Raw genomic sequence first — 71669 nt, 5'->3', positions numbered from 1 at the left:
GAGGGGCCTGTCTCAGGAAGCTCAATGTCTCCAAGCTCTGACAAGGACATCAGAGCTCCAGATCTGTGCCTGTCTCCTGGGCACACTTCCCACTTCCAATTACCACTAATTGGACAAGAGGGAAAGCCCACAGACCATGCAGCAAGAGCAATAAAGTCCGCTGGGTCTCATGGAGGCAGTGCCTTCCAGGGGCCAGGTGAGATGGGCTTTGGGGGACCAGCCCTCAGGTATCTCTCTCTCTCTGAGGGAGATGAGATAATAGGGCCACATCTGCCAAGGACCCCTGGGATCTTTCTGGAAGATGGAAGTCTTTCTAGGGACAGTCGATGGAGATGAGGAGTCAAACAAATTCCCTTTTCTCAGCCTGGCATTTAAGGCTTCCCGAACTCAGCCCTACCAGATTCCTCTCCCCAGATCTGGACTGTTTAACTTCTTTTGTCCCACTCCTTAATTACCCAAGTCATCCATTCATACATCCATTCATGTTTTAGGTGTGTGCAGAGTCCCTTTTTGAGCCGCCCATGGGGACTACAGAGATGGATGTGCCAGACTTGGCTGGCTAAAAGGCCTCAGGGGCTTGCTGAGTTGCTAGGTCCTTGTTCGCAGGGCCCAGGGGCCCAAGAACTGTGGATGGGGACAGAGAAGGCTTCTGACACTTCACTACCTCCCTGCTTGAATAGCCCTCTCTCTTCTGCCTACTGCTTTTTAGGCCTGGGCCCAGACGTAGACGGAGGAGCTCCCAGCTGGCTCTCTTTTATGCCTGGTGGAGAGGAAGGGGCCAGGCTGGCAGGCTATGGGCTTGTAAGTAGAGTCATCAGCTATTGGCACTCTGGGTGAGGCAGTAGGTTTCCTGATCTTTCAGACTAGACTCTAGGGACATGCCATGCTGTGCTCATATACCAGGCAACAGATGGAGGCTGAATACTAGAATCAAAAGGTGGGAGGGGAGAAAAAGGTTTCAAGTGTGAGCTCTCCAGGGTGGGGCTAACCCTCAGGAGAAGGGCACAGCCTGAGACATCTAGTCGCTAAGGATGGCAAGCATTCCTCCGGCTAAAGGCTGCCACTGGCCCTTGGTATGCTTGGATAGCCTGGGCCCTCCACCTCCGAGTGAGGAGCCAGAGGCAGCCTGGCTCGTCTGTCCCACACCAACAGCTCAGACGCTTACCCTGAGCTGCAGCAGTGGGAAGAATGCTTTCTATTCTTCACAACAATCTCTACCAAGGAGATAGAGGCTTGGCTCTGCATACTCACCCCACCCCCGCTTAGAGAACAACCTGGTCCTAGGCAATTTGGTGTTGCCATGACAACCACACACTTCTTCCTTAGCCGATTGAATTCGAGCTGCAGATTAAATCCTGGCGAGCTGTCTTCAGACGTGTGACGAGATCTGTGCCTCTTCCATCTCACTCGTGCCTCTGATACCCACCCATTGTCTCTTGCTGTCTGAGGCAAGGACAATGTATTTTGTACACTTTCCCTGCGGCCCTGGGGTAGACACACAGGCAGAGCTCACTTGAGATCCGACTGTGGGAACATATGTAGGGCAGTGTTGTGCATGGCTGCTGAGGTAAGCAGGCCTTGGAAGTGGATGACGGTCGTCAGAGCTCTGGGTTCAGGAGGTTCCCTTAAGGGCTTGGTCCACCTAGTCTGGGACTTGCCTTTGTGTGAACTAGCACTCCTGCATGACCTAGGACTCCCATGCCTGGGCCCTTCTGCGTTCCCTGTGATTAGCCTCAGCCCCCTTTGACCAGGTATAGAGAGGACCCCCCTGCAGTGCAGAACTTGTTGGCCATGGGCTGATAGCTTAGTCCTGCTGGAGACAGTAACAGGAGCAGCCTCGTCTGCAGTGAGCATGGTGTAGGAGGTGGCCTCAGGAAGGTGCCTCAGCCTGGCAGCCAGGTAGGGATGGTTTAGCACGTACGACAGAAAGCAGCTATGTGGTAGTTATAGAAAAGCACAGATCTCCCTGTCAAGCCAAACCTAAGGCTAGCCTACTCTCAGATCTGTCCAAGATAGAGACAGAAATGGGCTTGGAGGGACTCACCAAAACAGTCATTTAGGATGGACACGAAACCTGCCTCTGCCCTCTGCAATGAGGATCAGAAGTCTCTAATCTGGGCTGTGGACTTTACATGTGAGTGGACCTGTTCGCAGGGCTGTTTGGGCAGAGGTAGCCATGACCATAACTATATCTCTGAGTTAACCAGCACTTCTCCACCTTTCTGCTCTTTTCAGCCTTAGTTTCTTCATTCTGGGGTCCAGCAAACAGGAGAGCAAACATGGGACAGGAAGGTGAGGCGTCCCTAGAAGAACACCCCTAAGACAGTTGAGATCTGTAGTCCAGTTAGGCTTAGACAGGTTGAGGAGAGCTTATAGCCTATGGTCAGATTTCCAGATTCTATAAAGAACATAAATATCTGCCCCCCCCAAAAAAAAAAAAAACCTCAGGTAAATGAAAAAATAAGGAAATAGTTCTAGCTTAAGGGCTCAATGTGGTAGCTCCTGCCACTAAGTCTACCACTCAGGAGGCCTACAACAAAAGGATATTACAGGAAGTAGAGGCCAGCCGAGTTTCATAGTGCCCAGACAGCTTAGCCTATAGTGTGAGACCCTGTTTTATACACTCATACACATACACACCACATGAACGCATACACGCCCGTACCAAACACACATACAAAAAAAACTAGTACATAATCTAATCTAGCATTCAGGAAGCAAAGAAAAAAGGTTTGCCATGAGCTTTAGGCTAGCCTGAATCAATCCTGTTAGGGCTACACACTGAAAGCCTGTTTTAACAAACAATAATCCAGCTATGGGAAAACAAAGGATTGTGACAGAGAGGGAATAGAAGCCTACTTTTGCTTTAGAAGAGAACAATGTTCACATACAATAGCCTTTAACACATAAACCCTGAACACCAATTTAACCAAAACATATACGACCCGGAAAAGATGAGGTGGGCATGGGGGGAGGCGGCTACCAGAGCTCCCGTTCACAGACAGAAGGCTGGGTTCTAAAGGTAGAAAAGCAGGAAATGGCAACACAGAAAGAGGTGGACATGGGGTCCAGTGGTTAAGAGCCCTGTCTGTTCTTCTGGAGATCCTGAGTTCAATTCCCAGAAACCACATGGTGGCTCACAACCATCTATGATGTGATGTGATGCCCTCTTCTGGCATACAGATAAACATGCAGATAGAGCACTTATACATAAAATAAATATATATATTTTTAAATAAAAAAAAAAAGGTGGACAAGAGAACTGGAAGCAGAGGGAGCCTGTGGTGCTGGTCAGAAGCTGCTGTTTTCACATTCCCACCCTTGCTGCATATTTGACCTTTTAAACTTTTATTATTTTGATCAAAAGTTAAAAATCAAAACCCATAGGATTAGGATAGATGACATGCTGAGGCTTGAGAATTTGAATCAACTCTTTAAGGTCATGGAGAGGAAAGGGCAGAGCTGGGGCCCAGAGCCATACTTACGGTCTGTCTGTACCAAAGCCCGCTGAAGGTCTCAGCCGGAAGTGACTTGGCAAGACCTTGGATTCCACACACAGACCAGGCACACACACCCTGAATACCCAAGCACTTGTGAACACTACAAAAACAAGGTTCAATCCTACCCCTGGTCTGTGGCTAGGGAAAGGAGGCCATGAGATGGTCCGTTCTGAAAGCTGCTTGCTAATGGAGGCCACCTTGCTCCGGGGAAGGAGGAGACAGAGACATGGCCTCAGCTGTTCTGTTTCTTCTGTTTACCAGGCAGCTTTTGCCCCCTAGTTCCTCATCCAGCATCACATCCTCTGAGGGAAGCACCTCGTACTCATGATTGTATTGACACCTGGAGGAATTGCTTACGGAGAAGCAACACACCCTCAGTGCTTGAGCATCTCCACCACAGCCCCAGCTGCCTGTGGCTGAGAAGTCAGGGAGTCTACAAACCCAGGTCTTGGCTGCTCACTTCTTCAGTAAGAGACACCAAACTCCATGGTCCCTGTGGGATTTCCTGGTTCTGCTGTTGGCTGGCCTAAAGATAGGCTACATGATGTTCCACTTAATACTGACCATTGCCTGGGCTTGCTTGGAGTGTACAGCCCAATGCCCCATCCCACCACTAAGGGACTGCTCAACCCTGACTCCCTGGGCCACTACAGTGATCTTCGTTTGTTTGCTTTTGTGTCTCACTCTGTAGCCCAGGCTATCATCAAGCTTCCTGCTCATCTACCCAAGTGCTGAGGTTACAAGTGCGGGCCCCACACCTAGCTTCACCGTGCCTTTGGAACAATAACGACCAAGCATGGGAGACCCACGTAGAAACGGGACTTCACTAACCAGAACTAACATGTTGTAGACACCAAATGTCAACCTCACACCTCACCAAAGATCAGTTTCAGGACCAGACGCGTCTGACGGTCCCCTCCTGGCCAGGAGTCCTAATGGGGACAGAACATGTCTCTTCCGGGAACGAACATGAGAGTCACCCTCGTGAGAGCACTCTCTGGACATCAGATGTTCTAGCCCAGTGGTTCCCAACCTTCCTCATGCTGCACTCTTTATGCAGTTCCGCATGTGGTGACTCCCAAACATAAAGTTTTGTTGCTACCTAACTGTAATTCTGTTACTGTTATGAATCATAATGCAAATATTTGTGTTTTCCAATGGTCATAGGTGATCTCCATGAAAGGGCTGTTTGACCCCTGAGGGGTCACGACCCACCCGTTGAGAACCATTGTTCTAGAAGTAGAGCACCAATTAGGCTGAAGCTTCACCCAGTGCAGGGAAAGACAGTAGAGAAAAGTATAGTTTACAGGGTTCTCCTGAGAGGCTGACTCAGGAGACAGTGGTTTTCATCTTTTGCTTTGCTTTTTGTTTGTTTTGTTTTGTTTTATGGTTAAAAAGAAAACTTAAACACATTTCTGAAATCTGGGCGTGGTGGCACATGCCTTTAATTCCAGAACTAAGGAGGCAGAGGTAGGTGGATCTCTGTGAGTTCAAGGCCATCCTGGTCTATAAAGGGAGTCCAGGACAGCCAGGGCTACATAGAGAAACTGTGTCTTGAAAAAACAAAACAAAACAAACAAACAAAACCACCACATTTCTGGACCAACCTATGGGGTGGGCTGAAAGCAAAGCCCCTGACAATTACTAGTTACTGAGCAAGCCTGCATACAAGAATGTCCTCATGGGCTGCCAGTCAGGAGGATGCCACAGCCCGCACACCTGACGGAGCCCTCTCAAGCCTCTCCATTTTCTTCAGAAGCCATTCACAGCAGCTAGCCTTCCTGGACAGAGCCACCTTCTCTCCCTTCCCCAGGTGCCTCATTTCCTGTCTAGTTTAATCTAAGGCAACAGAAACATCTCACCAACCAGCTGAGGCCATTTCTCAAATTGCTGAAAATCACTCAGCAAGCTTCTGGGGCATCCTTCTTGTCCTCAGGGGAGGCCTGGGCTGCATGGGAAAGGCACAGCCACTGGCAGCTGAGGCCCTCCCTGGAAGCCATGGCTTCAGTTCCTCAAGCCTGGTTGCTGGTGTTTGCCTCAGCCTCTGCTCTAGATGCTTGGCTCTCAGCTCTATGTCCTCACCCTTCAAAACATCTTCAGGACCAGCTTGGCCAAAAGGGTTTCATTTCCTCTTTATAACTTGCTTTAAAAGAAAGGAAAGAAATATTTCCACTGAGAAAACCCCTCAATTACAGGTAGGCCTCTCCTGTGGGTTGGGCTGAGGTGGATAGTGGGAGGCGGAAGAGGTTCCGCTAACAGTCCTAGAGACCCTTCTCTGTGGCTCTTTGAGCGGATTTCTAATTCCACTGACCCAACTCCACTAGGCCAGAGGTGGGTGCCCTGCCAGTGCAACCCAAGGCTTTCATTTAGTCTTGCCACCCCACAGGAGCAGGGGCTGTCAGGCCTGTTTTAGAGGAGTAAACTGAGGCTTGGAGAACTGAGCGCCTAGCTCAAAGACACAGAACATGACAGGATAAAGGGGAAGGGGATCTGGGCTATGTCTCAAGCACTTTGCGAGAGGTCCCTGATACCTGCCTTCCTAATTCTCAAGGGAGAAAGAAATCAGGTGTCTAGGAAGAAAGGAGGGGAACGTGATGGGGACACAGAGGCCAGGAGGTGAGAGCAAAGAAAGGATCATTGCAAGGTTCTAGTGAGAAAGAGCAGGGAAAATTTGCGTGGCGTGGAGGCTGTACAGCACCTGATTCTGGGGCTCTAGAGAGAACCCTAAGAACCAGTTCAAGAAGAAGCCAAAAATGAGATGTTCACCAACAAAATGTATCCTGGATTAAGGGGATTTTGCAATGTCAAGGATAACAGAAAAGCCGATGTAAGAACCATATGAGAACCAGCATGGCAGCATATTCCTGTAATCCTAGCACTGGGGAGGCTAAGGCAGGAAGACCATGAGTTCAAAACCAGCCTGGGTTACATAGTGAGATTCTGTCTCAAAAATAAATAAATAAATATAAAAATAAAAACAAAAGGGGTGTGTGTGTGTGTGCGCGCGTGCGCGTGTAGGCGCGCGCGTGCAGTGGGGCAGGACGGAGTACCAAGGAGATGGCTCCATTGACAGTGTCTGCTGTGCAGACATGGTGATGGCTATTTACAACCCAGACCTGGGGGTGTAAGGCGGTAAGCAGCCAGAGAGGGGCAAAGAAAGGCAGCTCTCAGAACTCACCAGCCAGCCATTCCAGCCAACCGAGGAGCTCTTGGTTCAGGGAGAGGGCGTGTCTCAAAATCTAAGGGGAAGAGCCACACGCTAGGCACTGGCCCCACGCCTCCGCACATACAGTGTCTTGGTTAGGGCTCTACTGCCGTGAAGAGACACCATGCCCACGACGACTTCTAAAAGGCAAAGCTTTTCACTGGGGCTGCCTTACAGGTTCAAAGGTTTGGTGGACTGTCCTCGTGGCAGGGAGCATGGGGCATGGAGGCAGACACTGAGAGGTAGCTGAGAGCTCTCCACCTGCAATGGCAAGCCTCGGGAAGAGAGGAATGACACTGGGCCTGGCCTGAAACCGCAAAGCCCAGCCCCAGTGACACGTTTCCTCCAATGAGGCCACATGTCCCAATCAGTGTCGCTCCCTGTGAGTCTATGGGGACCATTTTCATTCAAGCCACCATATATACATATGTGCACAAACACATACTACATATATGCATACATAAATTTTAAGAAATGACTTGTTTCATTTTCTGTTTTGACTACTTAACTGTTAAGCTTTGACTGAGCCAAGAGCTGCTAAGTGTTTGTGTCCCTGGTTCCCTGTCCTTTGTCAACTCAGCTACAGCAGAACTTGGATGAACAGAGATGCTGGCGAAGGACAGCAAAGCCTGAGACAGGACAACAGTAGGGCCTCGGGCAGACGTTAGCTCTGCCATTTCTTTCCCCATCGGTGTGGCCATTTTTCCAGGCCTGGGTTTCCTCACCAGTCACATGTAGACAAGATCTTTCACAGCTGACAAGTGAAACGGACATGTTCAAGGTCAGTGAGTTAGAGCAGGGCAGCCAGGGCAAGGGTAACCAAATGCATCAAGTGCACACACTCACGCATGATGCACACACACACATGCACATACTATACTATACGCTCACATGGATATGCATATACACATGGACACACATGCACATACATACAGACAGAGAGTTGGAAAGCCCGATGGGTGCTTGAAAATACAGACTTGGACATAAGCCAATTTTCCCATTGATGACGTAGATAGAAGAAATAAGATGATGACACCCTTTGGGGGCCTTCCATCCAGTGACAGGCCTGCTGCACGGAGAGCCAAGAGGAAGCAGAGGCAAGAATAACGCGTGTACTTGGGCACTGTGCCCATGAGCCCTGCTGGCAGCCAGAGCAACACATGGTTCCACTCGGTTACAGAAGGGGCAGATGGAAGCAGCTGTGTCCTTCAATGGCCCCACAGTCTGACATCTGTACACCTGCAAAAACATGTTCTCATCGTCAGACAGACGCCCCTTAGGGAGATCAGAGGCCACCTGGGGAACAGAGCGATCTTCAGCTCTAGCTTGAGCACATAAAGATGTACCATGCTCATCTGCCTTTTTATGGAATCACTTCAACACACCAGGGAGACGAGGAAGGCCATGTCGGCGACGTCTCTAGGCTAGTCAGAATGTGCACGGAGGGCAACAGTGCTGTGTGTCTTCTCACTACCACAGCTTACTCCCTGGGGTCTTTGCAGTTTCTCCTATGGCACCCATGGTGGGCTCTGTTGGGAGGAGCGGGGCAGACCACGCTCGGAGGCTGCAGGGGCGACGACCTTTATCCATCTCATCCTGAAGTCCCGGGGTTGCCAGCTCCCCTTTGGGAGTGGGTGCCTAACTCTCCTGAGAACTGAAAGCCCTTCTGAAAGCGCAACCTTGTTCACCTGTTCACTCTAGACTCACCATTCACAATGCTCTCTTGCCCTCTGCTTCTTTCTCCTGAGAAGAGGTCTCTGTAGCCTAGGCTGGCCTGTCTCGGTCTCCTGAGAAATGGGATTGTAGGTTCAGGCCATCACGCCTACTATTTCATGATTTTCAACAGAAGGTTCATAAAAATGAGGAGTGGGTGAGCTAGGAAGAAGTCAGTGCTACCCAAAGTGAAGTCTGCTCTCCCCAGACTTTCCTTTCTCTCACCCAGCTGGAGAAAGCCAGGAACTATTAGTTCCACATAACTGGGAGGAGTCAGGATCTCCCAGACAGGAACTAGAAACATATCTTCAGCTGTCACCTCACAGCAGGGCTATGGCAGCCATGTCTTACGTAGCAATACTCACTGCTGGGTGGTTGGTGGAGTAGCCAATTCCACTCCAAGGGCCAGGCCTGTTACAAGGTGTGTGGATGAGATTCAGAGCAAGAGGCTGGTGGGGAGGAAGACCCAGCGCTGCGGAATATTCACCTCCCATCCCCACTGAGCACAGCGAAGACAAGTGGCTTCCGCCTAAGGCATTTGCCAAGCCAGAGCAACACTACTGTAAGGCCTTCTAAGCATGAGTGCCTGGGTACCTCACCTAGACTACTCTAATGGCCATTTCCATCCCCTCAAGCTCTGCCCTACAGAAAAATAAATAAATAAATAAATAAATAAATAAAGCCCAAGCTCAGGACACAGAATCCCACCAATCCCTGAGCTTTCCCCAAGGTCAGGCCACAAAATCTTACCAATCCCAGGCCACCCTAGAAAGTGCCCCCTTGCCCCCCAAACCCTATATTAAACCTGTCTTCTGCTCAGGTTCTGCTGCCTCCTGTGTCTTTCCAACAAATCTCTTGTGTGAGGTTTGTTGTGCAGTGTGACTTTGTGGAATTCCTGGGCCTGCCAGGATCCATTTCCCTTCAGAGCTGCAACACGTCCACTGGGGAAACCTTTCCCCTCAGAGCTGTAACACAATTGTAACGGTAGCAATCCCTTCGGGACTTGAGGGCACTTTTTGCTGGAGGAAAGGACAGAATGTAACAAATATGATCTAAAAGATTACTTTGCAAGGAAGCCGCTCTGTGACAGGACCTCAAAGAACCAGGGGCTGGAAGGCAACCCTGGATGAACCACCTAACTCTACAGAGCCCTACTACCTAAAAACAGGTGGGCTAGGGCTCAGCTAGTGCCAGGGGGACCCATCCACTGACTCACGGCGTATAGCCTATAGCAGCGGCCTTATAAAGAGCCAGCTCCATTTCTCCTTCAGAGGTTCTGTGCTTGGAAGCAAAAAGACATGATGGAAGGCTAGAGGCACAAAGTGGTGAAAACGGTGCCTCAGCAACGGAGAAATAGATCTGCCACCTGGAGGGCAACACCTGGCTCTGGGCCCTCCTTTTCCTTCAGTTACCCACCAGCCTGCTCCCTGCTGTCAGCTGTCTGGGTCCCAACAGTGATGAGAGCTGTACTATGGTGCAGCTAGGAGGAGCTGCAAGTCCAGCCTCTGCCAGTCTCAGAAGGAGGCAGTCTCTTCAGCTCGATCTGAGAAATGATTCAAAGGGATTGGAGCATCCTCTCCAGTCTCCTTTGCAAAATAAAGGTTTAGTTGCCAGTCTTTGAGAGGCACTATGAGAGGTGGTAAAAACTTCAGGAGATGAGGCCCGGGAGGAAATCATGTCACTGCGGGTGCCCCCTGAAGGGCATGCTGCAACTGTTGGCCCGCTCCCTCTGCATCCTGGCCATCATAAGACAAGCAGCTCTGTCCACACACTTGCTACCATCACATTTTGCACTGCCACAAGCCTAGAGCAGTAACATCCAGGGACCACAAGCTGCAACCTATGAAGCTGGAGCCAGCACCAAAGTGTTCCTCCTTTGAAACTGCCTAGTGCAGACTTTTTGTCATTGCAGTAGAAAGCTGACTATTGCAAGCAGGAGGAGAATTTCCTGGCTCCAAAATACAAACAAAGCTTCACAAGTAATGTTTAAATGCGCAAAGGAAAACATCATGCCAGCTACCCAGCCACAGCTTGTAGGAGCCTTGAAGAGGTTGGGACCATCTGGGCACACTCAGTGTACTGCCAAGATGCTGTCACTGAAAGGAAAGACCCAATTTCTGCCATCTCACCTGAAGCACCTCCCAGGAAGTGGCAGAAGTCTCACCTCTACCAAGAAGGTGGAGAAAGTTGGCAGGTGCAGAATAAACTGCATTTTGGGACAGGAACAATTGGCAACTCCTGTCAATTTGTCTGAAGGACAATGGCGAGGCACTTTTAACACTTTCTTCGTTAAGCCCCTAACAGTCTAAACTCTTCAAGGGCCCATTTTCCCTGTTGTGCTCTGGTGTTCCCAGTACTGGTTAGAAAGGACTAACTCTCAGTAAAAGGGACTAATAATGCCTAAGTAAATGGAAGCCAATTGATACTGCAGTAAGTCCATCCTCTCTCAAAATTCCTCAAATAAGACACCTCTTCAGCTACCCTTAGAAGGGCGCCAATGAATGTAACATGTGTATTAACGGCTAATTCACTCAGGTATGGTAAGCAACAGAAAAACCAATCATTCTGGATCTGGATCAAGTCAAATGGAGGCGTCCCTTCCTGGATACTCATGGAGTATTCACCGCAAAGGAAAGGGGGAGGGCAGGCAGGCTCACTTAGTTTTAAATTGTTACTTATTATGGGATGTGTGCACATGCCATGACACACGTGAGGGTCAGAGAACAATTCTGTGCTTCTTCTGTCTTCCACCTTTTCTGGGGACTCCAGGGATAAAATTCAGGTCATGTATTCATGGCAAGGGCATTTGCCTGCCAAGCAACGTTTCCAGACAAAAGCTGTGTTTAAGAACAAACTTGTTGCTCAGTTGCTTGTTTTTTTTTAGTCCTGATTTACTTTCAGGAAATTTCCAGAGGATGCTGACACGTGCAGCTCAGCTCATCTTTCCCAATCAGATCCTTGCTGCTAGGCTTCCAGGATGACTCCCAGAGCTGCTCTGCGCAGCCACTGAGACCTTCCCATAGATGGCCACATCTAAGCTGCAAAGTTTCTTCTCACCAGCAAGAACCCTGCAACCCCTCACCTGGCAACAAGTGCCAGTGGCTCACTTCTGGTGCTGTCCTTCCGCCAAAGGCAGATGCTGTGAGAGCCACTCCATTCTTACTCTTCTCCATAGGCACAGGCCATTTTCACTTGTGGCTCTTTCAAGACTGAGCCAGAGACCACAATCTCTCTGATTCTCTGCTGGAACTGAATTCCATTCAGCTGAGAGGCCATGGTACAGCATGCAACTCCTTCCTTGAGGGTCCACCTTTCCCCTGGCTCCTTCTTCAGTTTCTGGATGCTTTCATCTCTGTCTTCCCTCTAGCCCTTTTAATGAGACAAGGTTTCTCCATGTAGCCCTGGCTATCCTGGAACTCCTTCTATTAACCAGGCTGGCTTCAAACTCACAGAGATCCACCTGCCACTGCCTCCCTGGTGCTGGGATTAAAGGTGTGCTCCACCACTTCCTAGCTCTAGTTCTGCCTCTTCAACAACAAGGCAAGAGTTGCTGATGGGATCTGTGAATGCAAATGAGTTGCCAAGTCCACTCAGCCTTCAAGCTCAGTGGAAGCTAATTCTAGCATGCGAATGAGGACGATCTGATGGTGAACAGGATGCTCCAGGTTCCCTAAAACCACACTTGCCCTCCTCCACACTGACACTCACCGTGATCTGGCTAAGAATGCCTGCTTAATAAACATGTTTTAAACCAACCAAGACAAGGACCAGGCTAGGAGCATAGGAGCTAAGCCCAGGATATGAAGAGCACGGGGGAGTCAAGAGATAGGAGACTGGGACAGGAGAGGACAGGGACAGAAGAGGAGTACAATCCGGCGAGAGGAAGTGCTCAGATGGTGTGATGGCTAGCTAACTAACCCTGGTTGTCAACTCGACTGCATAGAGAATCAACGAAAACACAAGTTTCTGGGCACTCCTCTGATTTTCTTTTCTTGTCTTCATTTTTCTCTGTGTGGCTTTGGCTGTCCTTAAACTCACAGAGATCCACCTGCCTCTGCCTCCCCAGTGCTGGGATCAAAGGTGTGCGCCATCACCCCCAGGCTTAAGTGATTTTCCTGATCAGATCATTTTATTATTTTTTAAAAGATTTATTTATTATACAATGTTGTCTGCATGTACACCTGCATGCCAGGAGAGGGCACCAGACCTCATCATAGATGGCTGTGAGCCACCATGTGGTTGCTGGGAATTGAACTCAAGACCTTTGGAAGGGCAGCCAGTGTTCTTAACCTCGGAGCCACCTGTCCAGCCCATGATCAGATCATTCTGAGTGGGAAGGCCCACTCTAAATGTGGGTGGCACCTGCTGAGGGGAGCCCAGACAAAGGAAGAAACTTTTCACCTTCATTCTTGCTGGTAAGCTCACCTATGCTGTTGCTGCTGCATTCCTTTGCTGACTTTAGAAGCAGCTTCTTTGGCCTCCCATGGGAACTGGAGAGCAACAGCATTCCAAGAGTTCTCTAGGCCTCAGCTCTGGGTTAGGACTGCTGGGACACCCGGACTCATGGACTGAGCAACGACCCGATTCACAGCCTCCAGTGTGAGACTGTTGGCCCACCCTGACCGTATGTGTGAGCCAATCTAACAAATCCTCTTAACATGCACACTTATCCTGCCTGTTCTGCTCCCTAAGAGAACCTGACTAATGCAGGCTGAAGGAGAAAGGAGTAAAAGAGACCCTAGGTCTTTAGGTCTAAAGCCACTGGTGCCTCCTGCTCCTTCCAACATTAGGAGTCAGTCAGCAACAATGAAGTGATGAAGTAATGAGTAACACAAACATTTGCATACTCAGGATATTTGCCTACCTTCTTATCAACTTTTTAATTTTGAGGAGCCGGGGGTCAAAATCAGGGTTTTACACATGTGAGGCAATGCCTCTAACCCTGAGCTACACTCCCAATCCTGCTTATGAAAGTTAAGACTTCCCTCCCTTCTGGAGAGAGACAAGGTATCAAAGATCTCAAGAATATGAAAAACATTTATTTTAAACCAGGAGATTCCCATGAAACTTGCACAATTCACGCACATATGACTGGGTGGTGGTGGGTGGTGGTGGGTGGTGGTGGGTGGTGGTGGGTGGGAGGGTTAGAAGGTGGCAGAGGACAGCACCTCCAGAGCCAGGAGCACTAGGAAGCACAGGCGTGCTCCTCACTGAGGGAGCTCAGGCAGGCCGAACGTGACTAATACTTACACGCAGCTAGAGGGACACACAGGCCATCACTGCTGTTGTTCTCATCAGCAAAGCCTTCCTCACTTTATAAAGGGAAGTATCCTCGAGACTTGTTTCCATGGAGAAACCACAGTTTATTTTAAATGATAAAGCTAAAAGCATGAGACTCCTCAAAATCCTTCTTGGGTAAAGCAAGGCAGCCTGCCCACTGTGGATGCAATCCTGTGTAAAGTGCCAGAGGCCATGGCTGTATTCACCTAGGCTTCAGAGAGCTTGCCAAGTGGTTGAAAACTGTGCAGGGCCTGGTCCAAAATGTCCATAGTTGAGAAGTAGGGATTAGTAATGAGGAAATGCAGGGCCATGCATTATTTCTACAAACAAGATGGCAGGGTAGAGAAAGGAGCCTTGAGCTGTCTAGCCGACCATCTTTTAATAAAATGGGCCCCAGTTACAATAGCATTGGCTGGACAGCATGGGGAGAGGTGAACAGAGAAAAGGGACCTACAGTCAACTGCAGAGATTCTCTCTCTACCCAGAAGTAAGAATCTTGTGGTTCTGCTCCCTAGACTCGGAAGTCACAGGCTGCTGATGCCAGAAGCAGGAAACTGTGGGTGTAGGCGTGACTGGTCCTTCTGGCCTGCTATAAAGAGGATGACAGGCTGGACTGAGCAGGGCAGCACCATAGTCATGTAGGTTTGCTGACAAGCTCATCCTTGAGCTCTGCCCCGAACCAGACTCTGAAAGTGTGGAGTAGACACAAGAACTTGCATTTCTGAAGATCTTGAGTCCAGGAGATGCTGGGGAAGGCAGTCTAAGGACCACATTCTAGGCTGGGGATTAAGTGGGCAATGTACTGGCAGGGTTCTACAGAAGCGATGGAGTAGTCCTGAGACCTGATGTCCACCCATTCCTGTGTGCTCATGGGACAGCAAGAAGATACGAACTGTCTGTGTGCCCCCCACTACATGGATCTACTCATTTTTCTGAGCTAGCCTGACACAGCCCCATAAAACACAACTGAAGCTCTACTTTGAGAGGATCGCTAGTTGCCCAGGGCGCCTTATATTTAAATGCTGTCCCGAATACATGCAGGAAATCCTCTGAACAGATAAAAACACATCCAGGTAGCCAGGCACACCGGCCCCGTGCCCTATCCCAGGCACTCAGGAGGGAGGAGGATCACAAGGTTAAGGCCAATCAGAGGACTTAACAAGACTCTTGTAAAGGTATGGAGGTGTTGCTCAGTGTTAGAGCACTTGCATAGCTCCTCAGTACCACAGAAGAACAAAAAACATGTCAAGGGGACTGGGGCCAATCTTAATATGCTACTGACTCATGAGGTTTGGGCGTCCTGGTATTAACTCTAAGCAAATGGTTTTAAATGATACACTTGGGGCTAGCAATACGTCTCACCAAATTAAAAAGCTTGCCACACATGTTGGCACACACCTGTAACCTCAGCACTCAGGGAGGTAGAGGCAGGCAGATCTCTGTGAGTTCGAGGCCAGCCTGGTCTACAAAGCTCCAGGACAGCCAAGGCTACACAGAGAAAACCTCTCTTGAAAACAAACAAACAAACAAAAAGCTTGCCACACAAGTCTGCAAAGCTGACTTCAACTCCTGGATCTGAGTAGGAGAAAACTAACTCCTAAAAGTTGTCCTCTGACTTCCTTCCGTGCCTCATAACACATGAGTGCCCACACCTGTACACATACACAAATCATACACACACATTTTTTTAAGGAAAATTTAAAAAAAAGGTAAATATATATATATATATATTTTTTTTCTTTGCTTTCTTTTTCATTTTGACAGAACATCACTATGTAGACTAGGCTGGCCTTAAACTCACTCTGTAGACTAGGCTGGTCTTGAACTTACAGATCCATGTTTTTCTGCTTCCTAAGTGTGAATGATGGGATTGAGGATGTGTGCTATCACACCTAGCCCAAGTACACATTCTTTAATGCACCTACTAATTATTCTTGTTGGCCCTCTAGAGGCAAGTATGGAAGATTTGGGGACATTGTGCCAGAGGATTATTGACTATTGACCGTCAAGATGAAGTGTGCATACAGGACCAAAGGACAACCATATCAAAAGGGGAATTAAGAGGGAAAAAGAAAACTACTTTACAGCCCAAAGAAAGGCTCATGATCTCCTGTGCGAGAGCATCATGCAGGGTGCAGGAAGCCTGGCTTATGAGGTAGCCTGGAGGCCACACCTCTGGGCCTGCCACTCTTGCTCGGGGCTGGAATAGAGTTGTACTGACCAGCACTGGCAATAATGGGGTAGTTAAGAGGGGTTGACTCTGATTCTTGCCATATGCAACATGTCCTTTTATAGTCTGAGGATAAAAAGTGATGGCTATGTGACTGTGGTTATTACCTGTGTGACTTCCACAGCAAAACTCAAGAAAGATGGAAAGCAGCAGCCCCTTAAGGGACAAAGTAGCCCATGCTTCCCTTCAGAGATCCCTCTTTTAAGAGGCTAGATCTAAAGCCATCAGGCAGTTTCAGACACTCGACAGTAAAGAAAACCTCTTCTGGGATGAGCTGCTCTGAGGGATACAGCATGCCTTCTGGGGAATGAGATCTGTATCTCCTGGGATATGGGTATAGCTCAGTGTTAGAGTGCTTGCTTAACATTCATGAAATCCTGAGTTCAATCCCTAGGACTGCAAACATTAGTCCAGAAATATTTCTCAGTGAGTAGCACTTTTCTTCTCTAATAACTAAATAACTAAAACCACAGCACTGACACAGGGCAAGTCATGATTTTTCTTTCTTTTCTTCTTGGTTCGTTTTTTAAGACAGGGTTTCTCTATATAGCCCCGCCTGTCCTGAAACTCACTCTGTAGAACAGGTGGCCTAGAACTTGGAGATCTGCCTGCCTTAGAGTCCCAAGTGCTGGGATCAAAGGCATAAGCCCCCACAACCTGGCTGAAAGCCACAGTTCTTCGGCCATACTTTGTTCTTGTTGGTATGTAACCTCAGGGGCTCCTTACTTCGTTCGTAGAAGAGAATAATTATTCTTGTGGCAGGGGAATGGCTAAATTGCTTTTCCTTGGCCAAATAATGTTAACTATTAATATCTAAGACAGAGTTTGTTAAAAAATATGACTTCAAAGGTCAATCACACTAAAACGGAATCCATTCATTAACAAAAAGAACTTTTGGTCTTCCCTCGCCTTGTGGCTGGAGGCCTTGGACTGGATGACACCTCTTCTCTGACCTCGTCACTCCACAGCAGGGCTTTGCACAGCAACACATGTCTAAGAACCACGCCATGCTGGTCCAGTACAAAATGTCAGAGTATCATCCAAGTCATCTCATTTTGTCACTGAGTCTGGATCCACCCAACTGAGTCCTGAGAAAGTGGATCAGCTTGGTCTCTGTGAGGAACGCTGTCCCAAGGGTCACTCCTAAGCAGATGGTGCCCACAGCAATGTGTGCCAGCCTAGCCAGCCATCCCTTCTCACAGCACAGCAATGCCTGTGGAAAGAAACCAGTGTCACTGCCAGACACACCAGGGAAAGAAATTCTCTTCCGGCTTTTTTTTTTTTAAGATTTATGTGTAAATGCATGTACATATGTACACTGTATGTGTGCTCTATGCTTTGAGAAGGCATTGGATTCCCTAGAACTGAAGTTACAGGTGGTTGTGAGTACTATGTGGGTGCTAGGAACTGAACCTGGGTCCTCAGGATAGGCAGCAAGGGCTCTTATTCACTGCGCCATCTCTACAGCCCCATCACCCGGCTCCTCAGTCAGAAGAAAGGCGGGGTGATGAGGCCAGGGGTTACTAGCACTACCCGACAGGCTAAACACAGCCATAACCCAGGGTTTTGGAACCCTGAATACTACTTAGTCAACATGGAAATGTGACTTTCTCCTGCCTCCTAAATGAACACATACACTCTCTTATAGGTGCTCTACTATGCTACCCCATAGGTCTGGAGAAGAGGAGAGGAGATAAACATTGACCCGTCGGTTCAGGCCGGGTGGGAGCGGGACGTCTGGGGGAAGAACAGTGGACAGCCTGCAGAAGCAAGAGGTGTGAAGGCTGCATGGAATCTTACCTCCGAGACACTAGTAATCCCACCACTGAGGGCAAACACCCCGAGAAGAGCTGGGGACAGACGCAGGCCAGCCAGGGGCCTGTGGGGGCTCTCTTGGAAGTAGTGATGGATGAAGTAAAGGCTTTGTGTGATCCGAATGCCCATGTTAAAGCAGTTGGCCAAGATGAAGCCCACACTGCCACACCAGCTGGTCAGGAGGTAGGATAAGACCAAAAATGAGGAAGACAGTGCCAGCATAGTAAAATTGTACCTGGGGAGACAAGCAAAGTGGGGAGGTGAGTATCTTGCCCTAAGACAAGAATATCCCACAAAAAAACTGGCCATATCCACTCAAAGAAAGCTCTCTGAGTTCACATTATTGCAGATGAGTTCCCACAATACAGTGTTTTTATGTGTGATGTGGGCAGGGATGTTTTTTATTATAGTTCTTATGCTAGGTTAAACCCAGTGCCTTATATATGGGAGACAAATTCCTTTGCCTATGGGTGCTTTTTCTTTTCTTTTAGATACTAGGTGTTGCTTTGTAGCCCAGGCTAACTCTGAACATCCTTAATGCTAGAATTATAGACCTAAACTACAATACCTGACTCAGCTCTCGTTTGTTGTTGTTATTATTTGAGACAAAAAAAAAAAAAAAGTAGCCTAGCAACTCTAACTTGAATATATATATCAGGTTGGCTAGCCTTCAGGAATCTCTCAATGTCTAACTAGGTCTATCTCTCTCTTTCCATTTGACATGCTCAGAATTAAATCCACTCCTAGCTGAACAACATCTGCAAACCTTAGGCCTTGAACTCATAATCTTCCTGCCTCAGCCTCCCAAGAGCTAAGGTCACAGGCTGTGCCTCTATGCCCAGCTATAACCTATATTTTTATAACACTGAATGCTACTTACTTAACATGAAAATGTGACTTTCTCCTGACTCTTAAACAGAACACACACAATTCAAATTATTTATACTTCTTAGGATAACAATTTATTAGATGATACTTTGTAATCAGAACAAAAATCCTGTTGAGCTGAAGTCTCCAATGAATGTGACCTGGGTAATAACACCAACTCTGCAAAAGGCTGTGGGAAGTGCTAGGGAGACTGGCAAGCAATCAATACACACGGCTCCTATGCTGTGAAGCCTAAGCTTTTCAACAGAGAAACGAACAGCACAGTGAGGCTGAGAACCCACCCAAGGACTAAGGTAACTCCACCCTCCCACCAGCCCACTGCTTCAGGACCTCACCCTGCTTCCCTTGGGAAATGATGCTTATGGATAGTGAGCCTTCCTCAAAGCAAGCGAAAGGCCTCCGGATGAGTTATGCACACTGAGCAAAGCCTAGACACTCCCTGATGTCTCCCAGACACTTGCACAGACTTCCTGGGCTCTTTACACCCGTAGTGCTCTTTGCACTACGGAGCTGAGTGGTTATGCTACTTCTTTCACTTTTCATTTCAAACACCCATCTTCCGTAATCTACAGATTAATTAACTGAGTCTTGGCACCATAAAATTACTGCCATAGTTCTCAAAAAGGCTGTGGTATAGCCATGAACCAAATCCCCCAGCATCCAGACTCTGCCTGCTTCACAGCAGGCACTCTACAAATGTACAGTTGCCGAGGGTTAAACCCTGTAGGTCCCTAAGCTGTGTCCACTGAGTTAAGTAACTAAGTAGCCTCTGAGGCCACTACCCAGGCTCTGAACATCAGAGGTAAAAAGAAAGAAGGCAACTGTCTGTTCAATGAGAATTGCATCTGACTGCACCTCAGAAGAGAGCTGCTATGTTCCCAAATGCCTGGGTCTTTAGACTGACCAAGGTTGTGGCACTACAAAAACTTGCTTTACACAGTTCACAGTAAGAAACCCACACATGCGCGCACACGAATGCACACACGAGGGAGAGCGCACAGCAGGGCCACTCACCCCATCCCACACCCGCCCTTTCTATTCCCTCTCCATTATCATTGCATCATTCTCTCCTTACAGTGACATCTGAAGATACTAATATTTTTGGTATTTAGGATATAAAAAGTGGGTGATCTTAGGTATGGACCAAAGGTATTAGGCTATTTCACATCAAAATAATGAAGGAGATTTAAAAATATACACCTATGCTCAAAGGGCCTACTGACTGACTATACAGATATGATGGAGAGAGTAGTAAAAGTAGGGTGAACCAGAAACTCTAATTCTGGGCTGGAGAGATGGCTCAGAGGTTAAGAGCACTGTCTGCTCTTCCAGAGGTCCTGAGTTCAATTCCCAGCAGCCACATGGTGGCTCACAACATCTATAATGAGATCTGGTGCCCTCTTCTAGCCTGCAAGCACACATGCAGACAGAACATTATATACATAATAAATAAACAAATCTTTAAAAAAAACCCACATAAAAAAAAAAAAAAGGAACTCTAAGTCTAACTATCTGCACAGAAGATTTTGAAGCACAACCAGTGTTGAAATTACTGGTAAAGGTTTCAGGGCACGAGGCCCAATCTGGAGCTAGGAGATAATAAAAACTTGTGCTAAAATATATACCTGACTTTGAGTCTTCTTCTTAGGAAAGATGTCACAGAGTTCCTGAGATTCTTGAAGAACCTGGTTCTCTTAAAGACCATCCAATGCTTTTAACTGCTGAGCAGTCTCTCTAGGCCCTAAGAAAAGTAACCAAGTAACCTCCCGGAGTTGAGGCCCGTTCTTAGTGATCTGAACAGGGATGCAGTAGACTGGAAACCAGCTTTTCCTAAGGTTGAACAAATATGACTCTTCCTGGATGATACCCCCATCCTCCAGTAAAGGAAGCAGAGGACTGGGCTTCTAGCCCCACTGTGGGAAACACTAGATCAACTGGGCCAGGGCAATGTGGTCTTGGGGAGGTACCACACTAGGGATCTAATGTGGCCTCTGAGAAAAGTGTGGATAAATCCATGCTCAGAATGGAAAGAAAAAGGTTATCAAGTCACTTCACTTTGACCAAAGGCAATGGTTCATAGTTAAAAGATTTTTTTTTTTTTTTAAATCCTCAAGACAGGGTTGCCCTGTGTGTAATCCTGGCTGTCCTAGACTCACTCTGTAGACCAGGCTGGCCTCAAACTCGCAGAGATCCGCCTGCCTCTGCCTCCCGAGTGCTGGGATCACAGGCGTGTGGCACCACGGCCCAGCAAAGGCGTACTTTCTAGGTTACCCACCTGTCAACCTCCTCTTTACTCATGGCAGCAAACGTGAAACACTCAGTCACCCCGTTGACGGCAAGCAGGAGGACATAGAGACAGTAGGCACGCATCAACAAGGGACCTACAAGGAAATGATCCACAGAGATTCCAGGGTCAAAATGGGCTGTACCATTAGCTCTACCACATGCTCAGAGAACTAGGTCATGGGCCCTGATGGTAGCAATGGGAGAGCACATGCCTCAGTATCCCAGGGCACTGACTACAATACTCAGGTAAAATCAAAAGGACAGTGAGGAATAAAGGCACAGGTCTCTTGCTAAACACCTAAGCTTATCTGGCCGTCAGCACAGAGGTGACACTTGCTAGTTTGAGCACTGAAGACAAAAGTGGCCCTGTGTATAAAGAAATCTCAACAGAGCAGGTTGAAAACCCCCTTTGGGACTATCCCAGGGCCCAGGACAAGCAGCAAACTCCCAAGACACAACCTTGCAGCAAGAGCCAAAGCCCCTAGTGGTACTTTTTCCTGAAATAAAGTGATATGGTATTACAACCAGCAATGATTTTTTTTTAAGATTTATTTATTTTTATGTACATTGATGTTTAGCCTGCATGTTGTCTGTGAGAGGGGGCCAGATCCTCTGGAACTAGAGTTACAGACACCCATGAGCTGCCATGTGGGTGCTGGGAACTGAATGGGGTCCCCTGAAAGAGCAGCCAATGCTCCCAACCACTGAACCATCTCTCCAGCCCCCAGCAATGAACTTTTAGTTTGTTGAGCAAGGCCAGTGAGATGGCTTAGTGAGAAAGGGTGCTTGCTGCCAAGACTGATGACCTGAATTTGATCCCTGTGACCCACATAATGGAAGAAGAGAACCCACTCCTGCAAGCTGTCCGGACTTCTACACGTGTGGTAACTATACGTGTACACACACACACACACAAATAAATAAACAAACAAATAAATAAATAAATAAATGGTCATTTCTAAAAATTATAGATCAGAGACTAGAAGCTTTACCAAGGAATTGATTCCTCTCTTTTCAGAGGCTATTATCAAAAAGAGATGAGCAAAGTAATCTCTCCGATTAACAAGTAATTTCTTTTTCTTTCTTTTTGTTGCTGTCATTTTGTTTTAGGGGGACAGGGTCTCATGTAGCCATGGATGTAGTCAAAGATGATCTTTCTGCCTCTACTTCCTGAGTATTAGTATTTCAAGCATGCAACACCATGCTCCCTGAATAAGCAATTTCTAATTAAACAAACGCCTGTTCAAACTATGACCCAGCAATTACATCCTAGGTATCCATCCAACAGAAACGTGCATAATTGAGTTCCAGGCTAGTCAAGGATACAACGTAAGATCGTGTCTAAAAACAAACACACAAACAAGCAAACAAAAAAAGATAAGAAAAACTGAATCCATGTACGAACGAATGTCAAAAACTTTAGACCAAAAGACACAAAAGTATACATGCTGTATAATTTCACTGACCTGAAATTTTATTTATTTGTTTTAGACAAGATTTCCATGTATCCTTGGCTGTCCTGGGAATTGCCTTGAACTCAGAGATGGTCTGCCTCTGCCTCCAGCACAACTCTCTCTCTCTCTCTCTCTCTCTCTCTCTCTCTCTCTCTCTCTCTCTCTCATACACACACACACACACACACACACACACACACACGTGCAAACACACACATACAAACAAAAAAACAAAACCAAAATGAACCAAACTTGGGCTGAGAGTGGTAAGAGTGTTTGCTTAGTGCCTGCAGAGCCCCGAATTCAATTCCTAAATAAACCAATATGTGCACATATAAACAAACAAATAAAGTGATAAGGCCAAACAATGAAGACATGACACTCTTTTCTGCTTAAATTAAAGAATCCTTTCTAGGAAAAGTCAAATTTTGTGAAATGCTTTTAACTGCTGAGCAGTCTCTCTAGGCCCTAAGAAAAGTAACCGAGTAACCTCCCGGAGTTGGAGGAAAAATGGTTAGAATGGGCTGGGAGGAGAGTGGTATGAATGCTTCTTGGCACAAGAAGCTCCTCTGGACAAGTCGGAGCAAGGAGAGGATGGTGCCAGGGCTGGAGAGATGGCTCAGTGTATAAAGCACTGACTGCTCCTCTAGAGTTCCCGAGAACTCGATTCCCAGCACCCACAAGGCAGCTCACAACGACCGCAACACTCTCTCACTCACACACATGCAGGCAAAACATCACTGCCCAGAAAGTAAAAATAAGTAAGTTGTTTTTTAAAAAAAAGAGAGAGAGAATGGTGTCAGAGGGAAAGCCAGCAGGCAATGTGTGCATGGGGCTGACGCTACCCAGAGAGTGCTGGGTTTGGTGGGGCTGGGTCAAAAGTAGAAGGCAATGAGCCGGCTGTGGCGGCACATGCCTTTAATCCCAGCATTTGGGAGGCAGAGGCAACAAAATAATGGCAGTTAATTTATATCTCTATGATTAATTACTCAACCAGATGAGCATGATAATGGCTGGACAGCCCCTCTTAGGCAACATCTTGTGGTTGTGTTAAAGCAGACTCTGTTTCTTGGGGACTGCTTTCAAAGGGGAAAGAGCTGGTATGAAACAGTTAGCTCCCCAGCCTCTGCATGTAAACTTCCTAATGAGGCCTCCAGCAGTTGCCTGATGGAAATGTACTGCTTACAGCACATACCCCAGGAAGGCACAAATCATACCAAAGGCTTCATAGTAAGTATTTCTTCAAATTCAACAACCTTTGCTATGGTGTAAGAACATGGTCCCTTTCTGCCAGTACCAAATGAACCCCACTGTAGCAACTGAAACACGGAAGTGGAAAACTCCTGACAGAGCCCTTTATAGTGAGGTGGGGTAGCAGAGAATCATCCAGGTTCTTGTCTAGAGAGCTGAGAAAGTGAAGACATCTCTGCTCATTGCAGGACAGAAACTGCAAATGGATGGTCAGTCGAGAGCCCAGCGCATTTTGAAATGGGTGAAAACACCCAAAGACTAGCAGGTGCAGTGAGAGTCTTTACAGCCTGGGTACCAAGTGTATCAGTGAGATATAGCCCATGCTTTCCTCCTTCCAAACCAAGAGTCAGTAGATTAAATATACGTTTTTATACTAGGCAAAGGACCCTGGATTATCTTTCCATGGCTTTTACTTATCATACACTGAGATTTACAAGAGACTCACAGCCTGCTCTCTGTTTTCCTCCTTCACTTAGAGGAAACACAGGTAAGTACCTGGCAAAATACATTTTAGGGTGAGAGGAAAGCCAACAGCAAGGACTCATCACGTCTTCAAGTGAGCATGAACAGACCACCCTGGTGCGAGCCCCAGCTGTGTACTGACTGTACACTACGAGTGAGTGAACAGCCCAAAGGCACAGCTATTCAGAAATTCTCCCCACAGTGCACAGAAGTCAACCATGTGTGTATATGGCCTGAATTTCATGAGCCACTTCTATTTCTCTTTAGAAATCAGAACAAACCCCTTCCAAAGTCTAGCACATACCCGATCCTGAACTAAGCATGGCTCCTCCATAGATGTCCAGAGCCAGCTGAGAATAGGCAAAGCCAAAAATAGTGATGGTCAGGCCAGTCAGCAAGGCCAGCTTGAGGAGGGACTCCAAAACCGCAGCAGCCATGGCAACATCCTCCTGGGCCAGGGGAAAGGGAAGGAAGTCAGCTGAATCTGAGCTGAAGAGCACCTCATGCAGGCCTGCTTCCCAAACCACAGTCTGACAGCCTGCCATTCCAGCAAGGGCAAGCAAAAGAAGAAGTAAGTCGAGTCTCCTTAGGTGGCGGGTGGGTGGATGTGTGTGTATGTGTGTGTGTGTGCCTGTTTTCAACTCATTTAAGATAATTTCCAGTGATGCTGAAGAAACTGCCAGATCTGTCCTACTTCTAACTGATGTCATTGTCAATGTACACGTAGGAAATGTTCCTAAGTCAAACTGAGAACCAGATCTTACTTTCAGACATTGGACATAAATAGCAACTTGTAAGTATTTTCTAAGACATGTAAGCAGCAGGCCCAGATTGCTTTTCATTGCAAAGTAAGTCAGAGGGGGCAATGGGGAAGGCTCCTCAGATAGGAGTGCTTGCTCTGCAAGCATGAGGGCCTGAGGACCTGAGTTCAAATCCTCAGCACCTGTGTTAAAAACATTTTTAAAAAATAAGCCAGGCATGGCTTCATGTGCCTGCAGCACATAAGGGATAGGAGATGGGCAGATCCCAAGAGCTTGCTAGCCAGCCAGCTTAGTAAAAATGGCGGTTTCTGGTTCAGTAAGAGACCAGTCTCAAGGCAGAAGGCAAAGAAAATACAGAAGACACCTTGTTCTGGTCTCCACATGTGCACTCATATGGTTAAAAATCTTCTAAAAGTCAGTCAGGATTTTCAGTGGTCATAGGGCTGAGATCTAGTTCAGCTGCAAGAGTGCCTGCCTAGCATACATAAGGCCCTGAGGTTGATCCCACACACTGTATAAGCTGCTTGTGGGGACACACATCTGAAATCCCAACACATGGAAACTGAAGCAGGAGGCTCAGATCAAAGCCATCCTTGGCAACACAAGACCGTCTCAGAAAAAAACAAACAAAACAAAACCCCAAGAATTAATTCATTAAGCCAAGAGTAAGGTCACACAGGAGGACAAAGGGATGAGACACAAAGGACAGGCAGGAGGAAAGGAGAGGTAGGCTCTGGGCCCTGCTGACAGTAAGAATGTGGCAGAAGGAGGAGCCGGTGCAATGGCACATGCCTTTAACGCCACTGCTTAGTTAGTGGAGGCAGGAGAATCGAGAATTTCAAGGTTTAACGTTGGCTACAAAGGGAGTTCAAAGCACCGAGGAATACAAGACCCTCATAAAAAAAAAAAAAAAAAAAAAAGAAGAAGAAGAAGAAGAAGAAGAAGACAAGAGGGAAATCTAGAAGGAAGCTTCAGGAAACTGAAGGAAAAGGACCACCCCACATCTCTTTCCATTCACCTGAGAGATGACATGAGAACCAACCTTACCTGCTTCTGAAGCGTGGCATCCTTTTCCCTCTCTAGCACCTTAGCAAAGAATATATAAAAACTCTCCTCTATTGGCTGGAAAATTAGCCTGGCTACAAGGGACCCAAGATTATTCACTATGTCATATACACCTGCAAAGCAGAAAGGGAGAAATAATGATCACATTAGTTCTTAATTTTCACAGCACTATATGAAAATTATTTTTCCAATTTAATATTTAATTTAATTTTTTAACCTTCTTTTTTTTCTTTTAGATATAGGGTCTCATGCAGCAGGCTGGCCTGGAACTCTCTACGTAGTCAAGAAAGCCTTGAACTTCTGATCCCCCTTCTCCACCTAAAATGCTGGAGTTATAGGTGTGCACCACACACCTACTTTCTGTGCTGCTGGGCATTGAACTCAGCTTCATATACGCCAGGAACACTCTACTAACCAAGCTGCTGCCCCAGCCAGAGCTTGTAAATTTTGAGATAAATTATATATTCACATTGTCATTGAAGAAATGGTAGATCTATGTGCCAAACAGTAACATCTTGCAAAACTTGTACGATATTCAAGCACGATCCTGCCATTAATATAGTCAAGACAGAGGTCTTCTGTCATTAGTCCTTTAAAATGTTGTCAATGTGAAACTGATTCTTATCAGTTTGATGTGATGCTTCCTTCTAGATTTCCGCCTCTTTTTTCTCTTTTGCTACTTTTATTTCCATGACTCTGGTATCACATTGAAAAATAAAAAGAAAACAAACCCTGAAAGACTTATCCAAGCACACTGACTGGGAGTAGATCTTTGTGACCTGATGATAAGCTATTGTCTCTTCTCTTCTAGAGCCCCACCTCTCAAAATGGGTACCAGAGATCTGTAGAAAGCTAGAGAGTGAGATTCCCAACAAGACTGACACTCAACTCACACGACAGGGTATCATCAAAGACCTAGTATTTATTAATGGTATCCATCTTTAATTAAAACACTACAGACTTACATCTTACCCTGATCGCCAAAGTTCAATACATTCAAAAATGTCATCACATACCGCTCGCCTATAAAAGAAAAGCAAAGTAATTAGCATTTCAAATGCAACATTCATTTCTTCTTTCCTTTTCTCTATGACATATGTTTGTTTCCAACTGGGTGCTGGGGTTATAGGTGTGTGCCACCATGCCCAGGTCCAGTTGACAAGTGCTCTCAGAGAAACATCAGATAACCAATTAAAGATCAGTTCAGTGTCCTAACACTGATTTCACACCATCTCACAACAACAGTTTAGAAAGTGCTGAGGTCTTTATTGACAAAATCTTGAAGACACATTAAGAACAGGAAAAAAATATTTCAAAAACAGCCTATTAACAATAAAATATGGGGAGATTGCTCAAATGTTAATAGCAAAAATGACTTCCAAGTCTTAAGGGAAGCCTCCCTCTCTCTCTGAGACAGGATTTCTCTGTATAGTCCTGGCTGTCTTGGGAAATCAGGCTGCCCTCACAGAGATCCACTTGCCTCTACCTGGGATTAAAGGCAAACGCCACCGTGCCTGCCTTGAATTTTCTTTTCCACAAATGAAACACCCTGGCCATGACAGAGACAGCACAAAACAGTGGCCACAGTCCCACAGAGCACTTCTCATCAACTGGCAACTCCAAAAGAAAAGCATTACAAGGCCAGGTTCCCTCTTCTCTCAAGACTCCTCTCTGATCTGTCTCCCTGTAAAGACAACTGTGTGTGGCAGGGACCCCTGTGAGTCCTGTCAGGTTTCTATCTCTGCGCTTCTCTGACTCTAAGTTCAAACAGTTCTAGCTTTATGTAAACACAGTCAGCCTCTGTATCTGAGGGTTTGTGATTCTAATGATTCATCTAACTGTAAACAAAAAAACATTCCAAAAAATGCACCTGAATTGAACATGACTGAACACATACAGCTTTACTATTATTATTATTATTATTCCCCAAATAATATAGTATAATGTAGCTTTATATGGCATTTGCATTGCACTAGGTACATCTAAAGCATAAAGAAGGGCACATCTAAGTTATATGCAAAAAATACACATTTTATACACAGGTCTTAGATTTTAGTACATCTGAGATTGGCCAGTAACCAAAACCTGATACCAAGAGACAACTATATAGTCCCCTATTAATCCCTGAGTTCACACCTTCAAATAGCTCATTAGTATTTGCCAAAAGTCCAGGCTCCTAAATTCTAAATCTGAGGCTTCTTCTTCCTTCCTTTTTTTTGTTTTTTTTTTTTTTTTTGTTGTTGTTGTTGTTGTTGTTTCGAGACAGGGTTTCTCTGTGTGGCCTTGGTTATCCTAGACTTGCTTGTAGACTAGGCTGGCCTCCAGGTCACAAAGATCCGCCTGCCTCTGCCTCCCAGAGTGCTGGGATTACAGGTGTGTGGCACTGTACCGGGCTTTTGAAGCTTCTTATATGCTAACTCCCAGCTATCTTTTGGGCTTCCTTTCTCCAGCTTCACCCCCTTCACACTGTCATCTGGAGTTATCCCTGCCTTCCTGCATTTTGCCCTTCTGTAGTTCTGGTTCAGTCTGTACCTGTTCAGGCCTCTCCCTGTTTTCTGGCAGGACAAGGCTCTCCTTCACATTCTACAAGCTTCCTTGGGGCAAGAGACCCTTTTCAGACATCCACATCTCCTTTCCTCTTTGGTGTCCTACCAGAGCTTTAGGAGATGAGGGGACCTCAAGGAGCTTGTGCTGACTGAGTTATATCTCCAGGCACAGCCCCACACCACGCTGAGCACCTCCCATTAGAATGAGAGAAGGAGCTTCTTGAAGCCTGTTATTTCTCCGTCTTTGTTCTTAGCACCCGACATAGTGTCCAGGAAACTTGAGGGCAGAGTGAAGATACACTCTCACTGCCACACACAAGAAAGACAGTTCTTAAAGGGTTGAAACATAGAAAAAGTTAGGATAGGATAATGAGATATGTTTTTCTTTAATTTGTTTCCTATCATTGATATAACACTTTTATAATAGATTTATTAAATGCTTTAATATGGACTTTTCCAATTATGTTTTGCTGCAGTTTGAGTGCTGAAGTGTTCCTCCAAGTCCCACGTGTTTAAACTTTAAACCCAGTCCATGGTGCTACTGGAACCCTCAGGAAATGGGCTGTGACGGAGAAAGGTAGGTCCCTGGAGCATACCATTGAAAGGTACATTTAAAGTCTGTCCCTTCATGTCTGTTTCCTAACTGTCTCCTCTGCCATACACTAGCATCATGATAGACAGCCTTACCTTGGGCCCAAGCAACAAGTCTCAGTAGCCGTGAGCTAAAACTGTGGGCCACAATAAGCCTTTCTTCCTTTCAGGCTGATCATCTCAGGGACCCTGCCCCAGTAACAGAAAGCTGACTAACTAAGACTTGGATTCCTCATCCCTAAACAGAGGAAAATAAAATCTTTTGTAAAGCCATGGACAGATTTAAAGAAGACAACTTAAGTAAAATATAAAGTTAAATAGCTATTGGTTCCCTGTCTTTATTTAAAACAAAATGAAGCAAGCATATTTCTAAGGATCCTCCGCCAAGGGGCCCCAGACAAGTGCTCTGGAGTCAGCCATCCTGTGACATCCTTTGCTTCTTCTATGAGCTTCCAGCTGCTCATCATGACCTTTTACTTTACTCACCTTCTGTCAATATCTGTTTCAAGAAAGACTGTTTGAAAAAACTCCAAGTCAATTTAGCCTCTTTCCAATTGACAAATGCCTAAAAGAAAAACAAAACATAAAACAGAATTTCCAGCACTTCAAATCTAAGTACTACCTGAGAGCCTATAAGGCCCAACCAGACTAGTTCACACTGAATCTTCAATCAGTACTAAGAACACAGAAGATATCCAAAAAGCAGCAGAAAATAATTTATATGGCAGCTATAACTTGAATCTTGAATGGTTCTGAAGGCCATGAGTTAAAAACCTGGTCCTCAGGGGGATCAGACTTGAAGGTGGCAGAGCCTTTCAGTGGTGCCCAATGAGAAGGGCTTGGGCTACTAAGAGTATGCTCTGCAGGGCACCATGGGACGCCAGCCCCTTCTCTCCTCTCCCTTCCCAGATAGGAGGGAGACTGCTTTAGCTCAGCCATGTACTTCTGCCACAATGTGCTGCCTTGACATGAGCCCAAAGCACCAGGATCATGGGTGGAAATTGGATGGGCATTTTATAATCTCAGTACTCACAAGGTTGAAGCAAAAATATTCTGAGTTCAAGGCCAACCTGAGCTATAAAGGGAATTCTAGGCCCCATTTCAAAACAAACAAACCTCAAACAAACAATTAGGAGTTGGGGCTCCTGTAATCCCAGCACTCGGGAGGCAGAATGGAGGTCTGACTTCCTTCAAGACCATTCTGGGCTACAGTGAGTCTGAGGCCTGCTAAACTAGAGTAAGACCTTGCCTCTAAACAAAACTAAAACTACACCAACCTTTCATCACTATTTATTCCAGGTATTTATTCTAATAACAGAAAGCTGACTTCCAAAATTGGAAGGCAAAGTTTTGGGTATTCCTAAATCATCCACAAAGAACCCCAAAGGATTGTTGCTATCCCTTTGCGCACTATTGAGGTCCAGACGGTACACTGACCACATCCAAAGCACAGTTCATGCTCAGTTCTTTATATATATGCATATGAAGCTAAGGAACAAACTCCACTCCTTGTAATCCTTACATTAGGGCAATGTTCAGCCACTTAGGGCCCTTGACACAAGGAGTGCTCACATGTTCCAAAAGAAACTCAACCTTCCCAGGTTAGGTAACCCACTCAGAAATGGTTTGACAAAGGAAATGACAGACTGAAACAATAACAGCAACAACAGAACCCTAACTTTACCTATGGGTTTTCTGAAACCTTCAGGAGCCTCCACTGCTACCTCATAAGGACAAGGAAGGTCAGAAGAAAACACTCAAACAGGGCAGAGCAACTCACAAAACGGGTGGCCATGAAGCCAGAAAGCTGACTACAAAGTAAACGATGGGGTAATGACTTCCCTCAGTGTCACACAGGCATCCTAGATTCTCAGATGTTAAGTCTAGAGCAATGCTACTCCATAGAACTATAAGGCTAAGTTTTCTGCAGCCACAGAAAACAGGAAAAAGAAACAAGTAGAATCATTTTGCTTTGTTTTTCACATTATCTAGCTACGTAGCAAGATAATCTTAAGTTTACCATGTGGATCAGTTATTTTTCTCAGTACTATATCAAAATGCTTTCAAGAGCCACTTAAAGAAGGCAGGCTTTTTTGGCTCCCAGGTCCAGGGCACAGCCCATCGTGGAGGGGAAGGGAGGGACGGGGTGAGAGGCAGCTGCTCACCTTGTATCCATAGTCAGGCGGCAGGAAACAAGGAATCCCTAGCTCAGCTCCTCTCTCCTTTTAATTTAGTCCAAATGCCAACTCCCGGGATGGTTCTGCACACACAGAGGGTGGGCCTCCCACCCCAATTCACCTACCCTACTAACTCCTTCACAGCCATGCCCAAAGGTTCCCTTTCTACATAATTCTGGTTCCTGTTGGGTTGAAAATCAGTATTGGCTATTACATTATGTAACCCAGGCTGGCCTTATTTATGATCCTCCTGCCTCAGCTTCATATAATCAACATCATACCTAGCTCCTTAAAACAAAAGAAAACGTGTGTGTGGGTATGCGCATAATATGTGTAGGCGGGCATGCATGCCACAGCGCACGTGTGGAAGGCAGGGACACTTTTCTCCTTCTACACTGCCATAGATTCCAGGGTTTGAAGTCAGGCTACCAAGTTTGTTTGACAAGAGCAACTTTATAAACTGAGCTATCTCACTGGCTAAATGTGACTTTGGACTCTGTTCTCTTGCCTCCACTTCCCAAGTGCTAGGATTACAGTCCCACACCACCATACCTGGTTTATGTGATGCTGGAGGTTAAGCAAAAGCTCTAACAAATGAGCTAGACCCATTTCTTTAAAGGTAGGGTCTGATGTGGCCCATGTAGCCTTGAACTCAATATGAAGCCAAACTGAGATGACACTAAACTCCGGATCCTCCTGCAGCCACTTACCAAGTGCAGGGACTACAGTCACACCATCCCATCCTGCTTCCCAGTTTCAACATACCTAAACTCAAAAGAGTACTCTTGCCATGTGCTGAAAACAAAGAAATACAGTAGCACTTCACGTTGTTCTTTTCACCCTAACCTTTATATGGCAGGATGTGTTCTAAACTTACTGTCCCCTCAGTGCACGCTACTGCAACTACCCTACAGTCACCTGTAGCTCAGGCTAGATGACTGATTTAGACAGGGCAATCCTAGAATACCTCTGAGAAAGTAGGGCTCCTTTCAGCCCTGATTCTTCTCCCCTTTTCCTTTAGGCAAGAGCACAGGCCTGAGTCCTCCCAAACTGTGCTGCCCTGAGGGTATTAATGAACTCTGAGCAGATGCCAAGGTGTCTCTAGTCCTGAAGGCCTTTCCCAGGCAGAAGGAATTGAGCCTCAAGATGTTTAACACTGTCCAACCATCTCTTTTCTTCAGAACAAAAGCTGCTAGACAACACCACAAGAGGGCACTGTGGACCACTAACCCTCAGACAGAGTCTGCTCATGGTCAGCTCTGAGGAAGCAAGGGCACACATCTCTCACACTGCTCCTGTCCTGGCACAAGAGGATTTCTCTGAGGGGTCTGTGCTGTAGGACCTGTGCTTTTTTCAAAGGAAATGAAAGGCTGAAGCTTGAGCAATGGAGATCTTGGGTCGTGTGTGTGTGTGTGTGTGTGTTTGTGTGTGTGTGTTTGTGTGTGTCTCACTTAGGTAGCCTAGGCTGGCCTCAAAAACTTACAGCCATCTTCCCTCCTAACCCTCTCAAATGCTAGGATTGGAGGTATGTGTCACTATGCCAGACCTCATGATGTTCTTGTTGAAGCCTGCTTGCCAGTAAGTAGTAAGTGTGTTTGAGCAAATGATCTAGCTTTCGAAAGAGAAAGTCCTTGGTGAGCATCCCCTGGGAATGGAAGAATGTGCTTGTGCTCAGGGACATCTTTCTCCTAATGCCTTCAGTGCAGATGGCCTGTGATCAGAAGGAGTGGCCACACTGCTCACTACAGCTGAAGTGTTCATCAAGGACACACTGGCAGGAAATCCACTCTGGGGCTTGGTTTCTCCAGCCACTTAGTAGTAGAAAAGAGGGTACTGGTATCTTTCTCTTCAGAACAGATCTTTGCTTGAGATGGTGAAGGAGACTATTTAACACAGCTGGGTTGGTACTATCGCGCTCTGGTCTAAGACAGGCATGAATTTCCCTAATTCTCCTAATCAGATATTCTACAGCCCTGTTGTGTTCATGGACACACTGAGGCTTGGAAGGCGAAAGGTGATGGGCATTAGCTGCATGAAAGGCCTAGGACCAGAATCAGGCTCATCCTGCTGAGTCATTCTTCCCTTCCCAAACTCTTCAGGCTCAGGATGACCAGCTATGTCCCTCCCACACTCCTAAGTCACTGGGAAGCCAGAGGCCCATCGCCTCCATCACCTCACTGGCACTCTCCTTTCCCCTTTCTCTTCCTATCCCAGTTCTTAGAGGCCATTGACTACCCTGGACTTGCCCTGCCTCCCACTTGTATCTACCTCATGACTGTCACTGTCATTTCCTATCTGGAATATTGCCATAGCCTCCCACTGAGGCTAAAACTTTTGCTCTAGCTTACCCTCTTCACTGTAGGTTTAGGCTTTGGCATCAAGCTTAGTGCTTAGGATTTAAATTGCTTCTTGACTTAGCCCAAAGGCCTTGGACAAAATAGTTAACTTTGTTAGGCCTTGGTTTTGTCATCTACAAAATGAGATAAGTTCTACCTTATCTCTTATTAAGATCAGCTAGGCACGGAGGCACACACCTGTGATAACAGCATCCCAGTTCTGAGGGAGGACGCACTAAGAGCTTATGGCCAGCTATATAGTGAGACCCTATTACAAAAAGAGAGAAAAAAGTCCTATTTGATGGAGCCCATAGAGGACTGAATGAGAGAAAAACAAGATGCTATGAAGCTCCTCCACCTAGTACCACCAAGAAACCTTTCAGACGGGTGTGACAGCCTGTGCCTGTAACCCAGCACTCAAGAAGTAGGGACAAGAGAATCACAAGTTCAAGGGCATCCTCAGCTGCACTGTGAGAAGAACCATTGTCTTCACATATACCCAATGCTGAGCCCTCCTGGTTACAACTGATAGCTCCAAACTCATGGCCACACAGAAGGCCTTGGCTAAACTCAGCGGGTCACAAGATGAAACGAAAGGCTGCAAGTTCACCACAGCAAGCATGTCTTCAGTGTGAGGCCGTGCTATATGTGTGGAGGAGAGCTCCACAATATGCTCAGCCAACCCCACTGTGAGACTGTGTGCATTTAGTGTCCTCGGAACAGAAGCTCGGGTGGACAGAGAATTCTATCTGGGAGCGTTCAGGGTTGAGCTTGAGAACATGGCCGTTTCAGTCATGAAATGAAAAAGAGGTTTGTAGGAAATGGCAGGATAGACAGGGGTAGTGGGAGGCTGGAAGAGAGTAAGTCAGTAAAGTATTGTACGTGTAGAAAAGTGTTGAATAAAATTAATTTTAAAAAGAAAACCTTCAGTAAGCTCCACTTCTCCCAAACAAAGCTCAACCTGTACTCTACTGAAGTTATTGCTACTTGCTGCCAGCCCAGCACGCCATGCTCACCTCTCCTCAGAATCTCTAGCCACCTTCTACTTCTTTCACTCCCCTGTTTGGTCCACTCAAGCACCCCAACTATCCCCACATTCTCAATTCCAACCCAATGAGGGCACAGGACAGGCTTGAGCATACCTTTTCCCCTCACCCCGTGGTCCTAAACATATCTGCCCATCCATGTTAAGTTCTGGCTCAAAAGCAGCTTCCTCCAGGAAGCCTTCCTGAATGCTCCCACACAGAATTCTCCATCCACCCTGAGCTTCTGCTCTGAGGACACTAAATGCATACAATCTTGCAGTGGGGTTGGCCGAGTGTGTATCGGAGCTCTCTACCACAGCACACTCAACACGGCCTCAGGCTGCAGACAGCCTTTCAGGTTATTCAGACATGCCAAAGAATATGAAAAGTGGTGATCGTAGTTGGGTGTGATGACGTGTGCCTTTTATCCCAACACTCAGGGAGGCAGAGGCAGGCAGATCGCTGTGAGTTCCAGGCCAGGCTGATCTACAAAGTGAGTCTAGGACGGCCAAGGCTACACAGAGAAACCCTGTCTTGGAAAAAAAGAAAAAGAAAAGAAAAAAGGAAAAAAAAGTGATCATTTGCGGTACCTGTAGCTTACTCTATATCTAAGTGAATACCTATAAGGAAGCTGGCACTCTAGAAGACTAGGAAAGGGACCTCAGAGTTTGGTCCAGCTGATTTTGCATGTGAGTGTAAGAATAGTGTTACCCAGGAGCCTGGTGCAGAAAGCTGTTCCAACGAGGCATGCAGGCATACCGCCCATGGGAGAGTTGAATGCAGACTGTTCTCTTCTTGTTATTTGTTTTGTTGATGCTTTTGAGAAAGGGACTCATGATGCAGACCAGGCTGGCTTTGAGCTTACAGAGATCCACCTGCCTCCCAAGTCTCGGGATTAAAAGCACACACCACTATATCTAAGGCTCCTTCCTCTCTTTGCCCCTTTAAAAATAATAAGCCTGAGTAGTTTTTTTTTTACCTGGAACTTCCCAGTCTTTAGGTAAATAAAAAACTACCATGGGCAATCAGCCCAATTCTTTTGGAAGACTGGCTAACCACACAGACCAAAGCTGATCCACAGGAAGCAATTACAAGGAAGTGGACCCAAAATAAGCTATCTGGAGTCATTTAACGTCTCTGAACACCAGGCCTCTCACCTGTAAAATGGGGACAACAGCATTGAGAAGAGGAAGCACAAAAACCCCTGTTAGTCTACAGTAACTGCTCTTTCCTTCCCTCCCTTCCTCTCTCTCTCATCCTTTTTTTTTTTTTTTTTTTTTTTGGCACTCCCTGGGACTGAACCCAGGGCCTTACAAATACTAGGCTATATCCTCAGCCTTTTTCCTCTTTTTAAACTTTGAGACGGTCTCACTGAGCTGCCTAGGCTATCCCAAACTGCTATATAGCCTAGGCATTCCTTGAATCTCACTCCTTCTCCTCAGCTTCTTGCATAGCCAGGATTACAGGCCTATGCTATCATGCTCATCTTAAATAGCTCTTTTTAGTGTTCAAATAGCTTCACAGAGCTCCTGAAGTTTTCAAATAAGCCAAGAGTTTCACATTAAAAATAAAGACTCTGTGGTCGCATGTCTGGTCCCAACTATTTGGAAAGATGAGACAAGAAGAACATTTGAGGCCAAGAGTTCAGCATGAGTCCAACCAAAAGAACAAGACTCCTCTCAAAACACCAAAACCAACCAACCAAACAACCAAACAAAACCCCTAAACCAACCAAACAAAAGACCAGAGTTTACAGGCTTCAGATCCATCCTGTTGCCTCCCAAACCTACAGAAAACTTTCTGATGCCTAGAAATGTCTGCTCCTCGCTATCTGTATCCTGAATCACACCAAGCATGGAGACAGATATTTCAGGATTGGGGCATCTGTCCCAATACTACAGGTGGGAGAGGGACTCTTCTAATCTGGAGTCCATTTCTACCCACAGATGAGACACAACAGTAGCCAAAATCATCCCTGATTCAGGTCCTGAGAGCCAAGGGAACACTCCTTGCCAACAACTGAGAATGCACCTGGCTCCGACACACAGTATCTGGGCCTTCTTAAAAAGCTGTGTAACAGGGCTGGAGAGATGGCTTGCTCTTCCAAAGGTCCTGAGTTCAGTTCCCAGCAACCACATGGCAGCTCACAACCATCCATAATATGATCTGGTGCCCTCTTCTAGTGTGTAGGCATACATGCAGGCAGAACACTGTATACATCTTTAAAACAAATAAACAATACATGAAATGCTGAGACACTAGTCCCACATAATTTGGCAACCTTCTGGAAGTCCACTGGAAATCTTTCTACTAAAAACCAACAAACAAATGCTGAGAAAAAGGCGTGTGCTTGACAAGGAGCAATGGAGCAAGTATCTGAGCAAAGGCTGTGTGGTGTAACTGTCCCTTGAGATACTCTGGCTGCAGGATAGCCAGCAGCAGTGACCCTGTAAGAGCTCAGAAATGCAAGGCAAGCAGCTTGAGAGTGAAAGCGTTGAGTAGAGCAAAGCTATGCTTCACTCCCATGTGAAATGCTGACTCATACCAAGATTTAAAAAATAACAACAAACAAAACCAAGAAACTATGAGCCAGACATATCTTTCCTATTTTTCATACCAGCACTTAGGAGGCTGAGGCAGGAGGATTGATAGCTTGAGGCTAGTATGGGATAAATAGCAAGACTTTGTCTCAAAAAGGTTAAAAAAGAACAACAAAAACCTAACCACTGGGAATTATCCCTGAATTCTCAGATTTCTAAACTTCTCTGCCAGAGGTCAATCCAAGAAAGAGACAGAAGAGAGTGAACCGTGGGTACTCGGTCCCCTGTGGGCTCCTAACTTTGCTCCACCCTCATCTTGGACAGGTACTTATTTGCTCAGCCTTAGCTTCTCCACCCCAATATACTAAGAGTGAAAATGTTAGCCTTTCGGAGTTATAAACACTGGATGAGGTACATGAAGCATTTATAGGGCCTAGCATGGTTCTTCTCTGCCGGAAGTAGTTTAGCTTCTGGGGAACTGTAGCAATGTCTGGAGATGTTGCTAAGTGCTACATTGGTTGGGGGAGGTCCTCCTCGAATCATAAGGCTAGGGATGCCAAATATCCTACAGTGCATAAAACAGTCCCTACAAGGAAGCGTGTCTTACCCAAAAGTCACTAGCACTGAGATCTGGAACCCCGACTTAGTATGAGGCAAGCACTCAATAAATACAATCTGTAAAGCTATCTTTCCTATATAACAAGCCAGTTGCAGTTTCTTTATCTCAAGGATAACCATCATCGGTGAATAAAATGATAAGAGGCAAAATGCATTACTCACTTTGCTTCTTGAAATACTGGGTAGCAGTTGTGCTATTTTGGAGACAGGAAGAGTCAGTTGTTTGGTTGACTCTGGGGAATGCAGTAACTTTATTAAATAAATCACGTAGCAGAGCACCAGAACAGCAGTATAGAAAAGCTGCAACAAGAAAATAAAGGGCTGAAATTAAATTGTTTTGATACAGGCATAATTACAACAGGACTATAAATATTATCTTCAAGGTCAATCAAGAAATAGAACTGTGTTAGTTAACTGCACTTTCCAAAGAGCAGCACCTACCCACTCAGACCTAGCTCCACCGCAGCACCCCTGTGCAGAGGCTCCACACTCCCCTTGTTGAAGAACACAACTACCATGGCAGATGGCCACTGGCTCAAATGGCAGATTGTCAGGTACCTGCCCAGCAAACTGACTCCAGCAGTACGACTGCACTGACTGCCATTATTTGGGACTAGGTTTTCCATCAACTGTAGAACCTGTGCCATTTGTGATTACAAAGCAGAATGGAGCTACTGGCTCTCTCCTCCCCACCCAGGGAATTGGCAGGGTGACAGCTGCTATAAGCTGCAAGAGGAAAAGGTGGGGTTGCAAGAAGGTCTACCTTACCCTCCTCCAAGCGGGACAAAAGAATTGCTTCTAGTCAGAAGTAGTCATGTAGCTTTTGTGTGAAGGTTGGAAATGAGTATCCAAAAGGGACCCTTGCCACAGGCTCCCTTCTGAGAACAGCAGCATACTGGGACCTCCAAATCCATCCTTCCTTCTTTCCTTCCTTCCTTCCTTTCCTTCCCTTCCCTTCTCCTTCCTTTCCTTCCTTTCCTTCCCTTCCCCTTCCTTTCCTTCCTTTCCTTCCTTTCCTTCCTTCCTTCCCTTCCTTCCTTCCTTCCTTCCTTCCTTCCTTCCTTCCTTCCTTCCTTCCTTCCTTCCTTCCTTCCTTCCTTTCTCAAGAGAGGATTTCTCTATATAACTCTGGCTGTCCTGAAACCTGCTCTAAAGACCACACTGGCCTCAAGCTCACACAGATCTACCTGCCTATGGCTCCTGAGAGCTGGGATTAAAGATGAGTGCCGACACCCAGCCTAAAACCCTCTTTCTACTTGTCTGCACCAAGGGAACTCCAGTCAAAAGGGACACGGGAGGGGAAAGAGCAGTCGTGTTTGGTAGAGTCCTATGGGCTCTACTCCCGGCCGTGTATGAGCCTGTGAAAGCCTGCCATCCCCCTGCCATCCCCCAGCCTTCCTCATTCGGGCTCAAGGCCTTAACCGACAAGCACCGTGGGCCACAGCACCACTACTCATATCCTTGTGAAAAGTGTACTTCTCCACCTCTCCTCGATTTCCTGCTGAGCAGACTTTTGGGGAATGGTGGCCATCTAAAGGCGGGGACCATAGCCAAAAGACCCTTGCTATTTTTCTCCATCAAGAGAAAGTCACATAATAAATATTACCATTATAACTATAGGATTCAGTAGCTTGTAGTACACTTACATTGTGGTAAAACCATCAACACATCAGCACTATCTAATTCCTTAATATTTTCATCACCCCAAAAGGAAACCGCAACCTTTAAGCAATTACTGTTCATTCCCTCAGCACTTAGCAACCACTAATGTGTTGTGTCTGTGGCCCTGCCTATCCTGCACATTATATATTAATGGAACATACAATGTGTGGCCTTTTGTGCCTGACTAGTTCTTTCACTTAGTATAATGTTTCCAAGGTTTAATCTACATTGTAGAATGCACCAATAGTTGTTTATTTGTTCTTACCATGAACTGACTGACCAGGCTGACCTCAACCTTGCACTGCTCCTCCTGCCTCTGCCTCCAGAGTGCTATGATTACATGTATGCCACCACACATGGCAGTTCTTAGACTGAATAATATTCCATTCTATGGACAAACTAACTTCTGTTTATCCAATTCATTAGTTAATGGTTATTTGTGACGTCTGCATGTTGGGCACTGGGAATAGTGTTATGAACAGTCTCTTTGGTATATACACTTAAGGGTGGAAATGCTGGGTCATACGATGTATCTGTCTAATTTTTAGAGGCACTGTCATGCTGCTTGTCATGGAAGCTGCATTAGTTTATGTGCAGACCAGGACAGTACTAATTTCAATTTCTTCACAACCTTACCTACAGTATTCTGTACTGAACAACAAAAATGCCCACCCTAGTAAGTATGAAGTGACAGCTCACTGTGGTTTTATTTTTATTTTTTGTTTGTTTTTAGTTAAATTTTCTGCGTAGCCCTGGTTATCATGGAACTCACAAGGTAGACCAGGTTAGCCTTGAACTCCCAAAATTCCACCTGCTTCTACCTTCCAAATGCTAGGTGTAAAGGCCAGGCCCTCACTGTGGTTTAAATTTGCATTTTCTTAATAATAATTGATCCTGAAGTTTTTTTTCCATGTGCTTTTTGTCCATTTATTTTATTTATTCTTTGAGAAAATGTCTGTTCAAATTCTTTGCCCAGGTTTTGGTTTTGGTTTTGTTTTTTGAGACAGGGCTTCTCTGTGTAGCCCTGGCTGTCCTGGACTTGCTTTACAGACTGAGCTGGCCTCACACTCTTGGCTATCTGCCTGCATCTGCCTCCCTAAGTGCTGGAATTACAGGCGGGTGCTCCCACACCCGGCTGTTCTGCCCAGTTTTAACTGAGTGGCTTGTCTTTTCACTGTCAGGTTACATTCCTTACTTATTCTGAGGTAAGTTTTACAGGCAATTTAAGAAAGACCTTGGAGGCAGGTTTACAAGTGGACTCTCAGTGCCCTGGGCAGCCCTCACTTGCTGCTGTGGGGTGTCACTGGTTCATTCACACTTGGCAGTGACTGTCCTGTGGAGCTTGAAGAAGTCTCAGGGCAAGAAAATAAATGGGTTCAGTTTCCTCTCACTGAACCATGACCCAATCATGGGTAAACTGTAACATAGGAAACACACAGTGAGTAGGGTGTGGTGGCCCTCACCTATGATCCCAGCACTCAGAGAGGCAGAGGCAGGCAGATCTCTGAGTTTGAGGCCAGCCAGGTCTACAAAGTGAGTCTTTATAAAACCCTGTCTGGAAACAAACAAACAAAAACACAACTAAACAAACAAAAAGGTCAGTTCTAGGACAGCCAGGGGTACACAGAAAAAAAACCTGTCCTGAAAAAACAAAAACAAACAAAACAAAACCCTATACAGTGCCAAGTGCCTTTCCCACAGTAAGAGCCAAGAATACTGGGTCTCTCTGAGGCTCTTCTATCCTACTAGAGAGGATGCATAAAAACAAAGATAATGATAAAAACGACAGTACTAGGTCCAATAGGATAAGGAAAAATACAACCACAGGTAGCTTCTCTAAACTATATATCTATTTGCAAACTGGTATTAAGGGCAATCTTCATCCTTAATTATTTTTAAATCTAATCACCTTGTGTTCCAAAACAGAGCAGTAGTTTTCAGAGGACACAGGAAAGAACGCTAATAAAGTCATTACTAAGCTGCACCTTCCTCTCCTTCTCAGCACTAAGGGCTGCAGACTCCAAGTCCAGACTTGGAAGGTTACACCTCCAATGGAGTAATTCTGAGAGACACTGCTGCAGTTCAAGGCCAGGCTGGCCTCTAACCCAGCACGCTGCTTCCCTAGTGCTGGGATTAAAGGGCTTGCGCCACCATGCCCCGCAATCTGCCTCTGTCTCTTAAGGCACTTAAGGCACGTGTTACCATGCCCAGCATTAGGCTTAATTTTTAAAAATAGTACGTTTATTCCAGCAATATCTTTATTAGAGCTCAAACTATGGACTATACCTAGATTATAAGATGGAGCCAAAATTGCTAAAACTGAAAATGTGCTTGCTTGAACTTGATTCATTCTCTCTGAATTATGTGAGATTTCAATCTAAGTTTAAAATATACTTGGCAGCACTTCCTCCTATTCTGCAAACAACTGATTGAAATTCAAGGAAAATAATACACATACAATTTGACTCCCACTCCACCCCCTTGCTTTTCCCCCTGCTCCTCCATAGACTGTTAGACAATAGAGATCAGTCTGATACAGACCTGCCCACAGAATGTCTAAAGGGAGTTTCTGATGCTGGATTAGAAAACATATGACCCTTCCCCATCCCTAAGGACACTAGTGGTGCCAGTGTGGCAAACAGGATGGATGCAGCAGCCAGAGGAGTAGTGGCAGGCCAGAAATCTGGGAGTTTACTATTGCCATAGCATGAATACTACAGGTGAATAAAACACCTGCTAGTGGGAGCGAGAAGGGAAAACAAAATTTAGATTAAGTAAAGAACAAAGCCGTGATTCTCACCTGAGCCAAAGAAAAAATGTATAGACCCCAGTGAGGCAACCACAGTACAAGAAGAGCTGTCAGGACACTCTTGAGGATGACCGACATGCTCTCAGCAAGAACCTACACACAGAGGTAAAGGTGGAATATTATCAAAGAGGAAATACGAAAAGCCACAACAAACACAAAATTCAGCATGGTGGTTATCCTGGTGGACAGAATGGCACATGGTTGAACATAAGCATCAATAATAATGCTTTATTTCTTAAGGTGGGTGGTTCCTAAGCATATGTATTAGTCAATTCAACTTTCATCTTCCTTATTACAAACCTGTTTTTCATTTACAATATACAGAAGTTACCCCCAAGCTTTGTGTGTGTGTTTGACACATTCATACACGTGCATGTGTGTGCAGCAGGAACGTGTGTCTGCCACCTGGAGGCCAGTGAGGAAGTCAGGTGTCTTTCTCTATGGCTCTCCATCTTTTTTTGAAGATTTACCTATTTACTATTTATAGTATTCTGCCTGCATGTGTGCCTGCACACCAGAAGAGGGCAGCAGATCTCATTACAGATGGTTGTAAGCCACCACGTGGTTGCTGGGAATTGAACTCAGGACCTTTGGAAGAACAGCCAGTGTAGTCTGGATACAGGCAGGTGGATCTCTGTCAGTTCCAGGCCAGCAAAGACTATATGGTGAAACCCTGTCCCAAAACAATCAATACCCCACACTTTCCCTTACTACTCACGTTTCCTAGTCACAAGAGGTTAACTGACCTTGAGCTTAACGAACATATGTGCTTGTGCCAAGAACCAGAAAGGCTCTCCCAGAAGCTCCACAACTGCCGAGAGGCCAAACAGCACCACTCCAGTTCCATAGTGAGGGACCACATTTGGATCAGGCACTTCAAGCAACTGCAGCCAGACCCAGCCCAAGAGTAAGGACCAGAACACACCCAGGGGGACACTAGAAGAACAGAAAAAAATGTTTTTTAATATATGGAGTTTTAAGTATTAGAAAAACATTAAAATAGTAATATTGAATGAAAACATAAGTCACAATAAAAACAATTACCACAGTAAGAAGCTAGTAGGTATTTAGTAAGAGGTCAGCAGAAAATGCACATATCACCTACACGCCTGGCACTATGATTAAACCCTCTATCTCACTAACATTTCACAATGATCCTCAGTCATGATCCCCATTTAGAAGGAAATGGAGGCTCAAAGGAACCGGTAATTTGGCCAAGGTTATGAACAGGTGGTCAAGAACAGGAATAGGACTCAATCCTGATCTAACTCCAATGCCTACACTACAACCACTGGTTTAAATGAAGTCAATAAGGCAAATTTCCAGAAAAAAAAAATGTTGCCTATGCTTAGAATGGCTGAGAAACATTATTCATTGTCTTGCATCCCAAATAACTAATGGTCGCCAGCACGGTACTCATTTCACGTGTGTGTATCAGGGCACTTAAATATGACTGCACAGTTGGCAGTCATTTTGCTAATAAAACGAACGCTTGCCAGCCCTCTGACAGGCCTCTCTGTGAGGCAAGAGTTATGCAAGGGCGGCATTGGGAAACACCTCCACCAACAGCCGCCCTGCAGGGACCCAGCGGAAGAAAACCATTTCAATTTTCAGCTGACATACTTGTCTACAACATTCCAAAGAACTGAAGAAAGGTAGAAAGAAAGCCTTAACAGACTTTTTAAAAATATTAAGTAGTTGCTAAAAGCTCAAAAGAAACTATAGGGCAAAAGATGAGAAATAAAAACAGTGGAGGAGGCCAGAAACCCCCTCCTGGCTACTAGAGAGAAACAAACTAAACAGCACCTCCAACTCAGACACTCGCCCCTTCCTGCTGCTAGAATTATTCCCCCAAACCCACCGCAAAGCCAGCCTGGAGACGACTGGCTTTGGGCAGGTACTGTCATTTTACTACAACACTCTTGGCACATGGCATTTGCTAAAGCACAACTCACGTGAGCCACAGGAGGTTGAGGGTCTGACTCCAGTCCCGCTGGGTACCCCCACTCAGACAAGCTCTTCGGAAGGCCTCCCTGGCCAGGAAGATGGTAGTCGAGTAAAGCAGTGTTAGCCTACAAAGGAAACGCAGAAATTGCTATGGCCTCCAGGCTTGTTTTTAATTTTTATTGAACTTTTGGGATTTTCCTAGCAACAGGAGTAAGAAAAGTTACTGGTCATAAGCCACTTGTGGTGAGCCTGGTGGCACAGACCTGTGATTCCAACAACTACTTGGGAGGCTGAGTCAGGAAGACCTCAAGTTCAAGGCTTGTTGGGCTACAGAATGAGTTCAAGGCTAGCCTGAGCAACTCAGTGAGACCCTATCTCAAAATAAAAAGTAAAAAGGAGACTAAGGATATATATAGCTCAGTGGTACAGCACTTGCCTAGTATCTCCAGCACTTATGCAGAAAAGACAAAACAAATCCCAAAACTACCAGTCTCTTACAAGACCCCCACCAGTCCAACCCACATGGAAAACAGGAACCAAACAAGGCACCTTGTCCCCTCTGAGATAGCAGAGCACTGCAGTGACCAGAGAGCCTGCAGCTGTAGGCAGAGGTATGGTCCTGACTGGAAGGAGAAAAAGACAAGCTTAGCACCCCGCATGCTAAGGAAACCTCCTGGTGACAATGGAGCCTCTGTGAGAGAAACAGGTTCCATCACATGGTGGTGCTAGCCAAAAGAGTTTCAGGCCAAACAGCAAAGCAGGCAGCCTAAACAGAGGTTGCTGCAACCCCAACTCAGGGAGGTTCGCCTGAGTGCCTTGCAGGTGGACAGCACCTGAGTCAGTCTTCCTGCAGCTAGAAAAAAGCAGCTAAGGTTCCCTTGCCTCTGCAGTCAGTGACCTGATGAGGCCGCCTCATCAAGTGGCACCTGCTCCCCAGCAGCCCGTTCAACACTGCAGCTGAGGAGACAAAGCCACACCTTAAACTGTAAGGCAAAGGCTGCCACGGCAGGAAATCTGGGGGAGAATGCATGGGGAGAAAAATCTGATCCCTCGTTCTTCCTACTTTTTAAATAGTGTATCTCAATGATTCCTCTCTGTTTCACTACTGCCTCCTGAGACTATGAACCCTACCTAGCACAAAGCTTCGGGTGACTGCTTTGCTAATCGCAAGTTTGAGAACTGCCATTGGGCTCTTTGAAGAACACCATGAGCATTTTGTTGGTAAATGCCAGGCATGGGATTCTGTCTAGAACATACTGTCTCTGTTTATCAGGCTATGAAGGAACACCTGAGAAGCTGAGCTATTCTAAGAACATTATTTCATACATTTGTGTGTGTGTGTGTGTGTCTTTATGAAGACAAAATAAGTGTGGGTGTCCTAGAGCAGAGAAGAAGCAGCTGAGTTTTTAAAGACAATACAAGTTCACATTCCACAGAATTAATCACAAGAATTCAAGCTCTGATCCCAGTTACCATCTCAACTACAAAATCACTGAGGAAGAACTGAAGGCGCTGTTCCAGCCCTGCAACTCTGAGGCACATCCTCACAACCTGCAGAATTCCTGCTTCCTGTGCCGTGTCAGCAGGACAAGAACGCAGGATTATACCTGTGACAAGGTTGGCAATGAATTACACCCACTCTTCTCCTGGGTTCTGAGAGCAGAAAAACCGGAATGGCTAGGGGAGGAGTGTGCACATGGAGGCTGCTAATGGAAAACACTGCGTGGGTCCATTAGCCACAGCAGCGCCCGCTCATCCCCCGCCTGCGCACCTCCGCAGCTCACTGCTGAATGGCTCTGCTGCTGGGCAAGGCACATGATTCTAAAATGATATGGATACAATCTGGCAAACACTGGGACTCGTGATGAGAGCTGTGGACAGCGCCAGGGTGCATTCCTCTTACCTGACATTCACTATGCCCACAATCTCCTTTGACAGGAAGCGAAGAATAAATGCATTCAAGACAAAGGTGATTAATCGAAACAATACCTGTAAGAAAATACATTTGAAGTGTGTTGGCTTTACTGCAGTGACGGCCATGTGGCCATCCTTCCCAATGTGGTGTGATGACAAAGCAGCATTGCTACGAAGCCTTCTCTAACGTGCTCACCTCACCTTTCCTGCTTCCTGTGAACTGTAATCCCTTAGTCTCTCACCATCCTGAGCAGTGGGGCCAAGAACCCAAGAAGATGGTTGGGAATTTCCCTTACTTTCTAACGAGAGGAGCCTCGGCAGATTGAAGCTTTAGGCTCAAAGTCAAGGAGTCAGAGAGAAAACCGTAATGGTGGTTCACGTTGTTCAGGGCTCTAGTTAAACTTTCTCCAGACATATCCAACCATAGCCTATGGGTCACTTGGGTCCCGAGATAGCTGTGGATGCAACCTAACACATTTTTAGATGATAATGTCAAAAGAATGGACACTCCCAAAATCCTATTTAGAAACTGCATACACTAAAACAAGAGTTTGCAGAGTATAGCTAGGAATCTGGGGTCTAATTTCTTCTCTGCCTCACAATCTTTAGGGATTTCAAGGACATTCAATTTCCTTGAATTGTCCTCGTAGTAATAAGGTAAAATGGGAGTGAGATAACAGAGTCTAGCTATTGTCATTTAACAGGAACACAACCTGAGACTTTCAAAACTGTCCATTAAAGAAAACCACCAAAGGGGGCCAGAGAGATGGCTCAGGGGTTAAGAGCAATGCTTGTTCTTCCAAAGGTCCTGAGTTCAATTCCCAGCGACCTACATGGTGGCTCACAATCATCTATAATGCGATCTGATGCCCTCTTCTGGTATGGAGGCACACATGCAAGCAGAGTACTGCATAAATAATAAATAAATAAATCTTAAAAATAAAAAGAAAAAAGAGAACCACCTAAACAAAGAGTCCACCCCATGAGGCATAGAACAAGAGCCTACAACTAAATGGAGCTACCAAATGGGGCTGCTGAACAGAATGCAAGTTTCACTCATGTTTTCTCCTAATCCCAGCCACGAATGACAAGTCAGTCCTGTGTTAAGCACACTCAGGGTTACCCATACACACAGTTGCCATTTTGAAAGACTCAATCAGTGTAGACTAGAGGACTACCATGGGCCATTAATCTCTGGGCCATTAACACTATTCCTAAAGTGTCACAGAATGGCAAGGTCTCCAGTGCCAAGATTACCACCCTGTTTATGGAGTCAGAAATGATCTTTTCTATCTGATGAAAGCTATGTAGTCTCTTAAAATCATGTAATATATATGTTCATATATGCTCACCAAATTCTGCACTTGGTGTTGGTGGCTGGAAGCCAATTCATAGTCTTATTAAAGAAAGTTCTCAGCTGAATCTCAACCCATCACTTAGCTCTTAAATGCATCCATCATCTTCTAATTTTTACAAGCCCAAACTTTCTCTGTCAAAAAGGCTAAATATCTCATAAGGTTGATTACAAGGCTAAAATAAGATTATAAAAAACATTTTGACTCTATAAATTAAAGGCAATAAAACTTACATTGTGACTAGCTCAGACAAATTACATAATAAAATGTAGTGGCAAAGCTACCTTACGTATCAACATTGTAACTTAAGGAAGCATATAAGATTGAACTAAAACATTCAAGTAATCTATATTTTATGACAATTAAAAAAATACATATATATATATATATATATACACACACACACACACAGGATTGTAAAACCCATCATTTTGTACAATAATATATGCTGATTACAAATTGTACATTTACTCAGTGGTAGTGGTGCGTGCCTTTAATCCCAGCACTCTGGGAGGCAGAAGCAGGCCAATTTCTGAGTCTGAGGCCAGCCTGGTCTACAGAGCAAGTTCCAGGTCAGCCAGGGGGACAGGGAGAAACCCTGTCTCAGGACAAAAAAAAAAAAAAAAAAAAGCAAATTGTACATTTAAGAAGTTATTATCGTCCAAGACATTTAAGGTCTTAGATCATATAAATATCTTCTAATTGGTCTGGGAAAAGGTTTGAGCTAATAAAGTCCGGGTTCCTAGGGCTACCTAGTGTCTTAAGTCCACCTAGCAGTTCTTTTAGCAACACAGCCTCCATTTATGTTCATAAAAAACTTTACATGTATAAAAGCTTTAACATCTGTTAATTATTTGACCCTTAAAAACAACCAAGCAGGCTAGTCAAGATGGCACAAATCTTTAATTCCAGCATTCATGGGGCAGAAGTAGGCAAACTTCTTTGAATTTGAGACCAGCCTGGTGTACTTAGAAAATTCTAGTCTATCCAGGGCTACACAGTGAGACCCTGTCTCAAAAGCAAAACAACGATAAAAGGCAACCAGGACAGAGACTTTTTCAGTGATAAAGCACTTGCTTAGGACATGTGGGGCTCTAGGTTCAACTCCCAGCACCAAATGACAACCAGGCAAATGCCTCAGAAACAAAACTCAGAATGAAACGATCTGCCTAACATCAAACAGCAAAGAGGTGACCCAGCTTAACTTAGGTCACTTGCCCCTACTCCAGAGTGTCTGCTACTAGAACCTGTGTCTGTCTTCTGAGGCTAACCTAGGTACTAAGATATTACCAAAGGTGGAAAAAAAAAATCAACACTAGGTATAACACATTAAACTCACGTATACTGTGAAGCAGGAAAACAACTAGACAAATAGAGTTAAATGAAGAGCAGCCAGCATTCATTAAGAGCGTACTACGCAAGGCACTTTTCTATATCCTTTATGTAGCTTACCTTCCCTTAGCCCTACACTGCCATTTACAAACTTACTACACTAATACTTACTAAGCACCTTGCAATGTGCCAGGACATGACAGAAGTTATTTCATTTCATCTAATTTTCCTCATGACCCCGTGAGGCTGCATTACTGTTCTCATCCAAGATGAGGTAGTGGGCCTGGGATGGTGGTGCATGCCTGTTACCCCAGCACTTTGTAAACTGAAGCAAGAGTATCAAGAGTTCAAGGCCAGTCTGGGCTACATAGCAAAACCTTTCCTCAAAAAAGTAATTTCAAAAGCCAGGAGTGGTGGTGCAGGCCTATAAACCTAGAGGCAGGGTAGGTCTCCGAGTTCAAGGCCAGCCTGGCCTACACAGGACATCCAGGGAGGCATAGAGAGATCTTGTTTTAAAAAAAGGAAGGAAAGGAAAAAAAAAAAGTATATACTGATGCTCAGAAAAGTCAAACGACTTTATTTTAACTTTTTTTGAGACAGGGTCTTACTATGCAGCCCTAGCAGGACTGGAACTCAGCTGGTCTTGAACTTGCAGAGAACCACTTGCCTCTATCTCCTGAGTGTTTAGGCTATGCCACCACCTAACCCAAGTAATTCTTATCTGTAAGCAGTCATCTAACTTGAGTCTAACTGAGCCTTTCTAGGGGTGAAGGTGGATTCTGCACTTATGTGAAGTCAGGTTGATAAGCTGGAGAATAAGACATCGAAAAAAAATGAGGATCATGACTTACAAGAACTGTTTTTTAGGGGATGAAAGACTCTTTAGATACTATGTGGATGAATGGGCAAGTGTCACTTGGCGAAAATAAAATGTCAAAAATGGTTTGTCCAAGGACACACAGCAGATGCAGTTTATTTAGTGCATACTAGGATACAGATACTGTGCTAAGTGCCCTTATTCAAAAGATCCCAAACAATCCTTGCAAATTGCTTTCTGAATTAGATACTATTACCCTCACTCTGTCAACAAGGAGTTAAAGGCTCTGGGGCTGAAATGACTTGTCTGGGTCACGCAGCAAGAAATGCCTGAACCTGGATCCCTGTTCTTAGCTATGCCATATGGTCTCACTAAACTCAATGCGAATCATTTGAAGAAAGGTGTCTTGAGGACCAAGAGTGGAACACAAAAGTAATGAACCCCTTAAAATATCAGATTCTTGAGCAGTAAGTAGCCTCCGCCTCTACCGCTTGATTAAACTGTCTCCTACTGCCACATGGAAATACAACGTCCAGAAAAAAAACGGCATGTGTGTAGTCATTCAGCCCAGACCCGGCGCCCCTCCCCGCCGCCGTAATCTGCGGAACCCCTGTAGTGCGGGGGACCCAGGACAGCCTCCCCGAGAGGCTTGGCAACGGCACCACGCGCTGGAGCTGGCGCAGCAGAGTACCTGCAGCAGGAGACCCGATGAGGCCAGCCGAGCCGCCTGGCCCAGCACCTCTTGACTGCCCATAGCCTCAGAGCCACGGTTCAGGGAAGGAAACGCGGCCGCAGCCCGCTCCGTCGCGAACAGATGACATCACGATAACGCTCGCTCCTGATTGGCGGCTTCGGCGGCGGGGCGGAGCACAAGAAGCTGCGTGACCAAACAGCTTGGCAGGCTGCGTCTCAGTCGCTTCTTGCTTTTGTTTTGGTTTGCTTTTCTTCCGTTTTCTTTTTCTTTACTTTTTCTTTTGTTCTGAGAGTGTGTTTAATGCCACACCTTGTTGTCCATGTTGGTCGAGCACTCGCGGCCTCTGGAACGCTGGGATTAGCGGGTTTGGGGTTTGTTTGTTTGTTTTGAGACAGGGTCTCATTATGCACCCTTTGGCCAGCTTGGAACACGATATGTAGATCATGCTTGCTTCGAACTCAGCGATCTGCCTGCCTCGGGCTCCCAAGTGCAGGGATTTCACTGTTATTTTGAAGTAAAGTCTTGTTGTGTAACCAAGGCTGGCCTGGAATTCACTTAGGGAGTCTAGGATGGCCTTGAACTCCTGATCCACCTGTCTTCAGTTCCCAAGTGATGAGACTGCAGGAATAGACCACGCCAAGCTGGCATCTTCTTCATTGTTGCGTTTTGTTTCTCTAATTAAATACGCATCTTTGTGTAGTGTAGCTGTGTGCATCCCAGAGAACAGCTCTTAGGAGTCAGTTCTCTCTTTCCACCTTTGTATGGAGTCTGGGACCAGACTAGGATTAGCAGGCTTTACCGGGCAATCTCTTAACGTGCTGGGACAATTGGCAGGTGTGTTTATGATCTTCCCTGCTCCACTTCCCAGTACTGGAGATTGAACCTAGAGCTTCATGCAGGCAAGTCAGTGATCTACCATACACATTGCAGGCCCCAGCCTTCTTTTTGTGTTTATTGTTATTATTAAAGTCATTACCTTTTATGAATGTCTCTGTTACAAATAAATGAAATACTGTGGTTAGTATTAGACGTGGGACCAGAGGCTGGAGGAGTAACAGTTGATAGAGTGTTACCTAACACTCGTGAAACTCTAGGCTCAGTCCCAGCAACCACATTCACCTACTCCAGTGTGCCTGAAATCCAGCTTCTGAAGGATCAGAAGTTCAAGGTTATCCTTAGCTACAGAATGAGTTTGAAGCCAGCCTGGGATACAGAAGACCCTGTCTCAAAACAAAGCAAAACAAACAAGCAAACAATGGTGTCAGGAAAAAGTACTCGGCAGAGACTCGTCAGTCAGAGTCTTGCCATTGGCTCTCACACAAATATATTCTACAGCACCCTTTGCCCCAGTTAGGCTGGACAGGACTTCGCCCATTTTACAGAGGAAAAACTGAGGACCAAAAGTTAGACACACAGCATTTTCATGTATGTAGTTTTGTAGGAATCTCCGCAAAGCTGCAACACTTGGGCCTGGTTGTCAGAGAGGAGAAAAGCCTTGGAGGTGTAAAGTGCCTTGTTCAAATCTGCACAGCATAGACCTGGGCACAATGGATCAGAGTCAAGAACAGACTCAGTGCTTTATACTCTTTTTTTTTTTTTTCAAAGTCCCCAACATACATGATCATCTTTTCCTTTTTTAAAATAATTTATTTACTTTCATTTTATGTGCATTAGTATGAAGATGTCAGGTCCCTTAGAACTGGCGGTACAGACAGTTGTTAGCTGCCATGTGAGTGATGGGAGTTGAACCCAGCTCCTTTGGAAGAGCAGACAGTGCTCTTAACCACTGAGCCATCTCTCTAGCTCCCTAATCATCTTTTCCTAACCACACTTGCCCTCAACTAACTTGTTGTCACCTTTCATATCTTCACTGTTTTTATCGGTACATTTTAGACCCTCACAATTTGGATCCCTTGATCCCAGCACTCAGGAGGCAGCTGTATTTCTGGGAGTTCAAGGCTGGCCTGCTCTACGTAGCATACATTCCAGATCAGCCAGGATGACTTAGTGAAATTTTGTCTCCAAACAAATACAAAGCCTGGGCTCCTTCCTGGTCCTCAAAGAGGCCCTGTCAGGTTTCTCTTTGTTTCTGTCACCTTCTCTGTCCAAATCTCTTCCCTGACAGTACTCTTTGCCTTTCCAGGGCCCACATCCTGACCCCTAACTACTCACAGTCTGTACTTGCTGTGGACTAAATGTCTGTGTCTTCTCAAATTTCATCTAGTCACAGTCATGAATGTGATGACATACACATACACTTAGTGAAGTACTTGGGAAGTAATTAGGTCATGAAGATATAGCCTTTATGGTGGCCACTGCCCATATAAGGACTGGTTATGGTGGATATCAGTGGCCATGTAAGGAAGATATTGGAGGGTTGGTGATACAGCCCAGAGAAGCAGTGCTTGCCTACCATGTGTAAACATGTGGTTTTGACCCTCAATATCTCAAAAAAATATGTGAGAGAGATGACCTCTGTCCTCACTGTGAAAGGATGCAGCAAGAAGGTGGCTGTAGGCATACTTTTGGGGGCCTACTTTATTGGATTCTTGTATCTGCACCCTTCCAAACCTTATTCGGCACTAACCCCCTCCAACCCCCCAACATGAGGTAGGAGAGAAAGAAGGTTAGAGGGACAGGGGGACATAGACCGCTTTAGGCTACTTCCTGCTAATTACGGGTATCAAGCTCCTGATGGCAAGTCCAGTCTTCATCTTCATCAGAACCTTCAGCATCCAGCAAACCGGCAATAACAAACGCAGCAGCAGGAACCAGCAGCAGCAGCGGAGCAGCCGCCACCACAGGCCCTTTGGAGGCTCCCCCCACCCCCGCCGGTTATTCCCTTCCCAGAGTTCCCCAAATTCCAAATGTAAGCTATCTGCAGCTGGCAAAAAATCACAGCCTTCCTAGAGCACTAGACAATCACAGTTAACAGCTGTGGACAAACTGAAGCAGCCCCATATCCCACACCTGGGTTTAAAACAAAAACGTTAACATAAATGGGTCTTTTAAAGAAACCAAAATTCTCACTTACAGGTGGCCATCTATAAACCCGGAAGAGTCCTCTCACCAGAACAAACCGGCTGGCACCCTGACCTTGGTCTTCTAGGCTCCAGGACTGGAGAAATAAATATCTGTTTAAGCATCCCGGTCTATGGTGTTTTGTTACCGCGCCTCAAGCTGAGCATGACAGTGTCTTAACACACTTTGTACCCTTGTATCGTGCTTCATACAGTCTGTATCACAGCGAAGAGATGGAAACGTGTACCTCTATTTAAGCAGCCTGGGAGCTTCAAGTGGGCAGGAGTCAGCCCATCAGGACCTGGGGCTTGCTTCCCACGTGCCAACAGAACATTGCTGAACTCATAAATGCCTCCTGGCACAGCATTGCTCCTGCCACTGCTGGAAACGGACTGCATGGCTCAAAGCCTCTGTGTCCTCGTCTTATTGGGTGAAATGAGCTCTGTTGAGTGTTGAGATTCAGAATGTGAGGTTTTGGCCATGACTTATCCCGAATACTCATTCTGCCACTCACCAACTGGGTGACCCCCTAGGTGCTGATTATTTGTTTGTTTTAATCTAATGTAATATTTTTATTTATAATTTGGGAATTTCACATAATGCACCCCAATCACACTCACTTCCCAGTCCTGCTAGGTTCACTGTCCTACCCTTGTGACCCCAGCACCATCAAAAAAGAGAAAAAGGAAAAACAAAAACAAGGCCTTATGTGTTGCCCATAAGCTCACTGGAGCATGGTCAGTGCTGATTGTTTTAAATAGAGATATTAGGATCGGTTTACAGCTCAGTAGTACAGTGACTGCCCAGCTTGTGTGAAGGCCTGGGTTTAAGCCCCAGTATCTATGATATTGATCTGGACATGGATTCAGATATAAATATAGATATTGTCTGTCCTGTTAAGGTAAGTGTAAGGATTTTAGCCAATAAGTTTGGCCTATAAAACAATTCTACTGGGAGACAAAATAAGAATAATAATTAAAAAACCTGGAGAAAAAAACAAACAAACATAAAATCCCAAATAGGAATCAATCGTGAAAGGATGAAAAAGACTCCTTGACAATTCAGGATAATAAATGGCGGTCATGAATGGAGCTGTCTTCCTCAGGTTTCCTCCCTGCCGCTTGCTCTTGTGCCAGTTGACCTTCCTGCCAGAGAAAGCTGATCCGAGACTCCTATTTCATTACTGAACTAGTGGGAGGTGCCAGGGCTGGTGCCGAGCCAGTTAGACTTCCAGGGCAATGGGGTAGGATGGGAGGCTGCCAGTGGGAGGAAGGCAGAGTAAAAGCTATGGCGGCTGAGACCTGGACCTTAGCTCAATGGAAGCTCCAGGGCTGGACATGTTCCCACATTACAGCCACTAGGTGGCATGGCTTGCTGGGCAAGGGCCCTCCCAGACCAAGGCTTCCCGCTGTCCAGAAAACCTTCAACAGGGCCCCTCCTTGAAACAGAACATCAACAGTCTGTTCCTCACCTGAAAGTCTCAGGGCATGAGAGGGCTGTTGTAGTGACAGTCCACACTGCTGAGTCTACAAAGCAGTGTGCTGGGTACTTTCGTTCTCACACGGAACTCTTCTAGCGCCCCAACAAGACCGCTGTCACCTCTGTTTTACAGACCAGGAAACAGCTTTGGCAAAGTTATGGGACTTGGTTGAAGAGCAGTGATTGGATGTGAACTTGGCCATCACTTCTGAAAGCTGGGCTCCATCTCAGAAGCTACGACTCAGGGAAGGTTTGGGGTTTGGGAAGCTGTCTTGGCGTTGTGGCGTTTGTTTGTTTGTTCTGCCTTTGGCAAAGAGTCTTACTGTGCAGTCCATGCTGGCCTGGACTTTATTATATTGCCCTGATTGGTTGGTTATGATGCCCTGGACATAACTCTGGAAAGTACTGCCTGAGGGTGGATCTTCAGGCACCTTGAGGAGTCTGTCTGCTTCGGTGGGCTGAAGCATCTGTCTAAACAACGTGGGTGAAGTGAGCCCTGGGATCTGTCCTGAGCTTGATCTACCATTCACTAGGTCATGCTCCCAGGCTAGTGCTCAGGACATCAGAGCCTGGGAAGCATTGTGGATGGAGGTACGCACGCCACACAGCCTGGATCCCAGGACTTTCTATGGAGTGGTGTGAGGGGCATGGTGGGCAGCCACAAGACCCTGGTCTAGCCCGGCTCCTTTGATGATTGATTTGTGCAGAGTAGCCTGTGATACCCACAATATCAATTATGGCTCATTCCAGAGTTAGTGCTCTGAGCCAGGCATTGGAAGGGGCACAAGAAAGAATGAGCCACTGTGCCTGCCCTCTCAGGGCTCAGGGTCTCCCTTGGGAAGAACCCAGGGTGAGAGCAGGCAGACTGAGGTGCTAAAAAAATGTGCAAGGGGAACATGGGGATGGGGTGGGTGGAGAGATCGTTCTGACTGAAGCATCAAAGAAGATTCCCTTCAGGGAATGTCTTTGAAGGATGAGAGGGACTGATCAAACAGAGAGACAAGTAGGGCAGAGCAAACAGTGAAGCCCAGAGGAGGGAGCTTGCTGAGTCTGTGGGTGGACCCAGGAGTTAGTTGTGGCTGCTCCTGGTACAGAATTCTTGTACCCTCTAGCCTGTGTCTGTGTTGAGCTGGCAGTCCTGAGAACAGCAAGTCCATGAGGGTGGACACAAGTGTGTGAATGAATACAAATTAAGGGCATGGTGGTACACTCCTATCATCTCAGCAGCCAGGAGGAGAAGGCAGGAGGACTCCCGGTGAGATTGAAGCAGCCTGAGCTGCAGAGCAATGTCCTGTCTCAAAAACCAAAACCAGGGCTGGAGAGATGGCCCAGTGGTTAAGAGCATTCACTGCTCTTCCAAAGGTCCTGAGTTCAATTCCCAGCAGCTACATGGTGTCTCACGACTATCTGATACTGTCTTCTGGTGTGCAGGTGCACATGCGGACAAAATACTCATCTACATAAAATACATAAAAAATAAATCTTTGAACAGGACATGGTCATGCATGCCTAAATCTGAGCACTACAGAGGCAGAGGCAAGCGAATCTCTGTGTTCAATACCAGCCTGAACTACAGAGTGAGTTCCAGGACAACCAGAACAGGCAGGGCTGTAACAGCAACAAAACCCTGCGTGGGGGGGGGGACGGGGACGGGGACGGGACAGTTACAGGTGTTCATAAATGTAGTCAAGGTCAGTGTGAATGTGCTTGGTCTATTTGCCAGCATCTGCTTTGAGACAGTATGTGTAGGTACCTATATGCACATATATGAACAAGCATGTCAGTGAACTTACGTCTGTGATGTGAAAGTCTGAACGCAAGGTCACGTGAATGCAGTATAAGGAAGTACGAAGTTGAGCAGATGGCATATTAGGATGTGGGGTTGTACACGCCTGCAAAGCCATGAAACAGTGGTATAAATCTGAAGTCTCAGCATAGGAAGCCAAGACAGGATTGTTATGAGTTCAAGGCCAGTCTTAGCTACATATCAAGACCTTGTCTCAAAAAAAAAAAAAAAAAAAAGCATACAAAGTATGCCCTAGACTAGGTGTCTGCTTTTACTTCTCTGATTCTGGCTCTTTGTTCAGGCCCCAGGTTCTGCGTTTCACTTCAAGGAGCCCTGTCATCAATGTTATAAGGTGGGCTAATTACAAAATATAATTATTCCCATTTACAGAAGAAGAAACTGAGGTTCTAAGGGGTGGCAGAACTGGGATTGAATCCTAGTTGCAGAGCTTTGTCAGGGGTCCCTTTATTCTTTCCTTCAAGCCACTTCTCAGGAATTCAAAAAGTCCCTGGTGAGGAAATGACCCTGGCCTACTCTTTGTTGGCCTGGACCTGACACAGGGTTTCTCATGGGGTGGAAACTGTTCAAAGGAACTGTCCCTGGGGCTTGGCTCTTGAGGCCACACATTGAAAGGTCACATGAGGCTGCCCTTGTGTATCCATAACCCCAAAGAGTTTGGGTCAGAGCCAGCTGAGAGTTTAGGCCACCTTTAAACTTAAACTTACCATGTGCTAAGTTTTCTGTCCCTTAAAACCACAGTCTGTCTGGAAAGCAGCCCCACAGGCTTCCAGACCAGTTTCTCAGAAGGGACTTGCAGGTGCCCACCACTCCCGGTTTATGCTGAACCCGCTAAATCCTGCGCATTATGCATACCGGCCCAAGTACTCTCCCAACTTAGGCACACCATTGGAAATAACCCAGAGAGAGGAACCAGGCATCCCACCCTGACCCTCCCTCTGAGCCACCCCATCCCCTCCATCCCACCCCATCCCTCCACCCATCCCCATCCTTCTCACCCTACCCCCATCCCCCCTCATCCTCCCATCCCACCTCCACCTCCTACCCTACCCCATCCCCCCACTCCATCCCCATCCCCCACTCCATCCCCATCCTCCCCACTCCATTCCCATCCCCCCACTCCACCCTCATCTCCCCATCCCTGCTTCCCCACCCCACCCCTATTTCCCTACCCCTCCTCCTCCTGCTGCCACTACCCCAGGCTCGGGTAGCCTGAAGCAGCAGCATTCCTGCCTTTTGGCTCTCCCTGTGGGTGTGGATTGCCATGTGAAAAGAAGGCCATTAGGCCGCGTAGAGCTATCTTTGTGAATTTTGGAGATGGACTGATCTAAGCTCACATGTCCCTTGAGCAAGTCTTTTCACCTCTGTGTCACTGTTTCATGGTTTATAAAATGAAAATGATAGCAAAATCTGCCATGTGGGTTACAGTAAGAATTAAATAAGATGATGCCTATGGATCCGTCTACATTACTAGGCATATGGAATAAACATGCTCAACAAATACAAGAGATTGCCATCATTTTGTCATATTTACATGAACAGGACTGATGTTGTTTTTCAACATCCAAGGGAGGAATAACATTTAATATTTTTGGGCCTCTTTGTTCCATTTCCACAAAATTATCTTTTTGTGACGGGATGTCAGTATATAGCCCTGGATGAAGTGGAACTCATTATGTGGATCAGGCTGACCTTGAACTCAGAGATCTGCCTGCCTCTGCCTCCCCAGTGCTGGGATTAAAAGTGTGTGCCACCACCACCCAGCTAAGTAGCCTTTATTTTCCTCCTTCCCTCCCTCCTTTCCTTCTCTCCTTCCTTCTCTTCCTGCCTCTTGTTCTTTCCCAAGCTCATTTTGCTGGCATATAATTTTTGTATGGCTGTTCCACATTCTTGGTGGGTGGACATGTGAGCTGTTCCCACCTTTTTTACCTTTAAATGATGTTCTGTTCTGAATGTCTGTGTACAGATTTTTACGTGGACATTTGTGTTCAGTTCTCTACAAGAGGGAGAGCTGGGTCTTGTGGCAACTCATATTACCATTGAGGAGCTGCCAAGCTGTTTTCCACAGTGGCCATACAATCTTAAATTGCTATTCACAATGCCATAAGGTCTCCAGTTTCTCCACAGCCTTCCCAATATTCATTACTCCTCTTTATGTACATGTGTGAGCAGTTGTGTGTGTGTGTGTGTGTGTGTGTGTGTGTGTGTGTGTGAATGCACATGCAAGTGTCTGAGTGTGTGTGGAGGCCTGCAGTAGGTTTTTTTTTTTTTATTCCTCCGTTGCTCTCTACCTTATGAACTGAGGCGGTGTCTCTGGATGCACCCAGAAAGCTCCATTTCAGATAGTCTAACCAGCCAGCTTGCTGTGGTGCCGGTTTGTGGCCAGATTACCACATCCACTTGGCTTTTTTGTGTTTTTTCAGGATCCAAATTCTTGAGCCTGAATGGCAAGTGATTTCCCTGCTGAGTTATCTCTCCAGTGCCCTACTTTCCATCTTTGGCCACAGACATCCTAGTGGGTGTGAAATGGTATTTTATTATGGTTTTGATTTGCATGTCTCTAGTGATGTTGGACAACTTCTTACGTTCTTGCTGTTATTTGAATATCTTGTTTGGATACATATATATGCAAATTTTTAGCACACATTTAAATTCTTCTGATTTTCACCAACATTTACTAAGTGGCTCACTATACCTCATCGTGCCAGGGAATGGGAAGGGACACATGAAGCCAGGACCCTGCTTGCTGAGTGAGGGCTTGCCCTGCTCTGCTTTCCGGGACTGTTGCACGGGAAAGGACATTTCCCAAAAGGGAAAGATGTACAAGTTGGACAAGGAGGTCAGGTTTCAGAGGCTCTGTCTGCACAATCCATCCTCCCTGAGGTCAGCCTCACCACACCCAACACTGCTTTGATCAATATCAGGCATCCAGAGGCTGATCGGTTACAGCAGCTTCCCAAAGAAGCAACCAGGCAGGCATCCTCTATGGATACAAGAGACAGTTTACATCCACCATCACCCAACAAGCCAATCACACAGCCCTTGGCCATCTCCAGACAGCTGTGCAAGGTAAAGACTGGTGACATTGGGGTGCTAGAGCCTGAGAATAGAGACAGAAGGACCCCATACTGCCCTGGCTGATGCATACCCATGCATGTCTCTTGATCTGATCGCTCTGAGCCTCAGTTTTCTAATCTGTGAAACTGGAGAATAATGGTACAACCAGTCCATTCGTTGTAAAGCTGAAAGGAAAAGGGAGATATGCACAGGCCCTCATGTATGTTAGGGCAAAGGAAATGATCATGAAATAAAGGTTTTGTTTTTAATCACATAAAATTTTAGAGAGAGCCAGGTGTGGTGGCACATGCCTGTTATCCCAGCACTCTGGGAGGTAGAGGCAGACAGATCTCTGCGAGTGCCAGACCAGCCTGGTCTACAAAGTGACTCCAGGATAGCCAAGGCGATACAGAAAAAACATGTCTAGAAAAACCAAAAGAGAGAGAGAGACCAGAGATCTATAATGCCTTATTAAAAAACAAACAAAGGCTGGAGAGATGGCCCAGTGGTTAAGAGCACTGTCTGCTCTTCCAGAGGTCCTGAAGTCAATTCCCAGCAACCACGCGGTGGCTCACACCATCTATACTGGGATCTGATGCCATCTCTTGGCATGCAGGTGTACATGCAGATAGAGCACTCATACATAAAATAAATAGCTAAATCTTAAGACAATAATAACAAAAACCCAAACAAGCAAATGACAAACAAGGAGATAAGAGGGCAGGAACAACCCCAGGCCCAATGGAAGGAGCAAAGAGGGAGGGTCACCTCCTTCAGCCAGAGCTGCTTCTGTGAGGATTACCTAAAAGATCACCCCCCAGCTGAGGCTGCCAGATCACCGCAGGAAGCCTTCCTGCCTCTGGATTTTCCCTTTCCATCCTAGTGCAACGTTTGCCCTCCCAGCCCATAGCATGGTAACTGGGACTCTTCTCACTGATCTGCCAAGCTCATGGCCAAGGGGAAATAGGATTCCAGATAGGGTGAAAATAGATCCTTCTCCAAATATGCTCATCCTAGCTAAGAAAAATAAATAGAACCAAGAAGGAAAAGAGAGCAGGGGCAAGCTGCCCACGGGAGGGACCTGGGCTAAAGCCGTAGGAGAGGATGTGTATGTGTGAATGTGTCTGTGAGTATTTAAGTGTAGAACTGAACATATGTGTATGTGACCGAATGCGTCTATGTGCATCTGGATGCCTAAGCATAGGCAATAATAAATGCAAGTATGGGTTCACGTGTGAAAGTGTGCATGTGCATGTATGAGCAGCATTGCAGGTTGGGTATGAACATGTGTGTGAAAGGGGAAAGCATGTAGGTCCATGCAAGACTGAACATAAGAGTATTAAGCATTTCGTACATGTGTGATGGTCCAGTTTGGGCATGGTCATGTAGGTGCAGGCATGAAAATGTGTGTGATTACATGTAAGGGTGCATATGTAGGTTTTTGTGTGTAAATAAGGCTACACACGAGTGTATGCATGCAGGTGTAACAGCATGGATTCAGGGTGTATATGTGTGCTCCTGAGTTGGTGTGATGATGGGGGGTGGTGGTAGCTGCAAACATAATGGTACAAAGGAGCGAAAATATATGATTGCATTTCTGTGCTCTTGAGTAGGTGAACACATGTGAGGATGTATGAATGAGCTTTGTGTAGGGGAAATGTGTAAGTACATTTGTGTCCGTGTTCACTTGAACTATATGGTGTGTATTTGTAAGCATATGCAAGCAAAGTGTATGTACCAGTGAGTCTGAGTTTGTGACTATGAACATGTATACGCTTCTGTGTGTGTGTGTGTGTATGTGTGTGTGTGTGTGTGTGTGTGTGTTTCCCAAGTCATATGCTATGGGAGGCTGCCCCAAGGGAAGGGAGAATTCTCTGGGCTTAGTCACTCATGGTCCAGACACAGACATTCTGAGAAAATATTTCAAAATAAATATGCTTGTATTTGTCATGGCAACTTCTGCTTCACAGTGGCCAACAAGGCTTCCTAGAGTTAGAGCCTGGCAGGGGCCCCACAGAGGCACAGGATAGTGGGATCTAGAAGGTCTTGAAACCCGTATCCAAAATGACCTAATGATATCAATGGAGAGACTGAGGCTCCAGGTCTCCTAGTTATGGAAGACAGAGCTGGGGCCCGGAACCGAGGCTGTCTGCATTCCTATCTGCTGTTCTTGTACCTCCCGCCAATGGGAACCTTTGCCTCCCTGTTTGCATTTGTTCATTCAGCAAGTATTTGTTAGTGCCCATTAAATGATAAGCACAAAACAGACTGCTCTAAGGTACACTCAAGGACCCTGAGTCAAGGCACTTTCCAACAAGTGCTGGAAGTTAGACACTAAACCAGCAACTATCACCAAGCCAAGAAGATAATTACAGGTCCAGATAAGTGTTTTGAAGTCAGGAAGGCAGGAGATGAGAGATCTGGTGGACTACTTCAGCTGGGGACTCAGAGACTGTGTCTGCAGATTGGCAATGGAGCTGAGACAAAATAGGAGGCAAGGTCCTGGCCCTTATCTTGATTGACCTAGTGAAGGAAGTGGAGCCATTTGAAAGGGCCAAAGGTCAGGAGGCTCTGGCCACACCCCTAATCCTATTCAGTGATGGAGAAGTTCTCTTTCCTGTGAGCACTAGAGGGATTCTTCTTCATCAAAAACAGAATGGGTGTGTGTGTGTGTGTGTGTGTGTGTGTGTGTGTGTGTGTGTGTTAGGGATTGGTCTCTGGACTAGCCCTCACAGATACCATAGTGACCACAGGTATTAAGCAGTCGTAATCCCTGGCATTTGGTGAGCCTGTGTCAGGTACAAGCCAGGTGCTCTGAAAGGTGATTACATTTAATCTCAACATACCTTATGTAGAAGATAGTCATGTGTACCTGGTCACACTCTCAGGAAGGAGCTGAGGTGCCATCCATACACAGGCTAAGGTGCCATCCATACACAGCCAGTCCTCCAGTCACTGTGGTCTGACCTTCATGTCTCCCTGACATGGGTACTCATGGCTGCCCTAGCCCCTTCTTATCCTCCCACCAACTTGGGCTTCAGGACCTGCCAAGAAGTCTTGAATCGTGCCTCGTTTTTTATGGGCCATTGCCATTATGATTGTACCTCCTACTATGCTCCAGGAATCTCTGGACTTTTACGTGCCCAGTCACAGCCCTTACCAGAGTCCTTCAAGGTCTGTCTTGTGCATCTCCTCTTTCAGTGTAAGAGGTAAAACAGTTAGCTTAAGGTGGCTCTAGAAAGGGGTCAACCCCAGAGCCTGACTGTCCCCTATGTCTTCCCAAGGACCAAGAGCTCCACCTGGTTCTCTTCATTTAAGCTTCAAAATGTTCTCCTAACATCAACCTTGATTCGGGCAGGACTCAAATTCTGCTCCAACGATTCCAAGAAAGAAAATGCCTGATATTTGAGGTTGTTCCCAAACACTTGGAGTCCTAAATGTTAGCACGGTGAATGCCAAGGGCTCTCCAACTCTGTGCTTTAGGGATATGAGAGAAATATAAAGTTGCTCAGCTCCATCTTAATATAACTTGACTCTGTAGTGCCTTTGTTTTTCTATGTTCGAAAGAGTTATATAATAGTATTCACCTTCCAGGATTGGAGTCAACTAAAACTGTGACTGGACTTTGCTACTTTATGGGTTCTTCTTTTTCCACCTTTCTCTACCCCCTTTCTTCTGCCCTTTCAACACCCTAACACTGTATAAGAGGAGGGGGAAAAGGATAGCAAGGAAAGGAAGGAGATCCCTGAATAAAGTCAGGGGCCAGAAAGGGAAAGTAATCATTAGACTATTTCCTGCTGATTAGGGACATCGGGTTCCTTGGGGCAAGTTTGATCTTCACTGTCAGGATATCTAATTTCTTCTTCCCACATGACTGCTTAACAAACCAGTGACCAACAATGACCAGCAACAACCAACAGCCAACAACCAACAACCAACCAACAACCCAGCCTCTTGGGGCCCGAGCATTAATATACCCTTTGAAAAGTTCCCAGAATTCCAAATGTCGCACAACTGCAGAAACCATCCACGGCTGGCAACACCACGCCTCCACAAGAGCATGAGACAAATTGCAGCCAGCTGCTTTGAAGCAGCCCCAAATCCCCATGCCTGGAATTAAAACAAAACAAAAAAAAATATTCTTATAATATTTTTGTGTGTTTTTTTAAAAAAACAAAAATTCCAAAATTTTCTCTACATAAAAACTAAGATGCTAATTAGTGTCTGGCACACTGGAGACCATTAGTAAAGATCTGTGGGTCTTGTGGATGGTTGAAAGTTGGCCTCAAGACTAAGTGGGCTGGGCATGGTGATGCATGCTTATGATCCCAGCATTTGGGAGGCTGAGGCAGAGGAGTGCTAAGTTCAAGACCAACCGTGGCTATATGGTGAGATCCTGTTTCAAAAGAGCGCATAAAAAACAAAACAAAAGAAAACCTGAGTGGCTGGTGTTGTATTTCATAGGGTACAGATTTCGTTTTTCTTGGGTTTCCAGAGTTTTGTGCAGAGGGTCATGGTCCTCAGGTGTATCCTTGAGTTCCTGGTGCTAGGGTTCAGCAGACCCTGCTCAATCCTTGGGCATAACAGAGCAGAGGGACAGTGATGCCAGGGAAGCAGTGGGCTTTCCAGCTAGTTGCAACTGCAGAGCTACAGCTGAGGGAGGGAAGTGAGCCCTCGACTCGGGAAGTTCCTGCCAAAACCGCTGTTGAGAAATATGGCAAGAAAATCCCCTAAGCTGCCATTGCAGACCTCTAGGGCAACTGCACAGGACTCTCTCCTCCTTTGTTGCCTTCAGCCTGGGTGGCTTCCTCTCCGGTTTCCTACAGCATCTCCACTCTTACACCGCTTGGACGGGTTCCCTCCTTACATTCAACTTTGTATCAAAGTATGAAGTGGTGAAGAGTGGCTTCTCTTCTGGGGGGCGCCTGGTATAGAGGCTGGGAGCCGCTGCCATAGACAATGATCACAGCAGAGGAAGGAGAACAAGTTGTGGTAAACAGGCTTGGAGTGGGTATGTCCCCCCGCTGGAGACTGTGCTGGGGAACTGGGCTGAGTGACTGTTGCGGTCTTCTGGCTGGAAGTCCATAGATGAAGACCTGTTAGAGCTGGGACACAATTTACCTAATTTCTGCTCCCAATTCCAACTCTGTATGGCTTATGATCCCTCTTGTCTCTGGCCTTAGTGTTCTCAGGAAGATGCTGGGGTGGTGGCCCAAGAATACCCTGGGGAAAGTCCCCGGGTGTGTGGGCCGATTTCTTATGGATGTCCAGAATGGGAAGCTGCTTTCAAGAATCTGCAGACCTCATCATTCCTTCCCTCTTGACACCTCCATCCTGCTGTGGAGCCCTCAGGTGTCAGGCTCACTTTTCGCCTGGTCTCCATAAGCCTGTGGGCCAAGGGCCTACGTTCCCACTTTCTAGAGTCATCAATTCCAGCTATGCAAAACTCCGTATTTGCCTAGACTGAGACACACTCTCCTCCCAGGGAACTAAGAGGTTCCTCCTCGCCTGTGCTTTCCCCTTGCACCCTTAGATTCTTGGCTTTCCCTGGAGTCCCTTGGGTGAGGGCTACAGGTATGTTAGAAAAGCTTGGGGCTATCTGAGAGCCTGGCCCACTGGTCGACTTGAATACCATCCTCTCTCCCTTCTCATGAGTGAATTACAAGTTCAAGGCCTGCCTGACCTATAGAATGAATTCAAGAATAACCTGGACAACTTAGTGAGACTTGTTTCAGAAAATGGACTGTGGTGCCGGGGAGTGGTGCTCGGCTGGTAAAGTGTTTGCCACGTAAGCTGAGAACCTGAGGTTGGATCCACAGCATCCTTAGGAAAGCAGGAAAGCTGGGTGCAATTGTAACCCCAGTGTTGAAGGATGAGCAAGTTAGGTGGATCCTAGGAGCTCATTGGCCAGCAGGCTCCAGATTCAGTGAGACATACACACACACACACACACACACACACACACACTCACACACACAATCATACATATGCACACATACACATTCAAACATACACACACGTAAACACATACACACACACACAAACAAACACACACGTACACACTCATACACACACAAACAACAAAACAGAAACTACTACCATGCTATTGTTGGCCCCGTTTTACCATAAAGAAACCATGAAACCATGAAACCATGAAACCATGAGAGGAGAGGAGCCCAACATGCTGTCTGGGGCCACATGGGGTGCGATTCTGTCTCCTTTGTCTGTGCTTCACCTTTCATTCTTAGATTCCTTGGCTTTCCCTGGAGTCCCTTGGGTGGGGACTTCAAGCCAGTGCCCTGGGTCCCCTCCCATGGGTGAACTGCATGGCTCACCTGCCAGGAGCCCAAAGGTAAGAAAGCAAACATCATAAATGATCAGGAAGCCACGTGAATATTTTATAGCTAGGGCAATGAATAATGCAGCTCTCTAGCTACACCTGACCCAGTTTGTCTGTCCCACATCCCAGACAGTCTGTCTGGGTTCCTGCCTGGGATTATTTGTTTCTTTGCTTGTTTATGTTCTTTGAGATAGGACCTCACTCTGAAACAAAGGCTGGCCTCAAACTTGCAGCAATCCTCCTGCCTCAGCCTCCTGAGTGCTGTTATCACAGATTTGGGACTGACCTGTGTATGGAGCCGAGTTCCTTCATATACACCAGCAGTTCTCAAACCTGGTGGGTGTCACATATCCAAGATCCTACATATCGGATAGTTTCATTACAACCCATAACAGTAGCAAATTACAGTTCCGAAGTCACAATGAGAATAATTTTATGGTTGAGGGTCTCCACAGCAGGAGGAACTGTATTAAAGAGCTGCATGTCAGACACCGTGTCACTGCCTCACCTTAGCTCGGGCCTGGAGCACCTTATTCCTATATATATATATTTTTTAACTTATTACCTATACAATATTCTTCCTACATGTATGCCCGCAGGCTAGAAGAGCAGAAGAGGGCACCAGATCCCGTGGTTGTGAGCCACCATGTGGCTGCCGGGAATGAACTCCAGACCTCTGGGAAGGGCGGACAGTGCTCTTAACCTCTGAGCCATCTCTCCAGGCCCCTCCTTTATCTTTTAGGAGCCATTCCTTCAGAAAGCTTTTTTTTTTTCCTGGGTGAGAACAGGGTGTCTCATGACCCCCGGGTATGCCCCACCTGGGCTCTGCTCACTCTGTATGGTCATTTCCTGCCTCTGATGATGTGATTTCAGGTGACACGTCTGCTTTTCTTTTGTCAGCTCCAAAAGAGTAGTCACCTCCGCTGGGGGCTGACCTCAAAGGCTGGTGTGTAGCAGGCGCTCATCAGCAATGCAGAGGGTAGAAGATGTTGCCAAGTTTAGTTTAGTTTCGTTCTGGGACGAAACCTAGGGCCTCTCATGTGCCAGGCAAATACTCTGTCACTAGAGACAAGTAGGACTGAGTTCATCTTTATTTTATAGGTCAGAAAACTTAGGTCCAAGTGACAGGGCAGGGCTTGAGCTTAGTCGGTCTGAGCCAAGTCTTTCTTTCTCAAGAATCCTTTTGGGAGAGTTGGGCATGGTGGCACACACCTGTAGTCCTGGCACTCAAGAGGCTGAGACAAGAGTCATGACAGATCTCTATCTGGACTACATAGGGAGTTCAAGGCCAGCCTCAATGATGAAACAAAACAAGCAAAAGAGCCCACTTAAGAACTTGCTTCTTTCCCCTACAGACCTGTAGGACCCTGAGTCAGGTCTCTCTGCTTCTGCTCAGGGAGACTTTTGAGCCTCCCTTCCCCACCTCTAGGCTTGAGGAAACAGTGAGTTCTGATTCGCATGTTTGATTTGTTTGATCGGCTGAAATAGCAAGAAAAGGAGAGGCAAATCTAGTCTTTTCCTGGGAGTGAGCTGAGTGAGCTGCTTTGTTCAGGAGGTTGGTCCACAGGCCCTGTAATCCTCAGGCCCTAGAGCAGCTTTGTGAGGACTTGAATCGGCCAAAGGCCTGGGATGGAGACAGGGCAAAGGCTGTGAAACTTCTCTGACACAGTTATCTAAAGGTACTGTGCCATTTTGGGATGGTGTCCCCAACCAGGCTATCAGAGCCTTACAGGAACTTGAGACAAGAAGACATATGATCCTGTCTGCCTTCCCTCATCCTGGGTCAGGCAGTGAGAATGAGGGCAGAAATCAGGGCACAGGCACTGTGAGGTGGGACAGGACAAGGACAGCGTTACACAAGAATCCCTGGCCAGAGCCTGGCCTCAATTCTTGGTAGGAGGTAGGGTGCAAAAGAGAGGGTAAATAGGTTCCCACTTTGATGATAACTCTACCTGGTTACCAGTGGCACCTGCAGCTGGGAAAGAAGGCCATTGAGCTGTGTTCCTGAAGCACCTGCAAGAAATGCAGTGATCAATTAGCATGGGAGTCCACCTGGACATTTCTACGCCCTCCGTCCACTCAGCAGCAGGCAGCACAGAGTAGGTACTCAGTGAGAGTTCTGTGTCCCTTGTTTAGTACCAAGGTCAGTGCAGAGGTCATTTGGAGATACCGTTTGGTGTAGAGATAAGAGATAGGAACACAGGATCTTTTTACTATAATATTACTAAGATCCAGAAAGGGAATCAGGAATAAGAGAATGGAAGTCAATGTCATGCAACAAAGAGTCAGTTATTAATAGATAGATGCTCAGAAGCATTTTATAGCAGTATGGACTGAAATCCTGAGCCCAGGGACAAGGGCGGTCACAGCTTGGCCCTCACTTCTCAGTGGGGACCAGGAGTATTTCAAGGCAAATTCCAGAGATAAACCTTGGCGGAGGCCCAGGCAGTAAGTCCTTGTGCCAGAGGAGGCAGGGCTTAAGATTCTATGCCTATGAGATTTAGGCATCCGTGCTAGGTCCAGGACAGCATGAACACAAAGGCATCCTGGGTACAAACTCTTGCAGGAGACAAGCGAGCAGGAGGCTTCTGAACTCTGCGGCTGGCTCAAGGAAAGTGCACAGCAGGAAGGGCGGCAACAAGGAAGCAAAACCCACCATCGCCTCTACCATTCCGTCACCTTCTCCAGACATTAACTCAGGAGGCCACACAAGCCTTTAGAGTCAAGGTGCACTCCTCTAGGCCAAAAATTCCATCTGTCCCCTCCAGCTATGGATACTGAGGGGCCACTCACTTGTCTCACTCCATCCTGCTCAGTCACCTGCTCACTTTTGCTCCCGTGGCTTCAGAGACAAGCTAGACTGGGGGTTGTGAACTCTGGCCTGGAACTCAGCAAAGGTTAGGATGTGAAGACTACTCTGACCGTCTTCCAGATCTGTTGTAATGGATGTGTCACACAGACTCCCTGCATCTCAGTCTCTCCTGTAAAATGAGGCTGATGGTACCTGCAACATAGGGGTTTTGTGGGCAGGTTGTGAATGGATATCAACTCCATGGCAGCTGTTAGCTTAGAGCCTGTCAGGTAGTGAGCGCCTGTCTGTGCAGAAGCTGGAATTGATATTTTGTTTGGTTTGGTTTAGTTTGGTTTTTTAAGACAGGGTTTCTTTGTGTAGCCTTGGCTGTTCTGGACTCACTTTGTAGACCAGGCTGACCTCGAACTCACCTCAATCTGTCTGCCTCTGCCTCCCCAGTGCTGAGATTAAAGATGTGTACCACCATGCCCTGCTTGGAAATGCTGTTTTTAATAAGGATTCAAAACTCACATTCTCCATAGCTTCTTCAGAGTCTACAGTCTACCCATGGGATCTCTGGCAAGATGCAGTGGGAGGCGTGAGCTGACAGAAGGCATCAAAGCTGAGGACTTTGGATCTTAAAGGCCTAGGACAGAAAAGGACAGGGAGCTCCATATAGTCCTTGGCCCTGGGCCCAGTAAGCGGTGAACTGTGGGTAGAGCTGGCCATCCCAGGCCACCTATAATTACCTTTCAGCAGAGTTCTGCAGTCCTGGGCGGGGACAGCATTTTTCAGGTTTTATTTGGATGCCCTAAGGCAGCCTTGTGCCAGTTAGCTGCTCCCATAGGGAACAAAGATTCTTTTTTTCTTTCTTTCTTTCTTTCTTTCTTTCTTTCTTTCTTTCTTTCTTTCTTTCTTTCTCTTTCTTTTTTCTTTCTTTCTTTCTCTTTTTCTTTCTTTCTTTCTTCTTTCTTTCTTTCTCTCTTTCTCTTTCTTTTTTCTTTCTTTCTTTCTTTCTCTTTTTCTTTCTTTCTTCCGTCTTTCTTTCTCTCTCTTTCTCTCTCTCTTTCTTTCTTTCTTTCCTTCCTTCCTTCCTTCCTTCCTTCCTTCCTTCCTTCCTTCCTTCCTTCTTTCTTTCTTTCTTTCTTTCTTTCTTTCTTTCTTTCTTTCTTTCTTTCTTTCTTTCTTTTCCCCCAGAAGAATAGGCTTCCAAGGAGGCTGACCCCTGAACCTCTGAATTCAGAGTTCAAGGTTTGCAAACCCATGGGCTGCATAGAGACCTTGTTGCCCTGTTCTTGCAGGGGCAGTTCTCTTTAGAGACCCCAAGGAAGCCCCCCAAAACCAGGAAGAAACACTTTAGGGCTTGTAGGATATAGCACAAAGCATGCAGAAAGAGCCAGGGGAGAGACAGTGGGCTCTCTATCCTAGCTCTCCATAATTCTGTCCCTTTCTATCTTCCCTCAAATACACAGGTCTTGGCTCATTCTGATCAACACACACACACACACACACACACACACACACACACAGCTATAGATATATATTGAGACAGGGATTACTATTACTAGCCTGGGTGCCCTAATACTTACTATGTAACTCGGTCTCAAATTGAGGATTATTCTCCTGTCTTGGTCTCCAGAATGTTAGGATTGTTGGTGTGCATAACGTTTCACTGCGGTGATATGGGTCACCTCAAAGGCCTTTTTAGAGGCCGTGAAGGGGTATGTCTGTGCCTGGCCCTTCTCTTGCCCTCCCACATTGCCATCCCCATCTTTCCCTACCATTAAGAACATACATACTCTCTTGCCCATCTGTTATGCCAAGGAAGAAAGAGGCAGTGGTTTCTAAGCTTAAATGCTCCATCCAGAAGCAGCGGGGATGGCAGGGAGCCCAGTAGTCAGATTCCAGGGGGGGGGACAAGTACCCTGTGTCTGTGTCTATGTGGTTTTGGATACTCACAGACATTAGCACAAATAGGCCTCAAGTACTGTTGCTCCCCCAGTTGCTTGAGTACTTACCTGCTTGCAGTGTCTGAACCCTTGGCAGAGCTCTGATGTCTCTGGGACTGAGGCTTCCAGGACAGGGCCTTCCCGCACACCTACAGGCAGAGAGCCGCTGAGATGCAGTCCAACCCCATCCATTTCAACTTTCGTGGATAAGACCCTCCCTGGCCCTTTCTGCACAGACACCCAGCATGCTGGGGAAGACAATGACCATGTGGACAAGTGCCCCCGGGATGCCACCATGGGAAGCTGGGCCGTCTGCAGCACCCGCTTGCGTTCGCAGCCCGTACACAGCGGGAGACAAGGGGTGTAGCAGTGGGGAGTGACCAGGAGGAGCAGATATGGCACTCAGGTGGGGGCTACAGCTTGGGGGAAAACAAAGGCAACTGCCAGGACATATGCACCTGGGAACCCAGAGCTGCGTCAGCTCAGTTTTAGAACTGACAGTGGCAAGGTGAGTGCACAGAGGTGAATTCTATCCCCAGCAAAGAGAGGAAGGGGAAAGGGGGACATGAAGCGAAAGAGGGAGGAACAAAAGGAAGGAACAGAAAATAGAGAAAAATGAAAGACTTGAGAGTAAAGGAAAGGCAGGGTCTTCAAGGCAGCTCTGGAACTCCACACACCTTGTTGCCCTTAGCCATGAGTCACCGTGGATCTTCTCCTTGCCAGCCTCCCAGCGGTCCATCATCAAGGGCTGGGCCAGCTATGATCTCTGAGCAAAGGTCAGAAGGGCAAAGAGTGAAAAAGGCTCCTTGGACTCCTTCATGTGTGCCCTTTCATGTGGGCAAATGTGCTCCTGGAGCGGGCTGTAGTCAGCCCCAGTGCTTCCTTTGACTAGGGCAGCTGGCTATACAGGCAGGTGGGGGTCAGCTGTCAGTGCCCAGTCTTGCACTGCCTGCGA

At 46.4% G+C, this 71669-nt stretch overlaps 1 protein-coding gene across 2 annotated transcripts; it reads right to left on the bottom strand.

Moving 5' to 3' along the window:
- Window positions 1–13757: 13757 nt before the first annotated feature.
- Rft1 (RFT1 homolog) lies at window positions 13758–50380 on the bottom strand. 2 transcript variants are annotated; one of them, XM_021635185.2, is made up of 13 exons: window positions 50271–50380; window positions 46065–46150; window positions 44170–44286; window positions 42961–43150; window positions 42206–42307; window positions 37906–38043; window positions 29534–29612; window positions 26883–26933; window positions 25893–26023; window positions 24389–24533; window positions 20907–21012; window positions 17729–17978; window positions 13758–17141 (listed from the first exon to the last, which is right to left on the bottom strand). In XM_021635185.2, the coding sequence occupies exons 1-13, from the start codon at window positions 50331–50333 to the stop codon at window positions 16974–16976; spliced, it is 1626 nt and encodes a 541-aa protein (XP_021490860.1). In that variant the 5' UTR covers window positions 50334–50380; the 3' UTR covers window positions 13758–16973. The 2 variants fall into 2 exon arrangements, with proteins under 2 accessions (XP_021490860.1, XP_060246773.1); XM_060390790.1 differs by lacking the exons at window positions 24389–24533; window positions 25893–26023.
- Window positions 50381–71669: the final 21289 nt, after the last annotated feature.

The sequence above is a fragment of the Meriones unguiculatus genome, chromosome 9, assembly GCF_030254825.1.
Source record: "Meriones unguiculatus strain TT.TT164.6M chromosome 9, Bangor_MerUng_6.1, whole genome shotgun sequence".
NCBI lineage: Eukaryota > Metazoa > Chordata > Mammalia > Rodentia > Muridae > Meriones > Meriones unguiculatus.
This window is presented reverse-complemented; position numbering and strand designations above follow the sequence as displayed.

Bases quoted from the DNA above. Each gene is read 5' to 3' on its own strand.
- Rft1 (XM_021635185.2), bottom strand. From the start codon at position 50,333: ATGGGCAGTCAAGAGGTGCTGGGCCAGGCGGCTCGGCTGGCCTCATCG. The intron at 43,151-44,169 runs GTGAGTTGTGCT...CTGTTCTTCTAG, and splicing joins CTCAACCTCCTGTGGCTCAC to TGTCCCCCTGGGTGTGTTCT. The intron at 24,534-25,892 runs GTAAGGTTGGTT...CCCCTGGCCCAG, and splicing joins ATGCCACGCTTCAGAAGCAG to GAGGATGTTGCCATGGCTGC.